The sequence below is a fragment of the Pseudomyrmex gracilis genome, unplaced genomic scaffold, assembly GCF_002006095.1.
Source record: "Pseudomyrmex gracilis isolate BER0280 unplaced genomic scaffold, ASM200609v1 scaffold_105, whole genome shotgun sequence".
Lineage (NCBI taxonomy): Eukaryota > Metazoa > Arthropoda > Insecta > Hymenoptera > Formicidae > Pseudomyrmex > Pseudomyrmex gracilis.
The window spans coordinates 72,063-144,151 of record NW_018020689.1 but is presented as its reverse complement, the minus strand read 5'-3'; the positions used below and the strand labels follow the sequence as shown (position 1 = coordinate 144,151).

The 72,089-nt window shown below is 42.0% G+C and overlaps 3 protein-coding genes across 10 annotated transcripts in view; 2 read left to right on the top strand and 1 right to left on the bottom strand.

The window, feature by feature from the left end:
* Positions 1-17,722: 17,722 nt before the first annotated feature.
* Positions 17,723-40,402, top strand: LOC109856009. The gene is made up of 3 exons (XM_020430799.1): positions 17,723-19,528; positions 34,878-35,168; positions 36,002-40,402. The coding sequence occupies exons 1-3, from the start codon at positions 19,400-19,402 to the stop codon at positions 36,413-36,415; spliced, it is 834 nt and encodes a 277-aa protein (XP_020286388.1). The 5' UTR covers positions 17,723-19,399; the 3' UTR covers positions 36,416-40,402.
* Positions 40,403-53,706: 13,304 nt separating this feature from the next.
* LOC109856031 lies at positions 53,707-58,569 on the top strand. 7 transcript variants are annotated; one of them, XM_020430849.1, is made up of 3 exons: positions 56,490-56,874; positions 57,671-57,724; positions 57,794-58,569. In XM_020430849.1, exons 2-3 carry the CDS (start codon positions 57,702-57,704, stop codon positions 58,401-58,403), a joined length of 633 nt encoding a protein of 210 aa, XP_020286438.1. In that variant the 5' UTR covers positions 56,490-56,874; positions 57,671-57,701; the 3' UTR covers positions 58,404-58,569. The 7 variants fall into 7 exon arrangements, with proteins under 7 accessions (XP_020286432.1, XP_020286438.1, XP_020286435.1 ...); XM_020430846.1 differs by adding an exon at positions 57,069-57,150 and having other exon boundaries at positions 57,671-58,569; XM_020430845.1 differs by having other exon boundaries at positions 56,490-56,983.
* A 4,499-nt stretch (positions 58,570-63,068) lies between these two features.
* The window catches only part of LOC109856027 (tyrosine-protein kinase Src64B), a 31,049-nt gene continuing 22,028 nt past the window's right edge, over positions 63,069-72,089 (bottom strand). Inside the window, exons 2-7 of one of the 2 annotated variants that reach the window (XM_020430838.1) lie at positions 66,525-66,800; positions 66,163-66,354; positions 65,468-65,678; positions 65,131-65,384; positions 64,312-65,022; positions 63,069-64,229 (exon numbers count right to left, since the gene is read on the bottom strand). In XM_020430838.1, the coding sequence (XP_020286427.1) occupies positions 64,015-64,229; positions 64,312-65,022; positions 65,131-65,384; positions 65,468-65,678; positions 66,163-66,354; positions 66,525-66,567 (1,626 nt within the window). In that variant the 5' untranslated portion in view covers positions 66,568-66,800 and the 3' untranslated portion in view covers positions 63,069-64,014. The remainder of the gene's footprint in view (positions 64,230-64,311; positions 65,023-65,130; positions 65,385-65,467; positions 65,679-66,162; positions 66,355-66,524; positions 66,801-72,089) is intronic. The other variant, XM_020430839.1, reaches the window with a different exon arrangement.

Genomic DNA, 72,089 nt, shown 5'->3' with positions numbered 1-72,089 from the left:
CTCTCTCTGTCTTTCTCTCGCTGTGCACTCCGTTCTGGACCTGCACCCGCCGCCGTATTTATCGATCGCTCCACGTCGGAGTTCCGGGCGACGAATTAAGCTAGCGACTATGAAAATGAGCAATCAGTGGCGCTTGACGAAGACGATTCGAGCGACGAAATACAATAATTCACACGAATAGTTTCTTCGTCTGTAGTGTTTATAGATCGTCATTCTCGCTGTTGTGAGAGAACGTTAACTCGAATTGTCCATTTGTAATAGAAATTAAAAATCAGCAAGATAACAGATAATAAAAGTTCGTAAGATAAAGCACAAGCAGAATTAAAGAATTGTATCAGGTTTCAAGCAGGTGTTTTGCAACTAAATTGACAGAAAATTAATATATTTATAGTATGATATGAATGTAGCTATAAATGTGAAGAAATGTGAGGAATTTTTTTCTTCTGGCACGAGAAAAAAATAAAGTTGTAGTTGTCATTCCTTCGCACACTAGCGCATAATAAATTCGAAACTCTGCGAAATAGCAACACACACACACACACACACACACACTTCGAGTCGAAGAGAACAGAGCGGGAAGATAAATCTCCGGGCACAGTATTTCGACACAGAGAGAAGGAGCTCTTAATTCTGAGATGAACGACGCGACTGTTTATCAACAAGGAGTGACGGTTCACCGACCCGTCCTGTTTCCGACCGAGACATAAAAGTAGCTAACATGATGGTAGCTTACATGTGCTCGCGTACGTATCATCATCGTGCTGCGGTCAGCTTCGTTTGCGCGCGTGTTTGGCACGTGACACAATGCGAGTCTTCGTTCGTTACCTAATATCTTTCTGCCAGTAGGCACTAAAATCTCAAATTTTTTGCACAATAAAATGCTAATCAATTGCTAATTCGACACTTCGGAATTTACTTTTTTCCTCATTCATTAACGGATGATCAAGATTGGAAAGGTTGAGAGAATTTTGACGCTTAGACTTGCAATATTTTAGATCGACCGAAGACGTATAATTAAGTGCCAGTATATAAAATTGAAATATGTAACTGTTCTTTTGATATATGGCATTTGAAAACAAATATTATAAGTATACGTGTGCAATGATGAGTCAACGTATCTCTTCTCGATTTTAAATATTTTTCCACCAACAGAAACAATAAATTGGAAACTCGATTATACAATCTATCCGAGTAGAAATTAAAATAATATAGCCAGTAACTAGGCCAATTTCTTTGGTTACTGATCAGTAATACTAGCTAGAAATTGCTAAGTTTGATAGACGCTTGTTTGAGCAGTAATTGGACGATAAAAAACTAACCAGTTTCTAGATCAAGTTTTAGCTAGAAATTAGCTAAAACTTGATCCAGGTTTTGCTAGTTAAAAAATATAAATTATCGAAATATAACAAATTCTTTGTACGAACCATCTACCTACACATATAACATATTGTGTACCTATATATATTTATTTTTCAATTAAAATTTATCCTGCAAAAGCCGTCCGTAGAATATTTAATGAAGGAATTCGAGCTACGGCCCGGGCTTTTCCAGATCAACAGCTTTAGCATCTATATACACTTAAACCTCATACTTTAAACATCTGTGTTTAATTTTTACTTAAAAGGGAATTTTCACAAAACTATAAATACTTATTATTTAAAACAAATTATGTTTTAAAAAATTATACAAGAGAAATAATAAGTAAATTAAATTAGAACTCAAATTAAATTTAATTCAAAAATCTGTATCTCGATATAAATTTAGATCGTACAGCTTTTCGAATTAATTTATATTAAAAAAAAATATTTTGCACGTACATTCAGCGATACATTGGTCTTATTATTTCTCTCGTAATTGAATACGCGGAAAACTGTGTACGATTTGTATTTTTGTATTTTTTTAACAAGCAGAATATTCCGCATTTTGCTAACTAATACTGACCAGGTTTTTCCGAATAGTTTTCTATTCTAGATAAGCGCTTATTGGAAATCTAAATTTTTATACCGATAAGATTAACAGTGACGTGCTGTGGAAGAAAAACCTTGAAATGTGGTTTCCGATCCAGATCGCGATCACAGATTTTGCGCGAATTCAAGAAAATCTAGCTGTGCGTGTATTCTACCTTCCTCTTTTCTCGGGGGACACGCACGAGGGACAATAACGATGCGATCGCACTTTTCCAACCGCCTCCTCGGCCGTCGCGCGGTTTAACGAGGTCGATTAACATAATGAAAACATTTGCATTCATTATACAAACAGTATAACGCATGGTAACCCTGACGAACGTTTGCCTTAATTGGCCCTGCCCTCGCAAGATCCGCGAGAGATGCCCGTTGTTAATAACGCGGCTGAATCTCGGTGTGCGTATTTCCAGAGCGACAAAATAAGCCTCACCACGAGCTTTCCCCACTCTTCTCTCGCCGCGCGGCAAGTACGTTTCTCGCTGCTGTTTACGACGACGTTGATAGCGTAAATCCTTTTTACCGCCTGCATGTCAGATCTTTTGCGTTGATAGCAATTATCTGTATCTTAATTGCAGTTCTGTGCGGTTGTAACGTTTCTTGTTTCAATGAACGTTGGAAAAAAATACGTGCGCCGATATTTAACGAACGATCATCAGCGGATGACTCGTTCGCGTCAAAAATAGCAATTCCGCGTCAGAGAAGACGGGAGACAATTCGAATAGAACTGCGGTAAGGACAGACAGCTGGAAGTTAAAAAGACAAAAGAGGAAAGGGAGAGGAGAGACTGGTTAGAACTGATGCAGACGAGACGACACGACTTACGCCCGACGGCGCCCACGACCGTGACTTCTTTTATGAAGCGGGCCCCAAACAGCCTCGTCCCAGTCCTTCGGACGAGGCCGCGACCCGAAAGCCACGGTAACCGGGTTTTGACTGCGGTTCCGCCGTCATCGTTTTTCCGCTAGCTTTTTCGACGACAGATCATTCGCGCTCATCGTCGTCGCCGTCGTCGTCGTCGCCGTCGTCGTCGTCGTCGTCGTCGTTGTCGTCGTCGTCGGAAATAGTAAACTGGACGGGTTAGGGATTTGCATACAAGGCCCGAAACAGTGTCGTAGGACGATCTGTCGCGTTCTCGTCCCACAACAGTCGGCGAGACAAGTCCGGCAGGCATCCTCGTTAACTGCTGGAATCAGACACAGACCTTTTTATTTACGAACATGCTTCGCTCGCCGGCGCGAACGAAGGTATTTTTGGAAGAAAATAGCGCTTTGTATCAGAAAAGTTTACGATTTGTCGTTGCACTATGCAAAGTAGCTATTCCAGATTTCTCGTGTCTTTATTTTTTTTCACGTTTTACATCGAAATCGACTTTTTTCTCGATGACAATGTTCTCTCGTGAAAAGAATTTCTCTCTCTCTCTCTCTCTCTGATTTTTTGAGAAGAACGCATAGAAGATTGATTAAACAACAACAAAGATCGATTAAAATATGGCGAACCGACTTTTAAAACACAGACACTACGAAACAACGTTAATGCGATTGCCTAGCTGCTGCAATAATAACGATCATTATATAACGTCGACGTCAAAGCAAGCGGAATACGTCTCGTCACTGACGAGACGTTCGAAATGTTTCATGAGGTTGCGGCCATACAATCGCGCGCCGACACGACGCGACCGCGACCGCACAGAGAGAGTAGCCAAAAAATATGAAAAATTCCATACATTCGTGAAGAGTCGCTTGTTAGTGCGCGTGTGATTTCCCCTGTGTTGCCGAGGATAGCGCTTTTCTCCCTAGAGTATCTCAAAAGTGTAACCAGACGTTTGTTGACAATACACACCGTATATATAATACATATGTGAACATTCTAGAAATCTGCGCAAAGTGTGTATTAAGAGAATCTCGCGTGTAATTTCAACAACGTGCGAGAAAAGAGAAAATACGCGATATTTTCAATAATTATTTGTATACGAAAACCTGCTTCGTCACATATGCTTCCACATTTCTCGTTTTATCGCGTCGTCGCATCATGACGCTCTATCGGGGCGAACATTGCCGCAAGTTCGCCCGAAGAGAGTTTCATCACTATCGAGAGACTACCGCGCGTAGTCTCTCGTATCGACGACAGACATTCTCGGGCGGAGTCGCGCTTGTCTCGCTTCACGTTTCGCTGGCGTTATCCAACACCTCTCTTGCTCGCTCGCGATCGCGCACACGGAAGATCCCGTGCGTGCGCCCCGAAGGCGAAGACACATACCTACCTACGACGATTACGACGTTTACGCGCGCTTCGACGACATAATAATACTCCGACCGTCGCGAGCGTGTGCGCGCGCGCGCGCACTCCTCCTCGTCATCGCCATTGACTGGCGCGCGCGGCGGTTCGTCCTTGGCGAGTCGATAAGAGCGATAAAACGCGCGGCGTGGCGCGGCGGCTGGCTAGTCTAGACGATTACGCAATCCCCTGAAAAGGCATTGATTGACGTCCCTACGGCCAGGAACGGAGCGCGACGAGGCGAGGCGAGGCGAGGCGAGAGAGACAAGACGATCGTATACCGCGACCGACCCGACCGACCACCCGTCGTCCCCGAGTCGTCATCGAGTTACATTACATCGTCGTCGTGTCGTTGCTGCCTCGTAGCCCGCTCGCTCGTAAACCCGCCGCTCGTATTCCGCAACACGAGAGAGAGAAAGGGAGAACGGCGCCATGCGCTCGCGCGCGCGTCCGTCTCTGTGCCTATGTCGTTGCCTGCGTCATCGTCTGGCGCGACCGATACGGCGATACAATCGCGAGAGAGTTCCGCAAGGTGGAAAAAGCGAAATTCACCTGGTGACTGTGGAGAAGAAGTAAGCTGCTTGCGAGAAAATCGCGACTCTCCAGAGTCGCGCACACGAGAGTCGGAAAAGACGCGCTTGGCGAGAGCGACAAGTTTTTCGCACACACACGTCGAACGTGCGCGCTACCAACAAGCTCTCGTCAAACGACAACTCGCGTGTGTATCGATGATAAAAAAAATAATACATCAGAAAGCATTTGTTGTAATTTTTATCGACGATATTTATATACACGAGAAGGATTAATATATAATTGAGCTATTAGTCGATCATACGCTAGTAAGTTTGAAGATCTGTAATGGACTCGGTTAATAATGCATACGTGGTGGTCCACATCCTCACACTCCGTTTAGCGCTAAATGCGGCTGTCTGATCCTCTTCTCTCGTGCTGACATTGAATGCAATCCTCATATTAGACTTAATTAGAGCGATAAACTCAACACAGACACACACACATCAACAGAGTATATTTAGCATCGAATACACAATATCACAGTGTGTATATGTATATGTGTATACGCGAGATGTCACGAAAGAGAGAGAGAGAGAGAGAACCTTCTGTTAAATTTAATAAAACCAGAAATATTAAATTTTTTAATTTGCGAACACGCAAAGTCTCCAACGTGTCAACTGTTTTGCGTGTAATTTTATTGCGCGATGATATTTTGAGAGACAGACACACGGTTTTCGAAACTACATTATTTGCGTCATAAAAAGTTATTTACTATAGTTCTTAAACTATCGCTTCTCTATTTCGCACGTAGTTTTTCAAAAATAAAATAAATAAATTGTTAACCACCATATCCCGTGGCTGTGTGAGCCTGTGTAAGTTGAGAGAAGAAAAACAAAATAAGACTAAACAATTAAGTTGTTTGCACATTTTCGCATCGATGGGTTTGAGGCTCCTCCTGGCTTTTACGCGAAATTATTCGCGCCGAAATGGACGCTTCGCGCGGCTGATTCACTCGCGCAGCTCCTCCTCGTTATCCGACCGTATTGTCATTATGAAAACGAGCAACGGCGCGCACTTAATCGACCGGCGGAATCCGAGCTGCGGTAACCATGGAACGACGTCTGGCAGTCTATAATGTCCGTAATATTAAGCAACCCATGTGTGTGCCGTGATATATAAATCGTTATATATAAATCAACACACGCACCCCGAGAGAGTTTCCAACCTTTGTAATAAATTCACCCTCTTTAATCATAAGGATCTTTCGGAATACATAATTGAAATAATGTTTTTGCCTTTTGTAGCGGAGCTAGTTGTTGATTTCTTAGAAATGAAATATTGCACGGCGTGTGAAGAAAAAAAAAATATACATATATATGTAAGTCTGCATAAGACGCAAATTCTGCGATATGCGCGTTAAGAATTCAAGTAAATACGCGATATGCGCGTAACCTCGAGACAATTTTTTACCGCATTTTCTAGATAAATACTAAACTTTGTATGTTATAAAATTGATAACTAACCGTAAGTAACTTATTATTACGTTGCTCAACAACCGGCACGGCTCTTATCCGTAGACGGAGCTGGTTACGCGACCGCGCGCTTCCAGATAACCACGTCCTTACGTCGCGATATAATCGGATCGCGCGATAGCGTTATTATTATCGTCCGCGAGACGTGACCGCAATCCGCTTGCGGGCAAATCTCCGCTAGTTTTCTAGCTCGTTAACGCCAACGTACTCTTCGCGCGGACGCATATATAATATACGCCGTGTCGTTCGTATTGCTCCTCCGTTTCTCTCGCCTATATGAACGCTGTCGCGTTCCACGTCGCCGCCGTCGCCGTCGTCGTCGTTGTCGTCGTCGTCGTTGTCGTCGCTGGTTTCACCGATTTGATCGGTGAGTTCAAACTCTCGACAATATAACGAGAGAAATCTTTTTACAGCGCGACGTCATCTTATATTGATATTCATAAAAGATGAGCCGAGTAGAAATATTTGGGGTTGTGTTCAAAACGTGACTTTGAATATTTAAAGTCGGAGCGTACAGATATACGTGTGCGCATACGTTGAGAAAGATACAAGTACATGTTTTATATAATTTATTCGGGAGAAAAAAGAAATCTAAAATAAAAGTTGTTTATTTTTTGTTTATCGATGAAAACAACTTTACTATGTACACACGCACACACACACGTGTGTATTTCAAGAATATAAACTGTGTGTGAGCTCTTAAATTTCAATAAATCGTGTGATCCTTTCGCGCGCGTAAATATCGCGTGCGTCGATCGTATACGGCGAAGTGCTGCAGTGTAGTTTCTGAAACTCTTTTCCTGTTTTCCCTGGTGAGTTTGATCGCCCCGGGCGCCGTCGTCGTCACGGAGCAATAACACGCCAGGGAGATTCGCGCCACGTCGCGGCTCGTCGGATCGGTATCCCGATTACGCTCGCGCGACCGCGCGCGTTATCACAACAGCGTGGCTGAAACGTCCGCAGCTCGCGCCGACTCGACAAAAAACCGGCCGTTGACGTGGTCCCCGACTCTCCCTTTCCCTCTTCCTCTCTCTCTTTTACTCTCTTGCTGCTTCTCTCTTTCCTTCCTCTCATTCTGTCTCTCTTGTCGGCGGTCTGACCACGACGTCGGCAGGCGCGACGTCGAGGTCGGTCACCCTGCGGAAGATCGGCCGAGGAGAAAAAGGGAGAGCAGGAATGCAAGAGAGACACCGGCCGATCGCCGCGCGGCCGGTCGGTCGCTGCGCCTTCGGTCGTCCTTGCGCTCCTTCGCGGACCGAGAATAATCGCTTCATCGCTTCTCTTTCTCGTCGCGGCTTAGATTTCGCAAACACCGCACCGAAACGATCGTCTCTGTAATCCGATCGATTAATCCAGGCTGAGTGTCAGCCGACGATGCATCTTTAATCCTTACCAGGTGGAAATTAAACGACATTCGTCGACTTTGTCAATCCGTCTTTTTAGTTTCTCGCTTATACTTGTCACGTGGTAAGAGGATATCAATAATAGCCGAGGATCGCGATTTTTATCTGACACCTCGACGCGCGCGCGAGTGGTGTCTCATAAAACGTGGAGTTTGTAGTAATATTCCAGATGATGTATTTTATTCTCGACGCTCGTGAATACTTCGCACTTTTTGTCGACAGATTGTGAAATTATCATTACTTAAAATTCCGTAAATGAATAACATTCTATTAAAGAATAATACAGTCATACGTTGATTAAAAACGTATAATGCAATATATTGAGTCTCTCTCCAAAACGAGATGTAGCATTTTTTATATAATTTTACGATAATTACTCGTACGGTTCTTCAATATTCAATATCTTATTATTCTACTGTCGAGTAAAAGTATTTCTTCTCGCGAATAATAAATTTGTACGCGTCGAGACGAGATAAAATACAAAATGTGAGATATTTCGAAAATTCTGCGTTTATATACACATACACAGTATGTGTGTCTTTATTTCTGATTTTCACCGCTAGATGGAAAAAAACGATATCTACTTTCTCGATAGCGAAATTGTAAACTTAGCAGTATATAAAAGCGAAGCAAGGTAAAAATGTTAACTTACGTGTATACGTATACATATTCTTTCCGATATAAAAGTATCATAATTTTTTAGCGCGAGGGTTAGGTGAAAGTTTGCATGCAACCTCCTTAAGCTAAGACAAATACATAAATTGTTGGGAATAAGAAGCTGCGAGAGAAGAGTTCCAACGACGACTGATGACTCGAATCTCGCTCTCGATCCTCCGCTTTACAAACGACCGTTCCTGATCGGTTGATCACCGGACCTATAGTCGAAACCTTTTATTACACATATAGAAATTCAATATTCAACGATTGTTAATAAATTTCTTTTCGAACGATGATAAAACTACTGTATTTGATTGTCAGTTTTTAATTTTTTTTATAGGTTTTAGTAATTCTGTTAATGAATAATATTGGACACGCGCACACACACATTCAAAGAAAGAAGGATAAAGTCAGAGAGTCATAAGTATGTTGATTAAAACTTTATATACGCGCATAAATTACATACATTTGTATAATATATAGAAAAACATTTTTTTATTTGCTTCATTACTTAAAACAGAAAAAAAACGCTATAAATTTATCATATATCTGCACATATTTACAGTCTGTTCAATATATATTTCTTGCGTAGTCACGGATTTTTATACGGGGAAAATATCGGTATTTTTCTCAAAACAAGGAAAACAATTTCACACGTTGCGACAGAATTTTCAATATTAACTGCCGTAGTCTAAACATCTCAGATGTTATCGTGCTCAGTTTGCGTCACACCAAGCCAAGTATATTCGTCATATACCGACCGCGACTAATCGCTTTTGACGCGTTGACTTTTAAGGCGCGCGAAACAGAGAGAAGTCAAGTCATCTTTCCGATTGTCGCGCGGGATCACTAAAGTTAACGAATCACGAGACGTTCACGGACGACCAGCCGTTCGTATCCAGCGGTGTTTCGCAAACGACGAGATTATACGACGAAATCCACGAACGAAAATATATATATGTGATATACGCGCGACAGGCAAACGCCTACGTTCACGACTTTCATGCACTTTTGGCACGTGTTTAATTGCCAGAACGATTACGCTTCCGCGCGTTGAGAGAGATTGTTTGCCCGCGTTCGCGCGTATTTTATCGTCGCGAAATTATCGTTTTCATTAAACTCTTATCGCGCGTTCGTTCTCGGACCCACCGCGCGATTCAAGTGTAAATCATCAGCCTACAGCTCGTTGTGATCGTCATTTATCGAGAAGTAATTAATGATGTTATTAAAGGCGCGAGAAAGAGAGAGATAGAAAGCGCGGTGATAAGCGCGCTGGGGAATTCGCCAAAACAAGATTCTCGCGGGAATAAAATGTAATAAAATACGCGATTTCGAATCCTGTCGCGCGAGCGAAGATCAGCACGCGCGTGCGCAATTTATCTGTTTTTTCTCTTGACGACGCGATTTCTTATCCGCTCGTGTAACTCGTTTGCTCGCGCGCAGCGTCTAATGCATCGCTAATTAACATCGGCACGATTGCAAACGAGCAAAGAGAGTGTGCGTGACCGAGCTCTCGCCCGCGAGACCGCATGCGTTCTCTCTCTTTGCCGCCGTTTATCGACGAACTGCTTGAAAGAGGAACTGCCAATCGCTACCGATATGCAATTCAGCACAATGTCTTACCACGTGCCGTCTGTTAAACGGTATCCGTGACATTGAACCTTTGACTTTAATTCAACACAGAATGTTCTGAATGCGTTAAAGAACGGCTTACGAAACGTCAAACTTCGTTCTCTCTCGTTCGTACTAAAGTTACGTAACGCACATTTATTTATTTTCTGAATGCGCGCGATATTCATTTTATAAATCACCTTTTTTTTTTTTAACGAGACAGAAAAACGGGAAATGAACGCGCACGAATTTATTTCCGCGCGTTCATTAAGATATACCGCGGTTGTACAAAAGAAATATATATCCGTTTCTCTCTCAATTAAAAAATTTATATCAATTTACATCTTTGATACTTTTGTCGGAATAGCAAAATTATAATTTACAATTTACGGTTCTGGTTTTTTTTTTTGTACGTTAGGTTGCCCGGATAATTAACCTTTTACGTTTTCGCCCGGAGACGGTCATCGGGGTAAAGAGCAATGACTTTTGTGCAATTGAGCGGTCGTGTGTCGAGCGGGGAAATGTAAGTTATAGTAACTTACATTCCCGTCCAAATATTCTATTAATCAATGTAATGCGGTGACATCAAAAGTACATCGCATAGCAAAAAATCTTTTTCCGCGATACAATCGATTCTGTTACATGTGAAACAATAAAAATATCATATAAAAGAACAAACATTGTGTAAAGTATGTATTGTATATCGGAATTAGTTGGGAAGAGTGGGAGGATATTCATGAAATTTACATACCGTGAATCTGAGACGTGCGCAAAATTATGTTCTAAAATCAACGACACTGTTGCATTACGCGTACATCGGTTTGTTGCATTGGCCGCATATATTGCGTCAAATCATTCTCAATTATTCGCAACGAAACGCGTCGCAGACGGTCAACAGCGACAGGCATAGCGGCGCGGTTCTATGCAACCAAAGTGCAAGCCAAATATTACATTGCCAAAAATGATTATAATACACAGTTGTGCGGGATTGACGCGCGTTCTCGCCAAGAAATCTCTCTCGCGGAGACGTAAACAAGAATTCGTTTTGCGAAAGCGCTTTATACATACGTACGCACATTTTACATTTAGATCAAAAAGTGTTCTGTTCGGGGAATATATTTTTTGTTTCGAAATTCTATGCATACATATTCGCATTTTAATCAGAGAACATTTCGAATGTAAATGTTGAATATAAATATATATCAAAATATTTTTTTTCTCTCAAAGAAGAGAAAATTTACAAACGTGTCTTTGACAGAGAAAATCTATAAACAAAATTTATTTTATGTACAACCTATTTTGTACAAGAGATTCGATGATTTTATTTTATATGAGACTTTTTTATATACGAGAAAGCGAGAGAGAGAGAGAGACGATGGTAAATAATTCGAATGAATCTAAACCCGCTGAAAGGATATATACAAGGCGTAAAACGCGTTAAGTAATAAAAAAAAAAAAAGAAGGAAGAGGAGAGAGAAAAAAAAGTACGAATTCATTATCGCATTCCCCCCTGTGTTCGAATCAACGAACGCGACGAGTAGACGCGACTCACGAGTGCATCGCTCCTGATTGAAGTTGCAATGAGCGCTCCCCCTGCTTCGCCGATAACGCGCCGAAGTCTTCGCGAAGGGCAGATAAGAGCAAAAGAAGCGTAATCGGAAGAGGACCAAAAAGAGAAGCGGCAGAGAGGCGAATAGAAGAAGAGTTATCGCGCTCGTCTGGTCGTCGTCGTCGCGCTGCAGAGGATAAGGAGAAGAAGAGATGGGGAAGAAGAGAAAGAAAGAGAGAAAGTGAAGAGCAGACGCGGGAACGAAGCGAGAGCGAAGAGACGAGGTCGGAGGGAGAAGGAGGAAGAAGTCACGGAGCGGCATTGGAAACGAAGGTGGAGGTGGTGGTGATGTGGCGATGGTGGTTGCTAGTGCTGTGATCAGTCCACGTAGCAAGGAATAAACACTCGATATTATTTTTTCTCTGTGTTAATTATTAATTATTTACACAAATGCATTTTCTCTCTAAAAGAATTTATTGCAAAATCTTGATTAAATTACTTGCAATTAGTTTTATGCGCGTACATGCAGACAGAGTGCGTTATTTTCACATAATTACGATTCAGTCTGCGAGTACTCTTTATAATTATATTATTGTTTACACGTATATATAGCGGTTGTGTATTAATTTTATCTTCACATTTTCACAAAGCTGTATTATTATTATTTGTTTATCTGTGCAGTTGCAGGCTCTGTGTATGATTGTACATAGATATATATTCAAGAATGTTATTACATTATAAAAATCAATGATTCAGAAATATTCGCTCTAATAACGTAGACTAAATATTCGTTCAGATATATAGATTATTTAATATTTATTCGTATTATAAGTTAATTTTTCATATCGTATATGTACGATGTGAGTATAAACTCGTAGATTCTCACCGTGGCGCGAACGGCCGTGGTTACGGGTCTGGAGGTGGCGATACCGGGCGGCGGTGGCGGTGATGGAGGCAGAGTTTACGCCGTGCGCGCGGATCGGCGCGCCGCAGAGACGAGAAACGGGAGTGCAACGAGGAAGGCAGGCGGTGGGAAGGGGAAAGATCGTCGGGTAGGGAATAGGGAACGGAGGACCCGTACCGACGACCCTGAGATATGATAGCCCAGGGGTGGCCAACTCCGAGCTCGAGTCTTCGGAAGGTAAACCGTCGTCATCCACGCGCGACAGCTGCCAAAGTGAAAAAGTATATAAACATCCGTCGCACTTCCGCATCACGTCGCGCGAGATCACGCCAGACAATTATAATCACCAATCCGTAGAATAATATCGTTTCGGCTGGCTGTGGTCAGGAAAACAAAATCGAAATCGAAATTTTATCGCGCGCGAACATTGTCGATTTTTTCGGAAGATGCGTCATCACGTCGATAGCAGAGTGTACTTTTACCGGTCTAAGTGAGAGCATCAAGATTAAAACGATTTAATCGATAAATGCCAGACCTTGTTCTTTCAATAAACAAGTGCTCGCACGATTATCGTGCGAAAGATTATGAAAATGATTTTTCTTCTATCGCGCGCGTGGAAAATATTTTGGAAAAAACTACGATAGACAAAATGAGGCAAAGAAGAGAGCAGCGCGGAGGTGAAGTGCAATATATACCTCGCTCCGGCCGAGCCGTGCCGGAGTCGCGTTGGATGATCACCCCAGTGATAGCCGGTTATCATGCCCCCCACTATTTGCCGTCTCGCTGCCCTCCCTGGCCTTTTTCCACCTCCGCCGCCGAGCCGTGCTGTGCTCCTCGGTCCCTTCGCCGCGCCGTTGTCTTTCCTCTCACCCCCGCCGACCCTCGCCTTCGGTCCCAACAACCTTCCGTCTAGACGGCGCGCGCGCACACACATACACATGCGCGCGAACACAGAGCGCTTGCCTTCTCTCGCACATAGAGACAGATATGTCGGCCGTGCGCGCGCGCGAGTGCACCGTCCATTTAAGCGGAGTTCACATTCGCAAGCCGAATGTCAGGTTGAACTTTTGTTGAGCATTTTGCTTCGCTCTGCTCGGCTTCTCTCATCAAAAGGCGGAATATTTTACCGCGGTGTTATCGTTTATTGCAGCGTTACGGCTTACAATTTGCCGTATTATTATATCACTGCGTACAGCTTATTGCAAACGAAAATTACCGCTTTCTCAAAGGGAGAAGTTGGGTACGCGATTCGTAGCTTCAGTTCGCTAATGTGAATCCTGCTTGAAGCGGCGTTCATACACGCGCAACGACGACACGTTGCTCGCAGACACGCGCCGGTGATAAAATCCCGAGTAGGGAGACCTCCGCCGCCGCCACCGCCGTCGTCGTCGTACTCGTCGTCATCGTCGTTACGTCGCACGTGAATCGGAGGAAAAGCGCAATGTGTGTGCTCGCGCCCCGTCTGCGTTTGACGCCGCAGTCTCGTCGCCGTGCAAAGTGCAATCATAAAATTTTGCACGAAACATACGATACGACGAGACCACTTTTCTGTTGTATATGCAATAAACATTACTCTTATCTCGTATAGGAAACGAAGAACACGAGCTCTTACGACCCTCGTTCATAGGTACTTCGAGAGAGAAAGAGTCTCTCTGCGTTTTACCTCCGCGTTCAAGTATGACAATTTTCAAGTTGAAGTTCGCCAAAGTTTGGGAAAATTTCTCCGCGGGGAAGCGTGAGAATTTTCGTCGTGCAAATTTCCGCGTGGGCGAACGACGGAGGACAGTTTTCCCGTCGTCTGGTCTCGTCTCGTCTCGTCTCGTCTGCTTGGCGCGAATTGTGCGCGCGTCCGTCCGTTCGTCCGTCCGGTCGTCCGTTCGTCCGTTCGCGGGGCGAAAGGCGAAGCGACGAGGAGTTAATTATACGCGTTATATCGCCGGGCGTATACGAAGCGGTTAATTCGGGCACGGTAAACAACGACGTCGGAATCTCGCGAGCGTGCCGCGAGCACACAAACACCGGCTGTGCGGCGACAACAGCGGGGTCTGCGCCGCACCACGCCGGTCGTCTCGTAACGATGACGGCCGTCTGCGCATCGCGCGCGATAAATACATACATACGCACGGAGAAGAAGACGCAAAAGAGATATGAGAGAGCCTTTTGCTTTCTGTCTCTTTCTCTCGCGCGCGCACGCAGCAGACGATGACTACACGCGCGTGCGGTGCGCGCATATACAAACGTCGAGAGACCGCCGACGGACGAATCGACGTCGGAGACAGACGGTTCGCCGACGACAGGCGACCTTGGCCGCGGTGAGGAGGTGAGCGAGGTCGGCGAGGGTTCCCCGAGGACCGCCCGCTCCCTGCGCACGTCGCTGAATGCCCCTTAAGGTGCGACCAGCGGGATGACGTCGCGAAGGGTGCTCTCTCGGACGCGCGGAGCTCACCTTTCTTTCGCCTTCGGACTCTTTTATTCTTTTTCTCCCTTCTTTCGGTGTTTCTCTTTCGTTTTACTCCCCCTTTCGGGTCCTCTTTCTCGCTGTTTTTCGTCCTTCACCAAATCCCCCGACCGGCGCGACGTCACCGCCATTACCGGCCGTCCCGGCTTTCTCTCCCTCCTACTTTCTCTTTCTCGTACTTTTGTCTGTCGCTCGTTCGACGCTATATAGCTCGCTCTCACGGGCGCGGGTGTGAGAAATCGTCGGTGAGACCGACCGACCGTTTCAACCAGCTCTTTCTCTCTCTCTCTCTCTCTCTCTCTTTCTCGTTGCGAGACGACAACGTTGACGACGACGATGACGACAACCGGTAGGGGGCGACCGGCGTCTGGGATATCGTAATGTGCGTGTGTGTACGTGTATACGCACCCGTCACATACGCTTCGCGTCTGCTCGTTATCGGGGGCAATGTCGAAATTCCGTCGGGCAGGATGATCGACCGTACGCCGGTCGCAGCCGCGTTCTTTTCTCTGGATCGAGAACGAGGCCACCCGATATTGCATCACAATAGGTGACTAATAGAGCAATGAACGCGGAAATATGCGCTCACGTAAATAATTTGACCCCGATCGACTATACATATATACACACATGTATATATATATATATATATATATTTACGTTCTTTACCGATTTCACGGTTTTAATTTCTTTAAGAGTAAGGTCATCGAGATATACATACATGTATGCTCCAATATGTACATATTGTGTAAAATGTTGTGTGAGACAAACTATTTTACAAATCATTGAAAATGTGCTATAATTTTTTTATCTTTTTGTTATACGTTTATTTTGGAGATAATCGCGCACAGAGATCTCGCGTTAATCTCTCTTCTATAGATTTTTGAATTCGTAGTTGATCATTTTCTCTCGAAACGAGAAGTTTTTTGGAGCAAAATGACACCGTAACGAAATAAAGGCACTTCTCGGCGCATAATACGTGAATGTAATTTTTAAGAACGATATCGTACCGACGTTTGCCGCGCGCGAATTAATCGAGTAACTCGATCCACGACACATTAATCTTGAACCGAAGCGGCATCGATCGATCGACGCCAGTGGGGACCGAAATAACAAGCTGATATAATTTCAAGCGTAATTTCATCCCTCGCGCGCGGAGTGTATGCGATGCGCGCGCGAATTAACAGGATCGATTGTAATGCTCCGTTGTTACGACTAACTCGCGCGAATTATGTGCACTTAACTGCTCGCGTTGCACGAATTTTTTGATTGACCTTTCGACACTGTGTTCGACGCTCATCGCAACTTTTTTTTTCGCTTGCAAAGTGACAGTAGTAGTTCTCAAATAAAATAACAAAGAGACATTGTATATAATGTATGTATGTAATAAAAAGCGCAACAGGTACATTATAAAAATTCTAATTGAAGTTTTCATATTAATTTATTATTAATTGCATCGCGTGTTGGGTATATATTGTTCTCCGAATTTTCGATTAAATCCCGGAATTATCTCGGTGATTATAATCACTTTTATTTAAATCCATTTGTGCTGGTGTACATAAACGTTATAAATAAATATGTTGCGAGAAAGTCAATCTCAGGATATCTCTTGTCTATTAATAGCTAAAGCAATAATGGAGGAGGATCTCTAAGACAGAATGAATGAGTGAATGTTTACTTTATAAAAGCTCTCTTGAGGTAATATCTTCTAAAGCGCCAAAAAACTATTAACTAGAGAGAGAGAGAGAGAGAGAGAGACGGAAAGACCGTGTTTCAATATTACAAGCCAATCCTCGATGCATCGCTGCATAGAATCATCTCTCGCACAAGAAAGAAAGAGAAAACGTGCGCTCGAACGAGCGAGCGCGCGGAACGCGAATGATTTTTGCGTCGTGCGACGACACGCTGGACTAATCAGCCGGTGGATCAGCACCCGCGATACACGCACACAGAAAGACACAGACACACACATACGCGTACAATGCGGCATCTGGCGTGGTATAGCGTGACGTGGCGGGTGCGTGGGAGCAAGCGAGAGAGAAGGAAGAAAAAAGAGAGAGAGTCGGTGAGTCTCGGCTATAGACGTAGTAGGTGTAGGTAAATTAGGTTGCGTTAGCTTAAACGTGAACCAGCACGTTAGATTGAAAATTGAATATTTTGGTGGAAAATCTGGTCCAAAATCACATCGACAATAATAACAATAGATTATATATTTTGTTTTAACTTTAATGAGTGACGCTGTAAAATATCAGAATGAGAAGATAAATGTTTTGAAAAGGCATCTTAACTTCTTGACGATGCAATCTCTTCTTCATCCTTACTCTTATGTCAGAAAGAGAGAGAGAGAGAGAGAAAGCAACACATCCCTAATCTTCTGTCTCTCTCTCTCTCTAGATTCTTGCAGGGCTTGATCGGAACGCGCAGTCTATTCTTTATATGTCTATGGTCTGGGGCTGCGTGCGCCCTGCGGGGAGGGAGACGAGGACGAGACGCGATGCGGCGTGGCGCGACGCTTTGCGCGAAGCGGAGCGAGAGGAGGAGGTAAATGCGGCCACTGCGCCGGCGGCGGCGGCGGCGGCGGCGGTGGCGGCGGTGACGGCGACGGCGGTGATGGTGCGGTAGGAGCCGAAGGGGAAACCACGGCATCATAGTGGGGTAGTCGAGAGGGTTGGAGGGGAGACACGTACGAGAGATAGGGGAGAGAGAAAAAGAGAGAGAGAGAGAGAAAGAAGAGTCGACTTGCGACGGTGCTGCAGTCTGACAGACACCGGACGCGTTCAGTCTGCCGTCGAACTTGGAATGTGTTGGGTGTTGTGTCGACGAGCGTCGCCGCCGCCGTCGCCGCGACACGAAGGACCGTCCTCGCATCGCTCCGATTTCTCGTGTGCGCCGCGATCGAGCGGAGGCGACGCCAGAACACGCCGACGGATACAACATCCGTTTCATCGTGCCGTCCTGTGTGCCGTCGGAACGTGACAAAAAGAAAAGGAAAAAAAAGACGACGACGACGACCGACGATCGACGACCTGTACGATCGCGAGAATACGAACGAGCACGCACACGAGCTCGTCATCACGAAAACAAGGACGACGAAGAAGAAAAGAAGGGTTGTCGCGAGAAATCTCGGTGTGTGATACACACACACGTACACACACGCATACACTTAAACGCGCACATCGTTGTTGCCTCTCGCCGACACGTCTTTGCGATTTTCGCAATTGACGAGAACGCGCGCTGACATTTTCTCTTCTGCAATCCAGCCAGCGCGACGGGAACTCCGCCAAAACAGCTTGTCCCTCTTGTGCCACCGCTTATCCCTCGCCGGATCTCGCTGTCTGCCCTCGCTCTCTCCACCGACTCGCTCCCTGCTTCCCTCTCCGACGTATCCCTTCTCCCCCTTCCTCCCTCTGCTTTTCCGAGCGTGAGACGAATTCATGTACGAGGGCGGAGATCTCTGATACTACGCAGTGGTGGATCTTGGGGTGAAAACCGGACGCTCGATGGGTAGAGCGAGAGATCTCCACGTACTGCTGGTGGACGCGCAAGAACGACGCGAGCGCACGAGATGATTTCGGGAGTCAAGGTCGGGCCCGTCTAGACCTCTGCTTGCCGCCGCCGGGTATATATCTCGACGTCATTCAACGCTGCTGCGAGACACGGCGGGTGCGCGCGCGCATACACCAGCAGCAGCAGCAGCAGCAGCAGCAGCAGACTTTCCGATAATACTAACCGAGAGTAGTGCATAGTGTGTGCGACTGCCGTCATCATATCTCTTTGTGTTTTCCTCTCGCTCTCCCGGAAACCTCCGATAATCTCTTACGCTACACTACAAGGCGACGTTTAAAATCGAAAAAGAGAGAAGAGACGCCTTCTCCTCTTCCTCCTCCGCCACCTCCTTTCCTCCCTCCTTCTCTCGCGGTGATATACGGCAGTCAGAGAAGGGGATAACACGGCGGTGGAGTCGCGTTGCGGCTGCTCCCATTAGACGCAGGCCGTTAAACGACCGTAACGCTTATGGTCAAGTGGGATCGCTGGCGGAGCACCGGATACAATCGAATTAAGTGGGAACGGGGTCGCTTCCTCCTAACGGGCCCTGCCGATCGATCGTCGTCGTTGGTGGACCAAGCGTCACGGGAACCGAGAATATCAAACGACAAATAGTGTCTCTCGTCGCGAAAACGCAACGAGCTATTTCGTGACGACGATGACGACGTGAGACTCGTCAAGTATTCCTTTATTGTATCGCGGCCGTCTGGCGGAAAGTTAGAAAGCGCGTTCTAGACGTGACAAACATAAGTAGTAAATTTGTGATCAAATCATCGGTGCAATCGTCACGACGACGACGACGACGACGACAACGACGACGTCGAGACCGAGACTTTCTCGTGCTGTTCGGCAAACAACTGTTGGAGGAAATCGCGACGAGCGAAAGTGTCGGTGGTGCGTTTATGTCAACTCGACGAGCTCGGCCGACGTCAACGGTCAGTGGTTGTTTCCGGCACGCCGACAACAACCTGGCGGTTCCTCCGTTCAAATGAAGCTGAGGCGTCGCTACATGCAGACGCTCGGCGTCTCCGTCAAACAGCTGCGCAGGAAACTACTCGAGCTGGGCGCGCGAATCCTCCACGTCCAGGGGTCGAAACCGCGCGACATGGCACTAGTGGTATGTGTAGTTGGAAAGTGTTTTTATATAAATATATATATATATTTTTTTTTTTCTTCTAAATGTGCATTTTTATATTTTTGCGTCGCACTCGAAGAACACTGTCCGCGCATTGCCTGAACGACAAGCGTGTCGAAAAGCGCTCTTGGATAAATATTCGCATTATTTATCGAAATATTATACTATAGGCCTCACACTTCTGCAGCGTCAAATTTTTTATAATGATTTTTTGACATATCGCTTAAAAAAGCCGATGTAATTTCGATGACTTTTATGTTTCGATATTGTTATGAATACGCAAGTGTGATTTATATGCGCATCAATAATATAATTATAAAATACATTATTTTACACGGTTGTATAGAGATAATCGTAATCAATCTTTTCTCAGAGAGAAGATTTGTTCAAGTATTTAATCACGCTTTTTTTCAAGTTTCATTATTTAACATCCTGTCGATGTAATTTTAAACGAAATTTAAAGTTAAACTAATCTAAAGTTGATCGAAAGAGAGAGAGAGAGAGAGAGAGAGAGAGAGAGAGAGAGAGAGAAAGAGAGAGAGAGGAGAGAAGTTTCCTTTACTCATCTATATATTTCGACTTTTACAGCTTAACTTATTATTGATGGCTTTTCAGTTTCCTGTGTAAAACTGTTTTCGTATAATTAAAAAATCAAATTTGTGAGAGAGGAGAAAAAAGAGAGTGAAAGAGATAAAACACTAAATTAAATAAAAGTGCTCTGTGTTAAAAATTTATAATTTATATCACTACTATTTTCACGTCTGTTAAAACAAGTGAACATCGCGACATAAAATAAATCAATGTCGAACGATTTTAAATACTCTTTGATTCATCAGTTATTCGCGAGTGAGGCAGTACAACAGGTTTTTCTAGAGAGGAAACGTCGCTTTTGCATATTTACGATCGGTCGAATATTTAATAACCGCGAATTCTAGGCGAAAGTACTGTCCGAGATTTTATTTCACCTGACAGCGCGCGCGTACAGTAGTAGCGAAATAAATTACGACAGACAGACGATGCGCCACGTCGGCGAAAGCGTTTTATGTGTCTAGTACGTAAAAAAAAAAAAAAAAAAGTCAATTCCGCCGAGGTTCCCCTCTCGCAGCATGTTGCACCTTGCGTAGGTATATAATTTACATATACAGAATGAAAGGATATAATATCGGGATAGGGACCCGGTGCACCCGATGCGTGGTGGTCTTGAATTTCAAAGATCAAGTCGATGAAATCTAATAACGCGCGACCATATCTGCATATAGCTTTTCATGACGATTCAGACGTTAAGAGCCGTCTACAATGGAGAGTTGTAGGCCGTAATAGTAAGAAATTGACCAATCACAGGCAAAGTACAGAAGAATAATCGATTGTGATTTGTCAGTTTCTTACTGTTACGGTCTAAAACTCTCCATTGTAGACGACCCTTTACGGTAAAATTCCTTCGATCGCGTCAAAAATCCGATTCTGATTTTATGCGTTAAATTCAAATAGAAGACGAAGAAGTTTACATAAACGAAATAAAATTTATCTTCGTTCTTTATTTTATTTTAACGTCGAGATTGCTGGTATTGACGAATAATTTTATGCGAGTTAATTTTAATTAAGTGTAGAATGTTCGAAGCACATTAAATGGACATGATAAAATGTGAGGATTTATCTAAAAATCTTAAAAATAATTTATTGAGATCCTAAAGAGAAAAAAGAAAGGGTTAAGAAAATTAATCTTAAACACAGACGCTCAATATCGTTTGATATGGAACTAGTACACGTCCGGACGCTTATACGGTATCTGGAACACCGAGATCTATACTGTTGTCTCTCTCTTTCTCTCCCTCTCTCTCTCTCTCTCTCTCTCTCTTTCTCTTTCCGCATGAGGACTAGCCGAGCAGACATCATGACGAGGAACACGCGGGTGAAACGGGGGTGGAAAGGCACGCTCGGTAACGAACGCTCGGCTTCGAACTCTCGGGAGCAAGAGGTGGTAATAATAAAAGAAGCAGGGAAGGGAGCGAGAGGCCGTTACACTGTCTGCCTTGTACGTTTCTTCCGTCTGGCCCAGAATGCGAGGCAGGCTTTCACTGCAGTTTTCTCGTCTGGGTCGGTTGCTCCGCTCCCTCCGTCTCCCATTCTCTTTCTCTCTTTTGCCCGCCGACGACAACGCGTCTCTTGCCCGCTTGTCGCGAAAGAAAGAGCGTGCGAGCGTGCACCGTCGATCGATAGCTTCACGTGGCACTTTTAAATGTCATCAGCCTGCAACAACTGCCCGAGATCGATTTCGCAAGCAGAATGTCGGAGACGGCGGCGGCTGTTCATTAGCATCCCTGCGCGACCTGCGACATGCTGACCTTTACATATATATAATCCTCCGCTATAGATACGATGTGATTCCCCGAATCTTGTAACTCGCGTAATTTTAATGAATTTTTTTTTTTTTTTTAACGGGGTCACACGCGGACTCACCGCGCTACTAAAAGCTCGGTAGAAAATTTATAGCGTTTTAAATTACCTGAGAAAAAATGAGGTCGTCTATCTACATTTTCTGATATTTAATCTCTATCAGAACTTCTTAATTCATATTTTATAATAGTATCTTTTTCTCGTTTTGCGTGTGTGTGTGTGTGTTAAGAAAGATTTGCTCAAATTTATATGCAAAACTTCGGAGAGTAAGAATAAAAAATTTAACAAAACTATATGCTATTATAACATGAAACATATGTGAGAAGTAGAAAAAGAATTTTATTAATAACCTCTTTCTCTCTAAGAATTTTAATGGATCTAGACTCTAGTTTATGAGTCATTTCTACTATATACAAATTAAAAAGTTGTTTCTAGCAGAAAGGAGAAATCGCAAAGAATAATTGCACAAAGAGAGACAGTTTCTCTCTCTCTCTCTTTCTCTATAAATTTTCTAATAGAATTTTGTCACAAGTTGATAAACGCAATTCTGCGATATACTATCGCGAGAGTTCTTCTTTCTGTATAGAGGTCATCATTTATTTTATCTACTATGTAGTATCGCGCCGGACATGACGATAACACGTAAAGACATAAAAATATTTGCGCGATTATTCGCCCTTGTATCTACGTGATTCCTTTGTAAACACGTGATAATAGATTCTACATGCCACCGGATTTCTCTAGCGTCGCTCACGAGCAAATTGAAAGGCATGTCGTACGACAGAAGATCATAAAACGATCTCTTCTCTTTCTCTCTCTCTCTCTCTCTCTTACAGACGCTCCGTTTTATGAACCTACCTTTCACGAAGTGGAACTCCCGTTTATCCATGCCTCTACTGAAAGCGATAAAAATGTCGCTTCCGTCGCGTCGTTCTCGACGTCGCGCGCGACTTGTGATAAGCAAGTCGTAAATACATTACGCATGAGCGGGAATTCGATTCATCATGACGCATGCTCGCCGTCGACGAGCAGCGCGATTCAACAAATGTGTAAACAGTTCGTTCGTTTCTTCTTCCTCTTAATGTTTGGAAAAATGAGAAGTCGATAATTTAGTCTTCGGTTTGACTTTTCTGTGTGTCAAACACACACGCGCGCGCGCATGTAATACAAATTTATAAAATTGCACACGAGTGAATAAATTTTTGCCGACTAATTTGCGCAATTTTCTCGTGATATTTTTGCGTCGCTTATATATACGTGAGACGCTCGTGTTCTCGGCGCGAGGAAATGACCGTATAATGAAATCCCGGCGCTTTCCCCCGTTTCTCAGAAGAAGAACCGACCTTTCGGCGGAGATTCGTTTAGCGGCGGATCTAACGGTTGCCAGTAATCGCGCGCTTGTTAGTATAGCGAGCACGGCACGCTCGTTAACATGCGTCCGGCTCGTAGCGTGACACGCCACGCGCATAATTCGTACGCCTATGTAAAGTGCGTATTTAACCGCTAAGTAAGAAGACGCCGAGAATACATTTCGCGAATCCATTTGCAAACGAAATCATCCGAAAGGAGCAACGCAAACAGGAAGAGAAACGCGATTGTTCGCAATAAAAAAAAAATCTAATCAAAGTTTCTATGTTGAGTTATTGTTTGCAAAACATGTATGCGTGTGTATGTGTGTGAGTGTGAGAGAGAGAGAGAGAGAGACTGAGACTGAAATTAAAACAAGATGAATTTAGTGCACCTGGAAGTACGCGTAAATATAGACTTTAAATGATCGCGAAGCTTTTAAATATATCGGCGGTATTGTCGGCGGTGATGTGTGTCTCTTTAAAGTCTAAATATTTCAGATCTGGCGCTCGAGATTAGCAAACAAAATAAGTCAGAGCAGATCGTACAATCGCGCGCGCTCACAGAAATTATATCGTGTTTCAGGATCGACACGTGGATAGCTCGTAAACAGAGGAAAGAGAAGAAAACACGTTAGGAACGCAATGTTTTTCCACTTTATTTTTACACCTTGCTGATAGATCTCGCTCTCTCTCTCTCTCTCTCTCTCTCTCTCTCTCTCTCTCTTTCGCTCTCTTTCTCTCTCTCTGAAAGAATCTCGTGTCAGACGGAAAAGAAACGCGAGGTTTGCACGTGGCCGCCTACACATAATGGACGAATGTTAACTCGAAAATGAAAATTAGGTCGAGACACGCGCGCGCTTTCTTTCTCTATTTCGTTTTTATCGGGTCGCCTAGTTGGATGGATCGTGGGAAACAGCGGCGGGAACGTTTACACAAATGCGCCTCTCGTGCAGCGGAATTCACACCAGCGAGAAACCGAATCTTTCGAGTTGCACAAGCAACGGTGTATTTTATCGCAGAAATAATATACTGTTTTCTTTGATGGGAAGAGACCGGCTAGAAAAGAGAGAGCCAAGTTCTTGCGCGATCGCAAAATTCTTGCTTATAACACACATTTGGATAGCGGACAATCGATGATAACGCAGTTGAATTTGAAGTATAATCATACAGTGCGCTGGTGTGGATTTCGCTTTATTCCGCGATGAGGGATAGCTCATATATCTTCGTACGCAGTTTATCGTGGACACGATAAACTAAATATCCGAACGGCCGATAAGCCGCTTTTTTGTGTCTGTGACATGTGACACCACGCTGTTGTTTTTCTTTTTACGTCAAAAACAAAAAAAAGATACACAGAATGTATAAAGAGATACGAAAGACTCGTACAAGGATAAGAAGGAGCTTTACGAAGGTCGCAAATAATCACGTTTTGCGACAGTCTTGTTGGCGACGACGATAAAAATTTGCGCGTGCACATGTATCTCTTTCTCTCAAGGATTCTCGCTTCGAAGCTGTGGCGAAAGAAAACGAGAGACTTGTTGTCACGAACGCGAGAAACATGAAAATCGGTGTGAAAACACAAACACTTTCGATATTACATGGTTGGTTGAATGTTCTCAAAACCGGATTGCCCCGTAACGCGCGAGTCACAATGTCGAATTTCGATGATTCTTTTGCTACAAAAAAATGCAGTAAACATTTTATGATCTACGATTCGTGTTTCAAAACTGCAACAAGAGATGTTTTTAAACACGCATTTTTTTTTAATGTAAAAAACAGCGTTTAATATACTAAACGGATGATCGAGTATGACGTCGCGCAAAACCTCGCCGGTGGTTTTTTTTTTTCTACGCAATTCTCTGTCGACCGAGTGAAACGGCTTGCTCCGGCTGACGTTGGCTCTTGCGCAAAAACCGCATAACGCGCGCAGAACATCTCGTATGTGTCCACACAAATTGTGGATCGAGCTCGCGCCCCGCTCTTCTCTCTCATTAATTAGTACGCGCGCGCGTACTTTCCCGTACGTGTGGAAAAATATTATTCTCGGCTCCCAGAATCCCGTGTATATTCGCGCCTTCCTGTGCGAAACCTGCTGTTCGTAAGAATACTTACATGGGAGAAATATAAACGCGCTTCCGCGTATTTGCCGCGCGCGACAGCAAGACGCCTTCACTACCTTCCGTCTTTGTGTGCCTGTTGTCGCAGTAAAGCGTAGCGGTGGAATAATTTTCTCGGTTGTAAAAGCGACGCTTCGCCGAGCGATGGTGCAACAACAACGAAAAGTGGAAACGAGGAGGGAAAGTCCAGGAAGGCTGTGTGTTGTGTAGATATACGCTCGCGCGGCGCGTTATTTCCGCGGTAAACGGCCGTGCGCGCGCGCGCGAGCGAGAGGAAAAACTCCCGAACGATTCTCGCGTGTAATGAACCTCGCGATCTCTCTTGGAACTCGATAATTTTTTACTTTAACGAGTCGCGTTAGAAGGCGGCGAACAATATACACTCGTCGGGGGAGAGAACAGAGAAGAATAAAAATTTCTGAAATTAGGATCGCAATTCCTGTAATACCATAATTTTCTCTTTCTACTAAAAAAAATACTTCTCGAACATCTCTCTGACGTAAAGATCCCCTTTCACCTTTACAAATTTGAATTTCATATCGAGCAGCCTGCTTAATTATGTAATTTTTTCTGAAAAAGACATGCATTTCTGTGACTAAAATAGTAAATCTTTTATTACACCGCCGCGCGCAAAAATTTTCTTGCGCACAATATCTTATTTCAGCGTCTCTCTTATTTTTCACATTGTCAAAATGACAATGTGCGAAGGTAATAAAAATTAGTTTTATAAGAAAAAGAAGATGATGCTGAAGGAATCGCGTAAAAAAAGAAAAAAAACTGCCATGCGCGATATTTCCGCGTGAAAACGCCGTCGTCGCGCTTTATCGCGGTCTAAAAAACGCGCCCGTGGCGCCGTAACGTTTTAAAGGACGTTGTCGCAATCGTCGCGTCTAGACGGGTCGCCGTCGCTATTATCCGAGCCTCGTTAACGCTTATCTCTGTCAAACGGGAAGCGTCTACGCAACGACGGGCGAATTGCGCACGTATGCGTGTATATGCTCGCGCACCTTTCCTACCTCCACCTACGTGAGCGTGTTCGCGGATTACGTCACGTTCTGCGCTTTTCTGCCTCTCTCTCTCACTCTCTCTCTCTCTCTCACTCTCTCTCACTCTCTCACTCTCTCTCTCTCTCTGTCTCTGTCTCTCTCTCGTTTCAGCCTATTGACCTCCGTCTATCCGGATACGCGTAATTAATCCCCTATAGACGCATGTCGTCGCGAATGCACACGCGCTCGTCAGCGCGGCGGGACGCGGCGTTAATGTTTCCGGAGCTTTCGAATTGCGCGTGACACGCTATACCTATCGTTGCGTCGGTCGTTCGGCGATTTCCGACGCGAGTTCTCGAAATCCTGAAACACAGTCGTTCCGCAACCTCGCGGTTTGCGTGCGCGTACGATGTTCACCGCCGTTGTCGAAGACAATCGGGACTGTTATTCGCAGAAAGAAAGAGCGAGAGAGAGAAAGAGAACAAAAAAATCGTAATTACATTCTTATATACTTGTGAGAATATATATATACACATATATATATGTACGTTTTGTGTAATAGTCTAGTCTCTTTTGCTAATCTCGATACGCGTGATATTCCATTGTGTCGTAAATTAATGTTTCAAATGAAATACTAGTATGAGAACCAAAATTTTTGACGGGAGCGAAAATTGCACGAGTGATAAATGACGGACTCACGTAACGTATATATGTGCAACTGCGACTTAATATACACGTAACGGGAGTTAGTCACTTCATAAATATGACAATGTCAGAGCACCGGACTGGCGTCATGCAAATTGGGAAACTTACGGAGAACCTGATGCATGCGTAGGATTGTTTCGTCGCGCTTATCACATTTGGCGCTAGTCGCGAATTAAGTGCATGTAGCGCAACGCAAAACCGTTAGATTATCAAGTTCTCCGTTGCGCGAACAAATCCCCGCATATTCATATTCGCGAGAGTTAAGCGAAACATCGTCATGTATATATTGTTTTTGGCGTCGTTGTTTTTTTAACGACATGCGATAACGGTCGACATCGACACGCGCTATATCCAAGATAAAAATAGAATGAAAAAGAAAATTTGAGAGATTTAGACGCGACTTTTGCTTTTTGTTTTGCGCTGGACATCGCTCGTCGATAGAAGTTCGGAAAGTAATTAATAAAATTTGTTTCGCTCGTCCGTTTCGTACGAACGAGGAACTCGCACGACTTTTGCGCTGCGCGCGCAATCAATGTTGTGCACAGAATAACGAAATGTGCGACTGTAAGAGCCGCACAGAGGCTGAATAGTTCATTGTTTAAACGTTGAATGTCGTTGCGCGACTGCAGATAATTTTCCCACGATCGAACGCTCTTTGCGGGGTCAACGCGAGAGCTCTCGGCGCAACGCACCGGACTTTATTATGCTCGCTCGCTCACAACGCACAGAACGCGTCGAGCGCGTTGATTTACAGTCACTCCGTATATCGAAGGCAAAGTATTGTAGAAAATACTGATTTGCCCCCTCGTCGATCGATCGGCGGAAAGGGTTCGGCGTTGAAATGTTCGAGAGGGGAGATGAATCGCCGCGCGCGTCCCACAGCCATTTACACATTAACTCTATACGGTAATTAGTCTATTATTATTAATAACTCGTATATTGTTTAAGTCGTTTAGTAAATGTTTTAAATTGTGGTTTTGTTTTTAACTATTTATATATTACAAACACACACACACACACACACACACATATGCGTGCGCACGTGCGAGACTAGCTTATAAAATATTAATATATCAGTTTTGGATAAATTATTTTTTTTTCTTTTAATTTTTAATTTTTTTTATTTTAATAAGCGTCTGATTTCAAAAAAATAAGATTTAAATATGCAAAGCAACATCGAATTTCTAGATTCATCGTGTTTGCCGAATACAGAATTTCTTTTATTTGACATTTATACATATATTGTATGACGGAGTTAATAGACAAAAGTTTTTTTTTCTTATACACTTACGTACGCAGATATATTCATCGCGCATATCATTTAAAGCGGCAGTTCTTATCGAGTGTTCGCTCGCTGATTCGCTGTCCATATCAAAGGTAAGATGTTCTTTTTTTTTTTATTTCGGAGATTTTCCTCGATCTCCGAATAGCGCACTCGTACCGCAGCAGTCGAAACAATCAGCCTCTTATCGCTCGCGTTTTCGCCCTTTGCGTTCTATTCCGAACCCTCATCTCTCTTTCACATGTTCATATTCAAGCGAGTAGCCATTATGTGCAGATCACGAACGAAGGCGGCGACGTACTGGCTTTATCTCACTCTATGCCTTTTTTTTCTATTACATCTCCCTCGTTCGGAGTAGCCGCGGATATTGAAGACATTTACATTTTTTTTTTTTTTTTTTTTTTTTTTTTTTTTTCAATACGCTTTGCGTGTTGCTTGCGATAATGTCTAGGAATCTATTTCTGTTATTAAAGACACACACACACACACACACACCATATCAGCGCAATTGCCTCTCAATATACTGTAAAATATTGCGCGGAGAAAAATATAAGAAGAGATTTAAATAAAAAAAATCGGTTCGTCAAAAGAAAGTCGTTCGATTGCCTCACACCCGTTTAATAAGTCGTTTCTCGCCGACAAAGCCGCGAAGTATTACTTGTTCCACTGAATTCCACTGAACACGAGTATATCGCGTGAAAGACAAGAGTGTGCGAACGCAATCATCCCGCGACACGGTATAGCGTGCTCGACAACCCCTAATGTAAACCGCGATGGTTCTTCGCTCTCCGATTAATCACGCAACATATGTTGGATATAATGCAATTTATGATCCAGTAAATTGTGTGTAGTCCTTAAAAAAATTGAATTTCTTTTTTTTCAACTTTTTTCTCCCCCTCATTGTTTCGACGATAGAACTGCGTATGTGTTTTTGAATTTGGATATTTTACATGTTAATTGTTGTACTTTTTATATCTGTTTTTTTTTTTATGCAGCGAATAAGAAATTATTTTATTCGGATTTATACAAATTGTAAACAAGTATTAATTAATATCATTAAACTTTTTACGAGTAACAATTCACATCGAGCAAATAGTTTTGTTTGTTCATATTCGCGCCAAAGTTATTTTTCGCGATTAAAAGAAACGCGAGTTGACGAAACAAAAATAAATATTTTTCACGAATTGTGTCGTTTGTGGAGAATTCACGGGTAGATTTGTGGTGCGATTGTGCGGGAGTGAGACCAACGCGACGCGAGACAACACGCGACGACGCCACCGGCGGAACCGATCTGTCTCGTGGCCTTGACGATAACAATAATTGGCAGCGCGATTACGCGAGCATTGCAGACGAAAATGCCATCCTGCGACGAATTAAAGCCGCGCTTAATAGCACCGGTCGACAAATCGCGGATGTGTAATTCACTTCTCCAGCTGTGTGCCTATGTATCATGTGCGCAGAACGCGCGCCACACCTGCAAACTTGACTTCAAGTCTGATTTACGTGCGTTTTATATCTCGTAACATAAAATCACACCGCGAATGTCACAGCGTGAATTTATTTACATTGGAAAAAAATTCTTATTCGCGCGAGCATTTAATGCGGGGATATTTTTTGTAAAAAAAAAAAAAAAAAAGAAAAAAAAATACGTGAACCAAGCGCAACGTTACATAAAATCGTTAGCTCTTTCAGTTCACACGCGAAATGGAATTTCTCGCTGTATGACGTTCGGAAATCGATGTTTCTCGAGCTGGAAGAATTTTTTTTTAGAACGACCTTTACGCGCGCAAAGTTGTAGCAGGTGCTGCGAAAGTATAGTTGCAGCGCTTTACAGCGTGTGCATGATGTATCCCCGGTGCATTGCCCTCATGCGGGGTGGTACGTTCTCTCGATCGATACGTTTTACCAAACGACGACGACGACGACGACAACGATGAAGACGAAAGAACGACACAAGAGAATGTTGAAAATGACAAATTCTTAAAGAGATCGCAGAGAAAAAGAGTCGCATTTTTTAATAAGAAAATAACAGTTCTTGATGAAATAAAATCGTTATTTTTTCATTCCATTGTTAAAGCACGTACATGTGATATTAACAATTATTCCGACAGGGAAACAATTGATTTTAAAATTTTGCAACTTGCAAGTTTGAATGTCCGCGAGATATACCGCAGAGATTCTATATGTCCAAAAAAACATTATTTGATTATCAATTAAGTTGCTGAGACGAGGGCGAATATGATGTGAAATCGTTATCGCGCATCCGTGAAATAGGTAAATACACGGCGTGCGACACCATTTGTAAACAAGAACAAATGTAATCACATCGGATCCGATTTGTGCGATGCGATCGTGACGAACAGGTAGCAGGAAGACTTACGAGCGGCGTTTCCAGCTTGTTATCGTCGGATCACTATCCGTCCGTCGGAATCGTAAAAGAGATGTCTGCGCGATGCGCGCGGAATCGATCGAGATAGGTATAAGCCAACGGAAGCTCTTTCGAAGGAAAAGCGTCTCTCTCTCTCTCTCTTTCTTTGTGTGTGTACAAACGCGACACGCGCGAAAAGAATACGGGTGAGCTTCAATTTTAGCTCCCGGCATTCGTGAAAAAAAAAAAAAAGAAAGATCGACGAAAGACGCGACGCATCTCTCGGGAATTTCAATTTACTTATTTATTTACTTTTTTCTTTCTAACGGGTGAAACGGATCGAAATCCAAAACCTCTTACGGGTATATTTTTTTGAGATATTGTTATGATTTTTCTGAGAAATAGAATCTAAATTGTTTATGAATGTTATTAATTTTCAATATTTTCACGCATCTAAGGATGCGGTTTTATGATTTGCGCAGGTGTATCAAGGTACATTTGAAATATACCGCTCGTATTTCATATGCACCGAAATGTTTGAAGACGGGATGCGTATGCACTCTCCCGTTGAACACAATATTTACCGTGAAGACAAGGTTAAGGCGACGACGACGCAGAAATTGTGTAATCTAAAAGCGATGCGAGGCGACGTCAAAAATTATACACGTTTTATCGACGACGTGCGATTGGCTGGCGTATATTTTAATCGTTGTTTGTCGGCGGCTTCGAGGCGAGACATTGATCGAACGGTGTAGGTAGCATCGCAAATATTTTTTTTTTTTCTTAAATGTTGTCTTCTGTGAAAGAAAATATTTGTGGTGCGCGCGTCTCTTCGATAAAAAACATTTTCACGCGGTCAGCGGAAAGAAAAAAACAGGATAAAAAAATTTCTATCGGCGTATCACGTATTTCATATTTATATTGCGCAAATATTTTTCACGCACAGATAGAAAAATACGTTTCTCTTTTTTTTTCCAGAGAAACAAAAGCTTTCTTTTTTTTTTTGTTTTTTTAATATTAACACATGAAATAAAAAGCCATTAAAAAAGAGTTCATTGTTTTATTTATATATAATCATTCAGTCGATATCAGTTTACTGCGCGTGGAATGTGTCTCTTCGCTTTCGATTTCGATACGCGCGCGCGATCATTGTTCCGATAACGACGCGACGACGACAAAAATAAATACCGGGCGACGTTACGTCGCGTTCTCGCGTATAACTGAAGCGCGTCGAGTCTTCGTATCGTCGGAAGTTACTCTTGCGAAATACCACGTCGTCGTCGCTGTCGACTTTGACGTCCACCCTCCCTCGGGAGAGAAACAAACCGGGGTAAGGGGGGAGGGGGAGTAAGTTTCTCGGGAACGCGTACAATACGCGCGCGGAGCGGAGGATCGATCCGGCGAAGTTTACCCTTTTCTCTGAAACTGCAATTTCAATCGCGCGACTCCGGCGACGGGTGTCACGTTTCGTGCGACGAACGCGCGGCGGGTGGTATCGAGCGTGAGCCCGCAACTGCGAGAGAGTGTGACCATGGTTTTATGGTCCACCGAGGTAACAGCGGCGCGCTTCGGGAAGCCATAAAGTCCGTTACAACGCTACCGGTGCTCGAGCTTTTGCGAGTCGCTATGACGTTTTCGAGCACATCGGTGCAAGCCGAACACCGCCACCGCCATCGCCACCGCCGCGGCCGCTGCCGCCGCCGCCGCCGCCGCCGCCGCCACCTCGTCGCTGCTCTTCACTGGCCAACGGCGCTATCTCGCCGATCGATCGACCGAACGACCTCGCGCTCTCGTCTCTCTTTCATCTTCTCTCGTTCATCCTCGCATATCCGGCTTGCATCCGCGCTTCTCGCCTCGCCGCACCGCTCCGCCAACGTCGCCGTGCGAATAATTCAATCGTTATGCAACACACGGTATAGCAACACGAATTGCAAAAGAGAATAAAAAAAGAAAACATTTGAGAATATACATAAATATATCGGTTTTATAATCTGATATTTTGCGCGAAAAGACATATATATATATAAAGTGTGAATAAAGAACGCGGTGGAGTAATTGAAGAAACAATAAGACTTTGTATCGACGTTATCAGGAAAAAGAGATATGTGTATTCAGCGCCGATATATACTGGAACATGATTCTAAAAATATTTATAAGACATTCTCGCGAAACATTGGACAAGAATCACATTAGCGAACCTTCAATCGAACTTCGTTGTAAGTATTTTAGTACTCTCTGCGATTCGCAACTTCTTCAAGAAAAGTAATTTACTTCGCGAAGTTGTATAATCTTGTACCAATTAGAATTCGTTGCGTTTAATTTAAACACTGCGAATACTCGTGATTAATATACTTTATGTTGCTGCGAATTGTACAAATTAATTTTGAAATTTGTCTAATTCGTCGAAAGTAATTGGAATCGCAAAGGGTTAATCGCGGCAGAAACAATAAAATATCACACCGATGTGACAAATATTTCGAGAGATTTCGCTCAAAATTTGGATTTACTAATGTGAATCATGCTTTACACCAGTAACAAGCAAACGTAATGTTACACTGCGAGTTATATGCCGCGATCGATAACAGTGGTACAACGAGAGACGCATACGAACATTCATCCCTCTGTGTGTCAGTCGCTCCTGTCGTTGCTGTCTCCTCTGCACACCCTCGCTCTGTTGTCGTCGCAGCCGCCGCCGCCGCCTCCGCCGCCGCCGTCGTTCCCGCCGCTACCGCTGCCGCCGCGTCCCTCTTCCGCTTTCCCTTTCGACGGCCTCGGACGAGCCGCGAGAACGTGAGCGGAGGGGTGCTGAAAACCCCTTTAAAGCTTTAACGCGACCGACCGACCCGTCGGTCGTTAACGCTCGCACGTGCCGGCGAATGCTCGCGAAAGAGAACAACTCCCATCGTCGCTCGCTCGTTAAATCGCCCGTTCAGGTCGTCGTAAAATCACATCGGTAGAAACATTCTTAATACCTCGGTCTACTAGGTGGCAGTCTGGAACTCTTGCACTTCAAAGTGAACTAATGGAGAATAGAATTTTAGACTTTTATGTTAACGGAGAGAGAGAAAGAGAGAGAGAGAGGCAGGACTTTCTTTCTTCCCCGTTTTTTATTTCTCTCTCTCTCTCTCTCTCTCTAATTTTATTATTTCTGCTAAAATGTACGTGTTTAATAAATGATTAGATTAAGGGCAATAAAGATTTAATTTATATATAAGAAGCGTCTTTTTCTCCAAAAACAATCTTATTCGAGCGCATCTTTAAAACCTACATTAAAAGGAGATCTGACAAATAAAGAATTTTAAATGTATACATGATCGCGATTATAAATGTCGAGATTCGGAATATTCTTGGACACGCGACGAAAACTTTCACGGTCGTCGAGTACGATCGATCTATTTCGATCTTACGGTCAATTGGACGGACATGCGAAATCACCGAAGACGCGCCGAACGAAAAGGAAAGCAAAGCACGCGGATCGTTCGAGTGCGTTTGCACGCGACCTCGTTCTTTCGCCGCTCGTACGCTCGTCGGCACTTGAAGCTCGTACGACCTTCTTCGTCTTACCTCTCGAGGTACCCACAAACTACGCCATTCTGTGGTGCTGCCAACTGTCACGACGTGACGTTTCTCAACCCGCCTCTTACGAACGAGTCGTACGCGTGCGTGCGTGCGTGCGTGCGTGCGTGCGTGCGTGCGTGCGTGAGCAGATGTTTTAAACCGGATTCACGGTGTTCGAAAGAACGAACGGGGAATTCTTTCGCTGGAAGCAAAGGAAAACGATCGAACGAATTCGGTTCATCGAGAAGTTCAATTTCGAAAACTGAATTCGATCGCGCATTAAAAAATAATTCTCATAGAATTATATAATGGAAAATATTTAAAGAGAAGAAATATTTAAAAATATGTGATATATGTATTTTTTATTATTTTCTTCTCGTCTCAAATTTCCAGAATTGTGGAATGGTCACAACAAAAACCAACAAAATATTGTATTTTTACAAATACTCTGATCATGTGTTTTATATCAAAATATTTTATAGCGTGGTACGGAATGTTTTTTACAGCGATATATATTGTAATGCTTATCTGTATCTTGTTCGAAGTCGTAAAATCGATCGTCGACTTTGCAGATGCTGTCGGTGAGCCAAGGAATGGAGGTCGGCAGCAGCGGACGCGGTGCATCGGCGAAAGATGACCCGGCCGGTGCGGTGGGCGGTGGTGGAGTCGGCGGCGGCGGCGATGCCAAAAGACGTAGAGACATACAGGAGGTGATGGTCGCCGCGGCGAGGGATCGCGCAATCCGCTCGGATAGCGTTCGACAGGATCTCGCTCTCAATCTGCCGCCACGACTGGAGCTCCCGGATGGCGAGGAACACCCGTACGGGGCGCATTCCGATCTTCACCTTCGCAACCCGGAACAGGTAAGATTCGCATCGTTTCCGTCGGCATTAAAAAGAAAGTTTCAAAGAAAATCCTGCGGTTAAACCGTTCGGATTCGAAAAATTCGGTTCGATGCTCGAACATTTTTGTTCTTTTCTAAAATTGTAAAATATGTCCTTATATGTACATTTTTTATTTTTTAATTTGTAATCATTAATTTTCTTGGTAAGCGTTGCTATAACAAACCAAGTCGTGTAATAAACAAAGTTTTCAACGCGTCACGGTCCATAAACAGATACGCGTATTGCAAATGACCGCGCATAGATTTCTGACAGTTCTATTTACATTCGTAACTTTGACGACTATACTTCTGCAAACGTGTCGACGATATGACGCGACGCTTTTGTCCGTCCGATGATTTATGGCCGGGGGAACGACCGAAAAACATATTTATTTATTCGCTTTTTGTCACGTCGTGAATCTTCAGATTTAAGTACTTATTACGTCCCGTCATCGTTGCGTAAGCAGAAATATTAAACTTCAGTCGGCTTGTAGGGTCACTTTAAAGTTGTTGCAACCGTCGCAATATTGTACTACAGATTTGCATTTGTAGAGACTTTATACATGTATAAAATAGTAGGTAAAATAGAAAGATATAGTTCTGTAATATTTTAAATAATTCTAAACTGCGACTTTAACATTTAAAACAATTGATTATACCTAAAATAAACAGATGTGATGTTACATTGATTTTCTGTTTTCTCATTGAGTCTCTGATATATCAGCGCGAATGTTACTCTCCCTCGCGGTTTTATCAATCACTTCTGAGTGAGCAGTTTTCGTTTCTTATATTAACAAATTCGCTTATTTTCAGGAGAGCGAGATTTATCAGAAATGTGTGCGGGCGCCGCCGAATCGCACGGTATTTGATAGCGAGAGCCCTCCGCCTTATCGGACCCCACCACCCAATCAGCCTTTCCATCCGGGGCTGCTCGACACGTTTGGCGACCGGATAGCGCGGAGTCAGAGCCCCGGCAGCACCAGCACGTTGCTGAACACTGCGCGCTCGGTGTTCAAAAGGTTCCCGAGCCACGCGACGTCGTCGTCGACGTCGGCGCCGGTCAGCAAACCGCCCTTTTCCAGTTATTCCGAGTCCAGTAGTAACGTGAGCAGTAATCTGAGCAGTAGCAATCTGTCCAACATCACCGTGGTGCCCTGTGAGACCGACGAAAGCCGGCAAGAGCAGCAACAGCAACATCAGGAGCAGCAATTCCATCGGAAGGTCTGATCCGCGGCGTCCTCCTTCCTCGACGCCGTTGTCGTCATTGTCGCAGCCGCCTCGTCCGATCTTGAAGACAAACGATGGTCCTCAAGATCGTTCTGTGCGACTGTAACGGCAACGACGATGTCCTTCAAGACTGACTCACGGGAGAAGCTTCAACATAGGATAGATCACATCGGTCGCGTCCCATCGTGTTCAGCAACGAGTATTGCACACACGCGAGAGGTAATGTCCTCCCGGCCGGTGGTATCCTCGTTGGATCATTTTTCCGACGTTCTTCTATAATGTGAGAGAGAGAGAGAGAGAGAGAGTGTGTGTGTGTGTGTGTGTATATGTGTGTGTGTGTGTGTGTGTGTGTGCGTGTGTGAGAGAGAAAAAAAAAGAAAAAAGAGAGGTCGTCCGTTCGTGGCCTAAAGGAGAGCCGGCGGAGATGTAGAGAAGCCGGCTCCTGGTAGTGATTGAAGAGTCGAATCAAGACTTACGCTCAATCGCCGTGCGTTGGTTCGCTGCTGTCTTCTTTTTTTTCCTACTGGAGGAGTTCGATGCGTCGCCGCTGTTGTTCGTCGACGCGTCTCATTGTGCAATTCCACACGCGGCCAGTGTCTAACCTAGATCTCAAATTATTCCAAAGCGGTGGCACGAGGATTACGATGTTGCGTCGAACGTCGGCGTGAAGAAGCTACCGGAAGAAACGCAAGGACAGAAAAGAGGAGGCGGTCCGAAGCCCGAGCGTGGAAAACAGCGTTACCAACGCGCGACGCGAAGCGATGGCCTATCTTGGAACGAGAAGTTTCCCCGTACAACCCCGGGAACATCCACGGCGAGAAGCTTTTACTTCGGAGAGAGGAAACGATTGCTAGGTACACGATGACGAAGCGGATCTGCCGGTTATCCTCTTCCAGTTCTCGACGGAGGCTCGATCGTCGGACACCGCGGAAGTATGTTTATCGCGACGAAGACTTAGTAAATTATTTATTGCCGATATAACATTTTATTCGCGACGGGCGGCTGCTGCACGACGGCCGGACGGGAGTGTGTGGTTTCACGCAATGGTGGTTGTGGAGAAAAAGGAAAACACAAGAAACGGACGGATGTGGTACATGAGTTGTTGTATGAGCGAATCGTTCGTTCGGTTGCGTGAGTGCGAGACCAGGCGTGCGTACGAGTAAATGCAAGCGCGCGTGTGCGGAACGAGTAGTAACGAAAAACGCACAACAGGCGCGGTTAATTGCAGAGTTGGGGGGAGAGAGAGAAAAAAAAAAAAGTGAGTCAAAGAAAACGCGCGAAACGCGCGCGCGCGTGCATGTGTGTATGCGTGTGAAGAGCTATAGGAGGATAATGTAGTGCCAAGAGTGAAAACGGAAACTCTGTACATATTAGACTAGGTAGTTCAATATCAATATACTTATTACAACTAAACAAAAAAAAAAAAAAACGATATGCTACATACCGATTTAAAAATAAAACATCAAACATACGTTACAACACGCATACATTAAAAACACGAGATGGCCTGTCATACGAAACTGTGATGGGACGCGCACACGCCTCCGTCAAAAAATATCCATCTTTCTTGACACAAGCTCTCATATCAATCATATATGTGTATATTTTTTGTTTCTTTGAAATATTACGTTGATCGGATACACATTGGATTGAAATGTTCTTTCTTTATTTTTGAAAGTTCGTAGAAAATTTTTATTCCAAATTATACATTTCTTAGAGAAAAAATCTAATTTAATTTCTAATAATTTGGATTTTTTTTGCAAAGACGGCGTGCAAGTGTTAAATCGACGAAGATGCGCGACCCTTCCGCGTTCCGAATGGCTCGCACTGTCCGACGCTATCTTTATTATTATTCAAATAGATAAGGCCTCAGTTTTGACAAACTAGGATCAGTTCTATTCAAACAAGGACTCGAGTTCGATGACGCGTTTCAGTTTTTGTGTTTCTCACTCAAACAAATTTAAATCACTCCAATGAATGATACATTCAATATTTTGTATGTGATATTAAATAAATATGACATATGTGTATCATTTGCGGACATCAAAGATTTTATGTCATCGCTATATTATAACTATCGAGTTGTTATATAAATTATTTTTGAAATATTGTATTTGTTTATCGCAAGTTTTAAAGTTTGAAGTAAAACTCTATCACAAGTTAAACCCCCTGAGCCGATCATTCATACGCGTCAATATCGGTGGAAACGCTTCGTCAACTTCGAATCTCAATTTAAGGATAGAGCGAATCAGAGTCGATTATTTCATGAGAAGTCACCAATTATTGTATTTCTTAAGAGTCTGCAGAGAGAAAATTGCAATGAAATTTATATGTTTCCCTTTGTGATTTACGGATTGTGCGTGACATACGAAGAATGCGCGAGACAAGAGAAAACAAAAACAAACAAAAAAAAAAAAAAAGACGCCACGCGTAAGAACGGAATATTCCACGTGTGCACTTTGTTGGCGTTAATTTCGCGAGCTTCCGCTTCTTTTCCGAGGGGAAAATGCCGATGGGGCGGCCCTGAGAAAATTCATCCCGTAACACACACATACATATCGCCCGTGCTATATTCGCGGCGCGATTTCGTCACACCCGTTTGACACACACGATTCGGCGTTCAACACATGCGTAAAGACGTAACGTCTCGACGGCGAGAGGTCCTAATTATCGTTGAAAAATAATATTCTTCATATAAGCAAAAAGAACATAAAGTAAAATTTGTAATCTTTGAGACCAGTTTCCGGGCAAATCGCGCACGGCGACGTTGTTTCGTTTCATGTTTATTGATCGCTGTGTGCTGAGAATCGAGAGAGGGAAATATCATCTTTCTGTTTCATCTTTCAAATGTGTTCACGCGCATGCAATATTAGGCGATGAAGTTTAATCATATTCTATGTAAAGAAATTAGCGCGTGCGGAGCGAAGCGATCGAGGAGTAAAGATGTCTGATATGATTATTTTTTTAATTTTTTTTTTTTTTTAATTACATTTTCTCACTCACCTCTGTTACTGTGTCCTCTCTTATTTACTCAGTTTTCCGTTCATTATACATACACGTCTCGTTCTCTTATGTACGCATTTGTTTCTTCTCTATGCAATAAGTAATATGTGTGTGTGTGTTTGAGGAACGGAGAAATTGTAATGAACGGAAAACGGTACACTCGGGAGAGTTGAGAGCAGTAAAGGGATGAATGCGAGATGAAAACATATATAATTTGATGGGTCCTGTGCAAGTTTTTCGGTTGAATTTGCGACGTTGTCGATTTAGATTGAATTTAAAACACGACGACGCGAGCGCGAGATATTTTAGACGATAAGTTTTAGGCAAAGTAAAATTTTTAGCAAGCTATTACTATTATTATTGCTATCGGACATCGTGATATATAATTAGCAATTTGTTAATTGGGATTTTGAGAGGTGCGAGACGTATGAGTATAATCGTGGCCTTTCGACACGAGAGAAAGAGAGAGAGAGAGAGAGATGGAGAGGGAGAGAGAGAGAAAGACGAGAAAGAATGATAAAGGCGATCCAAGACGAAATATCTCTTTGATATACCTGTCTGAATCCACGGCTCAACATTCGAGATTGCTATCTTGAGCGATTTGAAAGAAAGAACTGCATGTCGTGAAGAAAATAATTGTTTAGGCTTAGCTCGTGTTAAAAAGTGTTAAAAGAACTGAAATTGACTTATATTTAACTATAATTTAAATTAGATGTCGTTCATTATTATTATTATTATTATTATTATTATTATTATTATTATTATTATTATATAATCGGCTTTAAGCGAATTTTAAGTAAAATAATTCTTGTAAAACATCGTGTTTTCGCATAACTAAGATTTATTACAGCGATCTCATCGCTACGCTAAGTGTTGATCTGAAATCGCCTTAAATGTTGGTACGGCATCAGCCGACTCCACGGCGGATCGTAAATCGTGGTCGCATTTCAAAGCCTATTGTAAAAACACAAGCGAATATAAAAACAAAAAAACACTGAAAAAAAAAAAAAATGGAGATCATCGGAATTGAAACGATCTTTAAATCGTAAGATCTATATAAGAGAATAAGGCATTTTCGCAAAAATTAACTCAATTTTCATCGTTTTAAAATAAGAAAGATAGAATTTATAGAGTTAATATATTATTAATATATAGATTATATATTATGAATAATATATTAGATTATTAGATTAAAATTTATTATCTCGTCCTTCTTTCGTATTTTAAAAATCTCGCGGTTTTAATTCCGCCCTGATCTCTCTCTGGGCTTTTGGAATTACGACGATACAACGATCGGCCGAACAATCTGCAGCTGTGTGTGTCGCGAGATCAAAACGAAGATTACGAGAAGAGATTAAACAAGCGGCTGCCGATTATAATCTAGTCACGTTGAGCCGTGCGTCCGGTCGGGGAATGATCGCGACCGCCGATCCACCGGTTCGGGTGACGTGTGCGATACACCGATAATACACCGTAGTCCTTTTTCGGCGCGGTGCATTCGGTGAAGAGAAGAAGACACTCTCTCTCTTAGGCGTAATGTGATTTCCCAAGGTGTTCCAAAATAACTCGCGTCCTCCCTCCGGCAAAATTACGCGGAGCGGAGCGGTTGCAAAGACCGAGGGGTGGTCGGAGAATGACAACGCCCCTCGCGATTTTAAAACTTTTGTTTTTAAGCTGTATAATTATAATATCGTATTGTTGATAATATCGGTATGTCTAGTCCCTCGCAGTGGAAGGGAGGTCGAGAGCTTCGCCATTGTCCCTCTCGCGAAATCCATCCCAAGAGTCTTTCGACCAATCGATGCTAATTTTTCTTTTCCCTTACCTCTTCCTCCCCCTTAAATCATCCCTGGCGTGGATCCGTTGGAGCGATTTCATCAAACGAACCCATAGGGATGGTGTCTCGCCGTTGTTCGTATAGGTGCGTTGCGTCCTGCAAGTCAGCCTTACCTCCAATTGTGCATGCCGATGAGAAGAGCTTCTGCAATTCACCGATTTTTTTGCCTTTCTCACAACGGTTCGCTCGCAAAACACGAGAAGACTCAGCGAGTTTCATGAAATTCCTTTGTGTTTTGCAAAAGTCTTGAGACCGAGAGAGAAAGAAGAAAATATGTGCGTTGCAGAAAAGCGCCAGAAAGGTGGAAAGAAAAGGGAGACTGAGTGAGAGACACGGAGGTAGAGAGTGCAGAAAAGTAAAGGAGGGAACGCGATAAGAAGCGACGAAGACAGAAATTAAAAAAAAAAAACAAAAAAAAAACAAAAAAAAAAAAGACAACTTGTCGCGTCAATTCGACAAGTTTACGTAATAAACAACAAACTGTTAAATCGTGGCGATGCGCGAGAGCGGGCGAGAGAGAAAGAGTGAGAGTGAAAGTGAGAGAGAGAGAGAGAGAGAGAGAGAAAGAAAGAGAGAAAGAGAAAGAGAGAACGAAAGCGCGCAAGCGAACAAGCGAGAATGAAGTAGAGAGAAAGAGATAGCGGAAATCGGAAAATCCTTTTTTTCAAAGTAATTGATCGATGTCGTAGGAACAGTGTCGTTTAAAGTAGTAGATCGCTTCTACCAAGAGTAACACGAAAGAAAATCAAGATACAGAGTGAAAATTTCATCTCGAAGGGAATTAAAAAAAAAAAATAAATAAATAAATAAATAAATTTTCGCGTGGTTTGTCGCAGAAGAAGTAAAGAGAAAGAGTGAGCGAGCGAGAGAGCGAGTGAGAGAAAGCGAGAGAAGGAAACGGGAGGAAAAAAAAAAAGGAAGATTGTTCGTGCTCGCACTCGGGAAGATGCGCGTCGCGCTTGCGAAATGCACATTTCGGATGCGAGTCACGTTCGTTCGAGCGCACCATGGCTGGAGCGAGAAGGAGAGCGGGTTGATTGCGTGAGTGAGTGAGTGAGTGAGTGAGTGATTGAGCGAGCGAGCGAGAGAACGAGAGAAAGAGAGATATATATATGAAAGAGAGTTCTTTTTATACACTATAGAGAATCGTATCACACACTATCACATAGGGAAAAAAAAAAAAAAAGAAAAAGACATGTTCGTTGTTCACTGCTCTGGCTTGCTAGAAGAAAAAACAAATGAAACGAAAAGCAAACGATGTAACACATGACGGGTCTGGCGGGAAGGTTGTTCGGATCTCGGACACCGGTGATGGCTTTGACGAGGATCGAAAAAGCTTCTTTCCCGTCCGTTCGTACGTCCGAACTGCCTGTCCCGTTCTGCCTCCGATATAAATCGGCAAACACTTCGACATTGCAAGATTATTGGTGTACTTATCACGCAGTTTTCTACAAAATAAAGAAAACGGTTTTGACAAAAAAAACATGGCAAGAGAGGAGAAGCATTTGAGCGCGGCGATCATTTCACGAATACACACCCGCTTCCTCAATCCACTCATACCTAAAGAGTACAAATGTTAATATATATATATATGTTAATATATATATATATATATGTACGTATTATAATTGTGTATTTTTTTGTTAATTTACAGGCTAAGAACCGTGCAGGTATAAAATACATAAAATAGCAGACAATTAAATTAAAATTCTGAACCCGCATGTTTACTCCGCAGTTTATTTCGTTAAATCTAATTGTATAAATTATGATAATTTGATATATATATATATATATATATATATACACATATATATATTATATAAAATAGTCTTATTTAACACACGTGTAGAAATAAGAGATATGCGGGTATGAATTTTAATTCCTCGCAAGAATATCCATTTTTGCTTGCTTATGTCTTTTAAGTTTCCTTAGAAATATAATTTGAAACAAAGACAATATATTTTTATGCTCATTTATGCACTTTATCTTCTGTTCATGTATAACTCAACACATATTATTATTATATATTAGTTCTAATAAATTTTTTCAATTATTACACATCGGATATAAAATTGTTTTTTTTTTTATGTGCAGTACATTAACTGTTTTGTTGAATCTTGCGCGCAAGATTTCAAATCTGCGTGGTCTCTGATTGCATCGATGGATCCTCGGAATAAGCTGAGTTCGCTAGAATGTTGCCTGAAAAATTTCCCAGCGCTACAGTTTAATCAACATTACTCGATGAGTTCGACGTACTTTTCGCAAAGACAGATTTTTATGAAAAAGTTTCTTCGGTGCGCCGACAAAATGGCATCTGATGATACGTGTACATATAATAATTCACGTAATTGAAGAAGAATAAAAAAATTCAATATAAAAAAATTTGGATATACGTACATTTGAGGCAATATATTAGATAACTCTATCAATATTTTATCAATATTAATATATATATATATATATCCTTAAATTGTATTATTTTAACGTAAAGTCATGTAAAAGAGAGTACGTAAAACGACAATGTGACCGAGTGAAAGTTAAAACGTTTACAAATAACAGCGTGCTTTTATGGATTACCTCTTTGCGACGAAGAGACGCAAGAATTAAACGCGCAATTACGGTTGTTTAAATACGTCTGCGGTGGCAGAGACCGCTTAATGAACGTGAGAGACCGACCGAAGTCCGCTAAAATGGCGCGCGGATGTGGAAATGGTGGGCGGAGAGACGAAACGCGGAGAGGAAACTATATACGTCGTAAAGAAGAGTGGAGTCGCGTATATTTGGGAAGCCGCGCGCATCCGGAAATAGACGTCGCTTCTTACCTTACCTTATGAATGCGCTTCCACTTCGCGTTGTCGTGTAACTTATAGCTCTTCCCGATTTCCTTCCCGATCTTCACGTTTCTCTTCGCAAATTTACCGATAGCCAATTATGGTAAAATAAAATGACACTTAAGTAAAAAAAAAAAAAAATAAACGTATTTACATTTAAATAAATCTACGATTTCTGAATTTCCAATATTTGCGTGAATGCCTGATTGGCTGCAAACACTTCTTGCTATAACTACACATTTCTGTGTTCGAGCAAAAACTTTTGGAATATAAAAAAATATTTGTATTTGTAAAGCAAATGAACGAGTTAATTTTACTGTATTTTGCTTTACGCGCGCGCGCGTGATGGTATCTTCTCAAAAGTCGAACTTGTTCGTCGCTTTTTCTCGCGATAATCGCGGGTTGAAAATAGCATATTTATATATTCTTGGGTTAAAGGAAGCAAACCACGCTAGTCGACCGTTCAACAGATTGGCGAGAACCTTTTCACGAATCTTGATAGTAAGGTAAGTATTCCTGAGAAAAATGTTACACGAAAAAGAAAGAGATTTCAATATTAAAACTAATTGAATGTAATTTTAACAATGAAATATATACATCTATTAATTTATATTTTCATAAAATTAGTTTACAGTTTACACAGTTCTTATTTGACGATTAACGTATCTCCGTTATTTTTAATTTATCAATTATTTACTAATTGTGTGCGTTTTCTAACCACAGTATCAGACGCGAATTCAGACGAAATAAAAAACTTCAACATGTTTATCCAATATATATATTCGGGCATTTGCGAATTATTCGCTTTACGATACGACTTTTGAACGAGTCGTAAAACGCAAAAGATCGAAACGACGAGAGTTTGTTTTTCCATACATCGCGTATCCAGATGGCCGCAACTTTTATTTCAACGACACCCAGATGCTTAACTGTGTCATTTCGCGTCTATTTCCGTCCGACGGAAGTGTGTGAATCCGTAACTTCTCGGATTCTGTATTCTTTGCTTGTAACAGAAAATTGATCTGTAACGCGCTGTCATTCGCGAAACTTGCAACAGGTTTTCAAAATTGATCTCTAAAGCGATCCGATAATTTAACAAAGTGGTGGCTAACGTAAGTGGTGCATTTTTACTTTAATACTCTAAACGCAAATCCACAATATACATTCAATTGCGGCGAAAAATTTGATAAAAAGATTTTGCAAAGAGTACAAATGTTATAAAAAAAAAAATTCCAAATAGCTGCAACGTTCAAAGATTTGCTCGAATCTTTGAAGCACGGGTCTGCGATTACATAATATCATATTTGATTTTTATTTCGAGATTCTTGCAATCGCGCATATAAGTGCTGAGCGCGCTGCAAGGCTGTAATTTTTCTACGAATGCGCGCGCCGTGTGTTGCATCGCAAACATTCAAAGTTGCCGCTATCGTAAAAGCGCTTCAATGAGCGTGTTTTGCTTTGAAGATAGAGCCGAGTGTCGAGTTTCGAAAAACTCTCAAGCGGATTGTCGATCAACGGCATCGAGAGACCGTTGATCTCACATTAACGCGATCGCCCCGCTCGAGAAAGTTTCTCCGATCTACAAAAACAGACGTGATCGCGAGATTTTCCAACGGCACTCACTCGAGCGGCCGATCTATTCATCGCGACTCAGAAAAATCGCACCAGAAGAGGTCCAACATCTTATGTTACACACTTCCAATTCGCTTTTTTTTTTGTCGCAGCCACTCGGTGTGTAATTTATCATCAGCTGAATCTCTGACTGCGGCAATTTATTTCACTCGGAACATTTCTATTTCTTAAGAAAAGTAAAAATATGCTCGTACAAATAAGATAAGTGTGTGTGCTTTTCTGAATGTTTGAGGAGCTTCTGTATTTTTCAAAGATCTAGAGATCGATCGTGAATTGTTTTTCTAATGTAAAAAATCGTAAAGAAAAATCTGGAAAATTTAACCCGAGATCAGGAAAGAAAAAAAAGTGAAAAACCGTACCCGGCTCCACGAATATCGGAGTTGTTGCAGCCGCGGAAAAGGACGCGGCCTATTCGTCGTCTATTAATACCAGTATATATTTCAATCGATCGAAATAAATCGGCGAGTGATACACGCGCGTGCGTGGATCGCGCGTGTGGCTGCGCGTGATGCGCGCGTGGGTGCATCATCGGACCAAATAGACGACGGAAGGAAGAAAGACCGCGCCCCCGCCGGCGCGTGCGCGCTTCGACGCTGGCGTCGCGACGCCTTCTTGAATGAAACGCCGACAGTCAGTCGCATCGAGGCGTCCACCTTCGCATCGTTATCAGTCTCGAAGGGATACACAGTCGAAAGGGAAATACGTACCGTTTGACACGGAAGAGGTCGCGGGGTTTCTCCAGAACACACGCACGATTTCCGGAGGGCGCGGAGTCAGCAATTGAAGGGGATGCAACAGTGATCTGACAATGTTTTTCATCCTCTCAAGAACTTTCGAAAAGATTTATGTCTTTCTCTTATACACAAAACGTTTTTCTCAGAGAAAAATATATTCAAATCTATATTTAAATTGTGTGATTTGTACAAATTAAACTTATCTATATATCGAAAATTGTTTTCAGTTTCGCAAGAAAAGATTATAAATCACTTGTTGCGCCGAGCTCTTTAATTGAATTCTTTACGATCTCGAGGCGCGAAACTGATTCATGCGACATTTGTGTCTATTTGTATTATTTTTTATTTCTCCTGTTCGACATTCGATAATTACTCGAGTTCATTCTTTTTTGTAGTCACACTTTTTTATCGTTCGCTTCCGAATGATTAATTCTTTCTTTTTTTGTTTTATTACTTCGTCGCGTTGATTTTACATGGAATCGGAAACACTTGAGTTCCGTCGTGCATCGTTTCGGAATTTTCTTTCTGAACAAACAACAGGAGTATTTATGTGCATTGATAGCATCACGAATTCGAAGAAGAGGAGACATCCTCGCGAAGGAAGAAAATAAAAAGTTCGTCAGCGGTAAAAAGTGAGAAGAATAACTCAAGAACAAAGTTACAAACGGAAGACAGAAAACAGAGGAACGTTTCAAGATGAAGATCGTTTCTCTCTCGTTTACTTGCTGATTATTTGAGAGAGACAAAAAACATTTTTTAATTAAAAATATTCATAAATCACTACAAATCTATTATAAAATTCGTCTACGAGTACGAAGATCTTAGCATATTTAAAATATATGCAATTTAGTAAAATATCATACCAAATGACGCGCAATCTGGTACGGCCGATGCACTTCTCTTTTTTTTTTATCATCACATCAAAGGTGCGTCTCATAAGAAAATCTATTATAAAAATCTCTGCGCACACATATGAAGAGTTTTTTTGAAATTTCACTGATCGAACAACGAAATCAGAACACGTAAGTAACTTTTATTTTGCAATTATTGAAACATGGTAAAAATTAATCAGAAAAGAGAGAGGAAGACTGTTTGATTTGTAATAAAAAAATTATTTAAAGAATGTGCTTGCGCGCGATAATTGATTCTATGATCGAGACGGTCGTTGAGCGTTGAAATGGCGTCGTTACATCGTACTTGTCAAAGAACGTTAAATCTTGCAATGACACGGAATAATAACTGGTGTTCGTAAAACTCGTTTAGGACTCGTTAACGTGTGGTTGGGAAAGTGCCAGGAAGCTATTTCATCTAACTAAACTTTATACTCATTATATGCACAAAACGGCTAAAGTGCGGCTTGAGAGAGATCGCAAGATGAATATCTCTTTGAAGATTCACACGTGCATACGGAAAAAAAAAAGATTTGTTAGAATAACAAAAAATTAATTACTGTATGATCAGCAAAATGTTTTGTTGATGAAACTTCAGTAGACTGAACAATTTTTCTTGCTGGCCTTATAATAGCAAAACTTTTTTTCCGTGGAAGAGAATCTCTTGTTAAAAATTAATATATAGTAGTAATGAAATTTTTTAAAGCTCGAGCCAATATACCGGAAATTAATTTTTTTTGACGTGTAAATTAACACGCCATATGTGAAAAAGCATGCCGTATGAATATTCGAATTGAATTTATTTCGAATTCATATGGTATGCTTGGTTTGCATCTCGTGTATGTAAACTACATTCAATTTACTCTTCTCTATGAGATTTAAAAATTCCATTGCGAAAAAAACACTTTGGCCAGGAGTTGAATCCCGGATCTTCTGCATTCATATAGACGCCAAACCAAGCATTCTGTATGAATTTTTAAATTGAATTTAATTCGAATTTCCATACATGAAAATAGTGTAATTTATACGTGGTATAACAAAAACTTAATTTCCACACACATTCAATATATTGAATATCAATTTACATGTTTGAAAAAATAAACTTGTACGTACATTTGGCTCTTATCGATCCTAAGACCTAAGATTTAGCTGATATCTTGTCTTCACAATATTTGTATTATTACTATATTAGTTATTTTTGTATTATCTTAGTTAACTAATTATGTCTGCTACTCAAACAAATATACTTTGTTTCTCACGCGCGTGTGTGCAACTAAACATATTAAATACGAACTAATACGAGAGAGAGAGAGAGAAGAAATTTGGTCTAAAACTTTATGACGTTTACATCAATAAACGACGAGTTTGATTGGATGCACTAATCACCGAGATGTGCGTGCGTCTTCTTTCAGTGTGTAGTAAAATACTGAAATATTCTACTACACATTGAAAGAAAGTGCACTCAGTGCATCCAATCGAATTCGTTGAAAGATAAATATAGATTAACAAATGTCTCTTTTTCGACATAACACGCTTTGTGATTAAAACTAATATCTCGCACGCGGTGTGGCGTGTATCGTTTGGCAAGGAAATTACTTGCTCAACTTTCTATAACACATACGGCCAATTTTGTCGACGCTCGGCTGCAACAGAGAAGTTGCGAAGTTAACTCACACCCGGTCCACTCTCGCGATCTGATTGCAGGGACTGCGAGAATATGGAAGTCCCGAGTTCGAATTCGCTCATCACCTTGGAATTTTTTCCGGGTCCCTTTTTCAATCGAGCTGTGATCGGTTGATTGGCGAACTGAATCGGGCTTTCGAAAAATTATAATTCGAGTGTAATCTCGAATTAATTTGTCTCCCGCAAGGTGATCCCTTAGTCATAACATCTCAGCACGAGGCCGACACAGGTGGGCACGCTCTCGTGTGAAAAGACGGTCGTGTATCGCGTGGTAGTTAGTGTACTGCATGATCCCGTGGAGCGTAAACTTTTGCGATTTCAATAACACAATCGAAACTTATCCTGAATCAAAATGGAACAGATGATTGTTTTAATCATCTCAGCCATTTGTTTTACTTTTCAGGGTATTTTTCGCTTTTTGCGCGTTATTGAAATCAAACGTTTGTACAGCGATTTTTGTAGCCGAAAATTTTTGAATCTTCCTTGGGTTTGCAGTCGCTCGCACGTTCTTCGCCGAGAGAGTGCACCGCGACGAACATATTAAATGTTCATACGTATATACACACTGGATATGAGTATCCGTTACGTAAGTGCGATCTTAATATAGCGAAACACTCGCTGGATCTTAGCCACCGCGAATTTCGCACGCGGATATTCAAATAATACGGTGAAGGCGGCGAAACACACAAGTGGTCTTTATCGCTACTCGATTTTAGATCGTATTAAGCTGGATTCGCATTGGAGAAAACGAACGCGCTTTGAGAGCCGATAAATCCCGAACTATAACAAACTCGGCGCGAGAAAATTTTGTCGTCGACGCGGCACTCGATTCGCAACTTTTCATCGGAAGATATATTTTATCGCAATATAAATTTTTTTTTTTTTTTTTTTCACCGGAGCAAGATATCTTCGCTACAACAGAAAGAGAGACACGGATAAGAATAGAAATCATCACAGGATCTTAAGAGTTGTTTTGTTCTTTTGTTTAATGTCCATCTCGACGAAGAGAAACAGACACATTTTTTCTGTGAAAATGTGTTCTGATTTCTTTGCGTCATTAAATTCACCGACGGTTTTGTTCGTAGAATAAAATTAGTCCCGCGTCGGGTTGAGAAATTAACTGTGTTACGGAGATAGTGGAGATTTATGGTGATTAATTTGTAACGCAGTTGCTCTCAACGAAATTCATAATGAGTGCAGGCTCTATCGAGATTTATGAAGTGCACAACACGTGTTATCTTCTTATTCACGTTGGGTGGTAAATTGAAGTCGTAAACGCGCTTTCTCTCGGATAGTTCTCCGGAATTGGCTGGAGAACAAAAGTCTGACGGTCTTGAATATAAAGTGACATAACATTCTGTTTATTAAACTTAAACAAAAATTTTTAAAAAACATCTTCCGACAAATTATCTCGCATTGACTGCTATCGAATGATACGAATAAAAAATTATATTTCTTTCATTAACAGCGTTGCTTGTAATTAACGTAGCAGGCGGAATGCAAGGCGTTAAAACGCTAACAATTAGCGTTGATGTGTGGTGTCGAGACGGGCCGAGTAAAATATCTTTCACGCGCGCGATCCTGCGGCATCCTCCGGAGCATGCGATCCGTCACACGATCATTTTCGTGTCATTTGCTAAACAAACAGACTGACGGACGCCTCTTCCTCTTCGTATATTTTCGACTTGCCGTACGTGCCAACATTTCATGTCGGCTTGATTGAGTTGCCGAAATCATGCCAGGCACCGCCGCGCGTTCAGTATACGCGCGCAAAATGTTGGATATGCAACAGGTACATCATTGTTTGAGAGGTGTTAACGTCATTCACACGAACCCTACCCGCGCGAACCCATATTCTATACAGCGAGCATAAGTAACGGAAAAATATAATACGAGAGTACTTGGCGATTATAAAATTAAGTTTCTGCTCTATGAAGTGTTTTGTTTTTAAATAAAATATTCTGTTCTCATTTCAGTTCCATGCATCTGCCCGATGTGTTTCTTTTTTTTTTTTTTCGTTCACATGTTTGTTAAACTGAAACGATTCGAGACGTGCTTCAACGTTACGAATTGAAAAGGATTTTGTGTTTCGAAGAGGAGACACAAGTCGGATAGAACGAGAAGCAGAAACTAACCCGACAAGATAAACCCGGAAAATTTGCGGTGTCACGGACAATGTTTGGAGTGTTGGACGAGGGTGTGTCTTTTTCCGCTTTGCTGCCGCTGAAATGGAGTTCGCCAGCAAAGGGGAACAGGCCGATCCTCCCGCACGAGCAAATAATCTTCGACGACGGCAGACGAACAGCAGCAGTTCTGAGCGGCGCGAAAGAAGAAGAAGAATCTTTCGTCTGTGCCACACGAGGTACCGAATCTCCCCACGGGTAAAAGTCAATTCCCCTCCAACGCAATCAAAAACTCGCAGAAATAACCGCGCCAGTTTTATCTTTACGACGACGTTTTTATACTTTCTACGAAGGCAGCGTTTATTGGCAATAAAATACGCGCAGTTTCACAAAATAGATTTCGACTACATTTCGATACGTGCGTGTCTTTGTCTCATTTTAAATCAGAAAAATTGTACAAGATAAAAATAATCAACGAAATTAAAAAATTTCGTTATTTGATTTTTCTGACAAAATATTTAATGCCTAAAACATTATCTGCCGAAAACAGTCACAAAACAATAACAGAATGTTACGTGTATATGTATATTTTTATTCTATTTTATTTTTGTTCTCGCGACGGTATAATTATCTCGGTCATTGCTCCTGCACACATGTTTTCGCGATCTTTTTTTTTTATTGCGCTTGCGAAAATCTCAATGTTCAAGAAGAAAATCCGTCTTGGTGTTCTTGCAATTATTATTACGGATGATTGCAGGTTGTTTGTTGGCTCATAGCCGGGCGTAATATTGACTTTCGTCATAAACGTCGTGCCGCTTAATTAATGAATACTAGAGCGCGAACACTGGCGCAAACGTCGAACATAACACCGATTTCCGACACGTCTGTCGTGTCTGTCGTCGGGAATGTCGGCTTTGCCGAATGATACACTTCCGACTCGAGTCATTCGGTTTTCGAAGTCAATGACCGACGAACGGAACGGCGGACGGTACCGAAAATAAAGATAAAGGACGATAGGATGGAGAACGCCTTCACCCCATTTAGATAAATTTATGTCGGTCGATTTATTCTACTCGTGCGATTTATTTTAAAAAATCGTGTCTGTTGTTTGTGTCTGTGTGTGTGTGTGTGTGTGTGTGTGTATATATTTACTATTGGTTGTGTAGTATTTTATTGCAGGATTATCGCGCGCTCTCACTGCAATATTTCATCGCAGTAAAATATTGTCTTTTTATGGGAAATGCCGTATACGAAATTGACCGAAAACTGGTTGTGTTAGGCGTTTCATGTTTTTACGCGCAATTTTTCACAAGCTTTCTGCGAATCCCGTGAATGTTGATTTTTATATTGATTTGTGTAAACACCTAAATATTGTAACGTTTGTTTTTGTATCAATTGTTCACGTGAAACAGGCCAACGAGAAAAAAGTCAAGCGATTTAAAAATCATGGAATTATGGAAACTCGAATAGCAATGCGGCTACAGCTTTGGCATTAGATTTCATCAAATTAAATGTTACATATATATATATATATATATATATAAAGGATATATATATCCTTTTCTTTTTTCTCTTATGTCATTCTCGTATGCGTGTGTGACAAAAATATAAAAATATTTTCAGAACTAAGTCTCATATTGAATATTTCTCTTCCACATCAAACGAGGATTCCACATCAGAACGAACACGCGCTCGCGTTCTTCCGCATCTCCAATTCTCGATAAAACAAGAGCTCTTGCATCTATTTTTGTACAACGAGATGCAAGCTTGGGCAGTTTCACATTGTTACTACCGCTCACATTTGAAAAGCTGCCTTAGGGTATAAAGCTGCGATCAATCAGGGTCGCGTAAAGTCGACAACTGCTAAAACGACGTTTCTATTATTTGCGCAAAGCACTTCGCGGTTAGTTTCTAAATCTTACGTACGACATTGAAGTGTCGTTGAACGTCACGAATTTATACGCGACGTTTATGTAGAGTTTCAAGAAGCAAATAGAGTTGTCGAATATACGGCGCGAATAGAACATGAATTTTCGTCTTCAAATTCTGTAAGAGTTGTACACGATTTTGTCATCGCCGTCTGTCACGCTTGACAACATCAGCGTCAAGTTGGAAATATCTCCTCTCTCTCACACACACACGTGCAGAATCTCACCTACTTTTTTTATTTACTACAAAAATGTATCCTCGTGCGTATGTTCCGATGCTGAGCTATGCACAGTTTAACGTGTACCTTTCTAACACAAAGTAACAGATCTATGTAATGTTGGGCGTACACACAAACTGTGATGATATTTGATCGATATATAATTATATTGTTATTACAATGTAATTACAATATAATTGCAATATAATTGTCTGTGCGAGATTATCTAATTTTTCAGGAACCTTTTCTAGAAAGATTAAGAAACGGCGGATTGTATTGTTTTTCGACACATCGTCAGTTCTCCTCAAGCGTTTTCTTCAAGCGGACACAGGTGAAGATAACGAGGCGTGACGTGCGTTCATCGGCTCCAGAGGCGGATTCTGAGGAAAATAGCGAGCGCAGCAGAACGATAGCATCTTGCTTGTTACCAAGTCAACTCGCCGCTACAGTGTTACTTGAGATTATTTCCGTCATCGTATCTCTCGCGCCCCCGCTTTCTCAGCAAGCTTGCCACGCGTGCCGGAGCGTTTCTCGCGAATATCATGAACTTTTGGGTCATGGAGCGATGTTTGGAGAGCGCGTAAGTACAAAGCGGTAACAACCGGTATCGCTTCCACAAAAGTTCAGGACGATTCCGTCCATCTCGCAAGCAAAATGATCTTTTGGACTCGACTTCGTCTCTGTTTTAATTTGAACAACTCTAGATAACGGGAGAACAAAAGAAAAGTTCATCTTGCACGCTTGATATGTGTAGGTATATAGATCCGAGTAAGACGTGGAAACCGACGCAGATTGCAACCGCAGCGATTACACCCGAGCAAGTTTATATTTGGGGGTAATTGCGGGTAATTGCGGTTCATCTAACAAGAAAGTTATGAAAAAGAGAGAGCGCGCGTTATTTTAACGAATTTTATTTCTTTATGTGCGTGTGCGTGTGTGCGTTCAACATTCCGACCGATTCTAAAGTCAATCATGAAACAATGCCAGTCTTATATTTCACCGAACGACTCGATTTGTCCGCTTTATAGGCACTTTTGTGTGACACGAGGATGCACTTAAGTGCATCACGGAAGCGAACTTACATAACCCGCTGATTTTATATACGGAAATAAACAGCACAACCGTGTATACGATTCATAAAGAGATCGTTCCGTCTCTCTCTCGCGCGCGCGTCAACGTAAAATGTCTGTGTAAAATTATAAATTTACCGTAAGAGAGTGCATAACGTTGGTGTTCCGCTCCGACGATCGGGTGACCGCCTCCTGGCCGATGCAACGGATATGCGTAGGTGCAACGTGCATCTATCTCTTGTCACATCGACTCGGAAATCTCGGTGATTTTGGCGCGTTGCCAGAGCTCATTTCTAACCGATTAAATGGGAGAAATTCCCGGCACTGCGTTGACCTTAAATTTTACAATAATTCATTATATTTTATATAGTTAAAAAAAAGCGAGGAATATATATAGAACATTGTTCTTGTATCGTCGATACCTTTTTCCAATTAGCATCTTTGCAAACAATGTTTTCTATTTACTTTTATTCTCAATTCCAATAAAATGTAATATACGTAAACTTTCATCATGTTTTCAAGTATTATATATTGTATAACTCTCAAGAATATACAATAAAATCGTATGTTTCGCGTTATAAATAACACGTCAGATAAAGAGAGAGATAAATATTATCACTGATATTTCAAGTGTGTTTCTGGTCTCTCGGTGCTATCTAACATACCAGCGAATGACAAGTATTGGAAACAATTCCGAATAAAACATGCGATATTTCGCGAGAAACAGAGAAACGGCCCGAGCCGCTATTCCTCCTTGCGCTGTGTGATTTCCAGCAGCGGGAATTCGTAAATGTTTCAGCTGTACGCTAAAATAAAGCTAGGTCGAGAGAGTGCGTCAGCACTCTCTAAAGCGAAGATTCTCGCCAACCGAATTATCAAATTGTACGAGATCGATTTGATTGTTTATCCCATCTCTCTTTCTCTCTCCTTTTATATATATATATATATATATATATATATATATATATGTATATATATATATATGTATATATATATATATCTCTCTCTTTCTCTCTTTCTCTCTCTCTCTTCCTATCGTATTAATTTACAATATTTTACAAACCGATTTGTGATAATGTTTTTATAATTACTCACTTTTTTCTTCAGATATAAGTAAACTGTTTCTAATTTTTTTTAGATATAAAGTTTTTGATATTTTAGATTTGTTTTTTTATAAAATATGTGTACGAAAATAGACATATTGATTGTTGACGACAAAATTACTATAACATCAATATTCAATCGCAACAGAGACATTCGCAAATATTCGTGTTACCCTCACTGTGTTCCCGCGTAAATTTGTAATAATGTAAACGCGCATTTTTGTGGCAAAGAGAAATTCGTAAAGTTATCTTTAGTTTCGCGCACGATGACATAATTTCCAATTATAGCTAGACGAAGAAGCACAATAATATTTTAAAATCTTTTTTTTTTTTTCATTGCAGATCATAGCTTTGGATAACATAAACGCGTTGCGGAAGATTAATGATCATAAAAAATATATGTTTAGGAGAGAATTTGTTTTTTAATGAAATTTTGAAAACACACATGTTGAGTGACTCTTCCAAGATTTTGTGAAAATCGTAATTCAAGGACGCGAGTCGCATTTGAATGATAAAATATACATTCTGTTGATACAAACATTACGTCGTCGAACGAAACAACTTGCCCGATAAGCAAAAAGTCATTAACATAACGTTATTACAACGCTGTTTTATAATTGTTTGCGTTGCTTTACAGTATTTCGCATATCTCCAATCGTTTTAGATGTTCAACGCGGTTTTGTACTGCTATTAGAATCGTCGCATGATTCAAAATTAGAACGTATTCGTGTGCAGTATGGTTACCTCATTTCCTCTCTCAGATCTCTTTCCTCTTCTCTTTTTAAGTAGTCATTCCTAACTGGGACACGGTATTGTGTACGTTCGATAAAATCTCAAAGAAAAATATTTACAATTCAAAAATTCGCTGATCTTCCGCTTTCGTCTCGTCGCCGCAACCGCCGCCGCCATGAACGAAAGCAGAAATTTCCACCCTCGACCAATCAGAAAACGGAGCGCGACGAGCGCGTCCGAGCCGCGCCATCTAGGAGACTCTTTTGAAAACTACCAGTCAGCTTCTCGTGGCTTCTCGTGATCTCGCGCAGTAGTGGTAGTGTTTATTTACGTTCGCCATCACAACGTCTGATTAATTGATCGCGAATTTGTGCGGGTCGGAAGATTGCTGCGACGTCTTCTCGTTTACGTCGAGTATCTGTCAATACTTGTCGCATGAAAGTGAATCGCCGTGCGAAAAGGAGACAGGAGAAGAATCACATCGGTGACGAGAAACACTTATAATTCCTCGCTACGTGTGCGCGCCATCGTTGCGCGCTTTTGCGTTATATGTCGTCATCGTCATCGCTCTCGACGTTCTAACCTGTCGTCGCGCCGCCAAACGCTTTGTTGTGATTGATTCCGGATCGACAACCTGTCGTCGCGCCACTTGTCGAACCCGATGCTGCGCTGAAGGTAGCTTCTAACAGCGAGACGCGGCAGATATGGGCGACGAGGACGACGACGTGCTGCCGGCGCGCTTGCAAAGGCTCGAGATTGATCGTCGCTCGAGGAGTTGCCCGTAGTAAGCGTCGTTCCCGTCTCTCGTTCTGTGCCGGAAATTCGCGCGACACGGCACGGATCCCTGTTGACGTTTCGCATTTTCACAGCCACGGCAGAGACGATTCCTGCCGCCGTTCACACACATGGCTGTTGAATCGCGACAGTCCCATCACCCAAGTGACGTCAATTGTAAAGTCCTTTTTTTGCGTACTTGTAACGTCAGAGAACAAAATGTAATGTCAAAAAAAAAAAAAATATATAAACTCCAAGTTGTGTAATCTTGTGTTGGTATTTTTTCATTGGAAATGTACGTGTCAGATGAACTCAGAGTGATACAGGGAAGGCACGACAATACCAATGATGCGTATAAGATGTTTTCTTACGCAAAAATAAGTCAAAATTGTAGAATCAATTATCTCTTTGTGCAAAGATTTGATTTTTGAAAATCTGTACAGAGAAATGCACGTGTAATATTGCCAACAAGAAATATCCTGTTTCATGTTTTATGTAAACGACACTTCCAATAGATCTTGTGTACATAATCATGTCACATGTTCCGATGAAAATTTATTATGTATTCAAATTTTTAATTTATGTTCTATAAAAAATCAATTACTGTCATAGTCAATATATAGCAATAATAATTAATAATTAAGCATTAGATGAGTGCAACTTTACTTCTCATGAGATAATGGTTTTATTGTTTCAGCATCCTGACAGACAAATTTGATCAGACCAGGATGAATCTCAACAATATGAAAAAGTATGCTATTGACGGTTACTACTGCATAACTTTAAGAAAGTCCAGCAGGCCTAACATTTTCTCAATTAGTCCGAAAGGTATCAAGAGTACAACGAATTTCAAACCGTCTAAGAATGAGAGAACGAAAGTGGAGAAGACGAGAAAAAACATAATCCTCAGAGAAGCCATTCTAAAATTAAACGCTCCCGGCAGCAGCGGTCCTAGTGATAACACAGTAGACACGCTATTCGAGAACACGTGTAGGCTTTGTATTCCCAGTAAAATTCCCAAATTGATCGACCATCATGCAGTCATGAAGGATCTCAAGTCGCTGAGGATCAGTAAAGACTGCAGACAGGCCAAGGACGACACCAGCATTCAAGATGACGATTGCGATGTCGCCCCCGGCACTTTTCAGCGCGCTCGCAGTAACACGATGCCGAATCTGAAAAGAGGTCCTGGTCCAGGTGGCGGGGAACAACAAGGAGCAATCACTAGCAACAACAACGGACAATCAGACGGTGGTGGCGCGTCCGGACAACAACAGTTATCGAGTTCATCGAATACTTGTTCGATCCAGGCGCGAATATCGCCACCGTCATCGAGCGACGTCACAATCGGCGAGCTCGCCGCTTACTTTGAGGAATTCGTGCATATTCCGAGAAAAATGTCACCGATGGCGGAAATGATGTACACTTAATATCTCGTGCTACATAAACATGTACCAGATGCAGACTTTGCGTACGCAGTTATTCACGGCTGTGTATACTTCACTCTCTACATACGACATTATGTTTGTTTATTGTATCTGTTCATCACGTGTTCTAATTTAATTATCTAAATTATTTTTTAATATATATATACATACATATATATATATATACATATATATACACATATATATACATATATATATACACATATATATGTACGATTTACGCGGACACACCTATGCAAGTAAGAACAGTATGTTCATTCTCTTATAGACGGTCTCGAAATTGTTGAACTTTGTACGACTGATTTGAAAATACAACAATCGTGCGGCAATGTATAATATCTTCGCCACAGTAACGAGTCAGTCGATCGATTAATCTTCTTATATTTCTTTTACTTTCTGTACATCGTTTACGCGCAATTTGTTTTTTTTTTATAGCGTATAAAAGGGAAAATGGAGTAACTGTAAAACACTTTTGTATTATACATGAGAAGAGTATTTGGTTTAGAGAATAAATCGCATAAATTGAACATTGTGTCCAGTTATCTGAAACACAAAAAAAATTAGGATATTTAATTAACAGGATGTTTTTCCGTATGCGCACTCACACATAAAATGAAAACGCAACGTCATAATATGATACATAATATATTTATCTGCATAGGCTTACGACAATCAATATAATAATAATAATAAGAATAATAATACAAAGTAATTGCATTAAGTTACTTAATGATAATAAGCTTTGGTATATAAACAATGACAACAGTATACTGATCGTTTTCGCGTTAGGTACGAATAAAAAAAACGCATGTCGACGCGCAGTGATGTATACACGATATTATAAAATAGAACACGAACCAAAGAGAGCCAGGCGTAAAGGAAAATTATTTTTGGCTGTTTTGGTGTACACACATCACGTGTAGACGATATATTCCGTTTCGAAAACGATTACGTCGTGAGAATCGTGGATAATCGCTCGTCCTCCTTGATATTTTGCGGCGGGTGTGAGACAATAATGATTCTTAGTATCAAAATGCGTGAGAGAGAGAAGAGGAAAAGTCTGTCTCTATATCACAGATTTGTCAAATACCTCGCAATGGAGTCGCGATAGAGAGAAGCCAGCAAAAAAAAAAAAAAGAAGGAACCGCAAAATCCACGATTAATCGTAATTTGTCTTCTTCATTAAGTACAATAGTGCGTAAACTGCTGATCTCGCCTTTTAGGTCGCCGTATACAATTTAAATCTCGCCATTCGCAAATTAAGAAGAAAACTAACACGGAACGATACGTCCGAAGTGTCTTTCGATAAAAATTACATATTATTTTTTAAACTTTAGATGTTAAATAGTTTACAATTAAAAAGTTTAAATTACAATTAACCAGTGGCAAAAAATATTTTAATAACAAAGTTGAAAACTTTTGTTATTAAGAAATTTATAAGAATAACAAAAAATTTAATTGCTTATTTACAAGCGAAATTTGCGATGTGACGTTTACAGAGTGTATCTTTTCTCTCCGCGGATGATATTAATTTGTACAGTCGATCGCTGTGGTCAGTCGAGATTACACATTTCCTTGCGTGTAATTTCGAGCGTTAACGTGAAACTATAACGAATCGAAAAAAATTACGATCCAAAAGAGAATATCGCGAAGTTTTGCGTTCGTGAAATCTCGCGGAGAACAATTCGGACGTGTAGTTCCTAGTAAACGTTCGAAGAGCAATGCATGTGGACACTTTATTTAAACAATATCAGTCTCTAGATCCAGTGGAAAAAAAGGCCACGACGCCTCTTTATCGTAATAAATTTATAAATACATGGTCCAAATGTGATCCGAATGAAACAGTCTACGCGAATATATTATATTTATATCGTATAACGCGAACACACCGGGTCGCACGAATTCGTCCCAAATAATACAACATCAATCTGAAAGACATCTAAAACACGTCCAAAAGTTGTTTTATAAGTATTATTTTTTTTTTGTCGTAAAAACGTCTTCAAAAAGTCGTTTCTATGTTTAGACATCGTAAAATTGTTCACCGCGCGAGAACTCAATTTTCACAGAATTTCTTTTAGACATCTTTTAGATATCTCTACGACATCTCTCGGGACAATTGCTGTCTCCGGTTTTTGTGTGTTATGTTGATTTGACTTCAGTTCAAAAATCTTACGTATCTCTAATCTACGACCTACGGCAGCGATCATCGTCACTTATCATCTGACAATCAGCGAATTTTTTTTTTTTTTTTTCAATTGATCGTTCATCATGAGAAAACAAGTTCGTCGGTATAAAACGCTCATAGAAAAAATGTATTGGACGTAATATATCTACTGTCTAATGCTACGTAAACGCGAACGTCTTTTCACGCGCACTTTCCCGCGTGTAATGTCGCTTCGATTTTATTGGATACACACCGCGCGCATCGTTCGTAAAAAGAACAGGGATTCGCAGATGGAACTACATTTGCGGATTCCGGAATCTTTGCGGAATAAGAATCGCTGCAATATATCAAAGTCAATGATGACGTACGAACAACTAAGATCTTCGAAAGTGATATCGCAGTGATGTGAAGTATCTTTTTTTGTCTCTTTTTTGTATTGCAGCGATATATAATTATTCATCGCAAGAAACAATGGGGAAAGAGAGGAAAGGGGGGGGGGTAAGTTCATGTCAAGCATGTCACGTTATTGCTCATGACATTTCTGTCGTTTCACCGCGGTGAAATACACGCGAAAAGAGATTCGCGCTGACACGGATGTAACAACTTCCTACGCTCGCATGCGCGCAACGCACTCACATTTTGCTTTCACTTTAAGTTTAATCACTAATATCTATATCGTATCGTAATGGCTCATCGTGTTTATCGTGACACAGTAAAATGTATACATTTAGGATCAACTATACCGACCGACTTAGTCAGCCAGCTCTGATTAATTCTCGTTTCTCTTCTTTCCGAGTCTTAAATTCACAACACGGTAACGGGAAAATTAAAAAGTAAGATTGTAAATTCATCATATTTTTTTGTGTCAAACTGATTTGTATATAATCAGGAGATTAAGAAACCAAGATTATAAACAACTACTTTCGAAACAATTAAGAAGAATGACATTTAACCAGAGCTGCTTTATCTGACCGCAACAGTACAATCGATTCCGTTTCGGGTTTCGCGCGCGTATCTCGGAGGAATAACGGCAATAATGTTTTTATATGTTGTGTGGAATTATTGAATGCGAGTCTCTCCAAGGTATGCGTCTGGAGAATGAATTGTATAGAGAACAGAATTGCCTATCTCCTGGACGAGACTTTTCACACGCCTATCACCTAAGAATCTCCTATTCTAAAACCGACTCGTTTGTATTTTTTTTTTTTTGTTTTGTGTTCTTTAGTAGAAAATTTACAATTCTTCAGATACTTTGTACGAGTAACATCGATGACTTAAGTTTATCCGAAATTGCATTTCCGATTTTACTTCTCCTTCCCCCTTCGTTTTTTTTTTTTTTTTTTTTTTTTTTTTTTTTTTTTTTTTACTTCCGCCATATATTGGCAGACTTCACGGGGACCACGTAATTTTCTTCTCCTCGGACGCATTCACGCGCACTCACACTTATCCGAATACTAGTAACTTTCTCGTCTCTCTCATCTATTCTAATTTCTATATTCTGTTTTGTTTTTTTTTTTGGTTTTGTTTTTTTTTTTCAACAAGACGAACGATGCTTGGCGAAAGAACGACGCTGTACATGTAGCAACTGCCAAAATGAAAGAGACACGAATTTGTGCGAGGTATTTTACTGCTGCGCTTCCGCAGAATGCTTTAAAGTCAGGCTCGGAGAACACTATATTCACACATGTACTTGGAACTTATACTTACGCTTAGAGAAACGCTTAGCACTATTGTTAAGTGCATCGGTGTGCTGCGTCAAAATAATCCTATTGAGAAAAGAAAGATAGAAAGCTAAGATCGGATTTGTTTGTTTGTTTGTTTCTTGTTTTGCCGCGTTCTGGAGAAGAGAGTAAAAAAACTCTCGAAAGAGAGTGAACGAGTAAGCTGAGCGAGTAAAAAAGTTGTTCGTTATGAAAAACCTTTTCCGAGTGAAAAACACACCGGAACTATTCGGTTTGTCTTCTCGATGCATTTCCGACTCATTCACGCGCGCGTTTTGACCAGAACGAAATTTATTATTGCGCGGCAATAACAGGCAAAAGCGTACGCAGACTCGTGCACACGGTCTTCGAACAAGGAGAAGGGAATAATAATCCGTCGAACGCGTTAATGTGTTTTTCGAAAATAAACTTCACGCGGCTACGGTAAACCATTCCGTTCGAGAACACTTTTCGAGCTTCTTTCAAAACAAGTGTTTTGCACACACGAAAATCCGTAATTATTCTTTACGTCTAAGTTCGCATCCGTTAGAGCACGTTCTTCGCTTTAAAAGTATGGACTCACAATAACGTCATCGCAAACAGCGTACGCAACACTAAACTTTTTTTTTTTTTCGAGGACTGCATATCCAAAACTTGGATCCTTAGGAAAATTCGGATACAGCCACAATCCGAGATCAATAAAATATAAATATAACATACTCTTGTGTGACAAACGCACTCATACACACACACACACATGCGCGCGTGCGCGCAAGCATACATTTTTTTTCACTTTCACTCTCTCATTTTATAATATATATATATATATATATCTATATATATCTCGTAATCTAACATACTAATATACGATTATGTTTCATATAATCTAATAACTTCGAATTTCTTCATCTTCGAACTTATTATATATATATCACGTTATTTCCTAATACCGTGACGCGTCTAAATTTACCGACTCGCTAGTGTCTTTATTGTGGTTGTTCATCTTCAAAAGTACGAAAAACATGCTTAAATAAGTGATCGCGGACTTCCAGGTGGTAGATAAAACACGACTTGCCGCCCGGTGCGATTATCAATCGGTTCTCATTTCTTCGAGATTTTTACGTTATTACGCGTGATTGGTCATAAAGATTAGAATCTTGTTAATTCGTTCCTGCGAGAGAGAACGGTACACATGTTTTTTTTATAAAAACACATGGCATATACACACACACATACACACACACACGTACGCACACGCTCAACTTTCGCAATCCATTTGACGTTTCCGGTGCTACGTTACGACTAAGGACATCTAAGAGAAAAAAGATGAAAGAGACGGGGGATTACGGTAAAATTTTCGGCAGCATCTGACAGTGATGGTTCTGCAAGTTTCGCAGCACTATTTCTTCCTGAAGAGATTTGTCGCCAAAATCTGTAGAAAAATTTCGCAGTCGAAAAAATTTGTCGTCACTCGCGACACCAAAGCAAAGTGTATCGCGAGAACGTGTGCGTTTACTCCAAAACTAAACGTTTCTTCTCTCCGTGAGAAAGTTCGCACCCAGTCCGTCGAGTTTCCGGCTAAGGGAGGGCGAGAGATATACAGCACGCCGAATAATTTTTTTACTTAGCAGTAAATACCATAAAATTCCATGGCACAATTGATGTGGGCTGGGTGAAAATGACCGTGTGGTTGCAGGTGATGGTTTGGCGTATACTGATAGGCTGTATATCAGTCCGTCGGCGGTTCGAGATACGGTATTTCGCTAGTGACATTGAACGACTCGAAGTAATGATTCAGGAACTCGAACGTGGGTCTTTTCTCGGGACTTGCGTCCCAGCACTGCAGCATCAACCGGTAGATGCTGTCTGGCAACGGATGATTAACCGGCTTCGGCATGCGATAGCCCTTATCCACTTGCTCGATCACTTCGCGACCGTGCATACCTGTAAAAGAAAACAATTACCCTCCAACAGATTGCACATGGATGCTTGTGTATGCAACATAAAGAAAAAGTAAGACATTCACCAGGGTAAGGAACTTGTCCGTAAGTGAAGAGCTCCATCAGCAGAATTCCGTACGACCAGACGTCGCTCTTGATGCTGAACCTGCCGTAAACGATGGCTTCAGGTGCGGTCCACTTGACGGGGAATCTGCTACCCTGTTTCGGACAGTACTCGTCGTCCTCGATTACTCTAGCGAGACCGAAATCGCATATCTTCGCTTTGTTCTTCTCGCCGATCAGTACATTTCTCGCCGCGAGATCTCTGTGTATGAGCTGCTTGCTCTCGAGATATTCCATACCGGAGGCTACCTGAGCCGCGATGTATATCAGATCCTCGAACTGCATGTACTTGCCGTCTCCCTTCCGGAGGAAATCCAACAGGCTTCCGTTGCACATGTACTCCTGTACAATGTAAATGGGCTCCTCCTTCGAGCAAACTGCATACAACGCGACCAGATGCCTGTGCCGGAACTGTTTCATTATGGCGGCTTCTTGTAGAAACGCCTCCGTCGACATGGTCCCCGGGCGTAGCGTTTTCACCGCTACTTCGATCTTGTTTCGCCACTTACCGTAGTAAACCTTGCCGAAATTGCCGTTACCAAGCTCCGAGATCAGCTGTATCTCGTTTCTGTTGATCTCCCATTTATCGCGCAACTCGGGCCCGAGATCCCACATGTCCGGCTGCGGTTTCGGACAAGGTTTCGATAGCACATGACAGAGACCCAACGCGTTTTCTGTGTAAATAAAATATTTCATTTTTATTTAAAAAAATATAAAAGATAAATAAGCGATAAAACATTTTCGAATTTGTATTTTATTTAAAATAAATTTGAAGCACTCACTGCTGTAAGCCATAACGAGAGCCGGTAAGCTGGAGAACGTTTGATTAGTGGCGATGAAGAAGCCGCCATTGTCGAGCGGCTTAATCTTGTAATGTTTCACATGATGACCCCTCCCTTCCTCCCAGTCCTTCACCGACAAGCTGTAACCTCGTGGATTGTGCTCGCTCGGCCTCACCAAGAACGTACCGCGAGGATTCTCATCGACCAACAGCAGTTTGCCCGCCTCCTTGCGTGATACATTCTCGAAGAACCAACTGCAAAGAGCAACATTAGATACACAATAACTCATTGTGAGAAGAGAGTGAACCGACGGAAGAATAGGGTGACAAATGCTCACTCTTCGCTTTCGACCGATCGCTCGACAGCCACGAAGTTCCAAGGAATCAGACCTTCTTGCAGAGTCGTTAAGTGCAGTACTCTCCACCAGTCCGGCTCGGAATCGTCCAGAACCTCCATTTTATCCCCTTTCATGAAACTGACATCGGTGCTCTCTCGTGCCGTGTAATTGTACATAGCCACCACGATCTTGTTGAGCCTTTGTGAGTGCGCTGTATCGAGAGAGAGAGAGAGAGAGAGAGAGAGAGAGGAGAAAAGTAAGTTGTTCAAGTTGTTCAAGTTGTTCACCGAGCGAAGGAGTAACCAAGTGCTCGAACCGATTAAGAGTAATTTAACTTTAATTTAACGGTGCTCGGTCAATAAAGCGATGTGACTCGAGAAAGAAAAGCTCTATTTAATTTTGCACAAAGACTATTAATTAAAAAAACGCATAATATTGATTTCTTGTTGTCATCAACAAAAGCAACACACTTTTTTTTCACGTGGGAGAATATAATCCAATCAAAAGTAATCGGTTCGAGTTCCCGGCGAGAAATATTTAACAAGTCGAAACAACGACTACTGTTGCCAAGCGGTTTCACATGTATAACGAAACATAAGATTGATCTACTTGCGAAACGAGATTCTATACTCGTCCAGACGCTCGTTCTCTCTACAAAAAGCAAAAAAAAAACAGAATAACATAAAAATACACACATGCAGGCTTAACAGGCGGATTCGGTTTACGGGGTTGCTGATGCGGTATCTGTAGCTTACAAGGTGTCGGCCTCGGTCGGATAATATCCGCCCGAGCTTGCACGCCTCTCTGATTCGGGTCGGCGGTATATCGGTCCAGGGAACCTCCATTGCTGTGCTTTGAGCTGAGTCCCGTATCTGCTTTCTTATAGCCTGAACAGAGAAAAGTAGTCTCTCTCATCTTAAAGAAACCGATTCAACGAAAAAACATTCAATAGGAAGCTCCTTTTTCTATATTCTACGTTAAGCGTCTCGAAATTCTTTCCGCCACAAATGTAAATATACGATCGATCGTATTATATCAAGCAATTCAACACACTCACCAATCGGTTGGGGCTCTTGCCGTTTGCTGCAACACTTCCCCATCCTGGAATCTCGTTCCCTGATCTCTCTGTCTCTGCGCGCGAGTCTCTACGCACCCTCTACCCTGGATTCACGCGAGCGAGTCTCCATCATCGTCTCGTGAAAACTCGGTCCGGATTGCCGGCGCGATTGTATGCCAGCGCGACGAAGTTTTATCGGCCACAAAGCAAGTTTCAAAGTACACCCGCTGCTCGTTTATCCATCGCCAGATTTATCAGCGTGTACCTGCGTCGTTCCTGCAACATAAAGCAAAACGAGATCCGTCGTGATTCCAAGCAAAGGATTATTATCACGACAATGGTTCGCGGGGATGCATCGTCACGGCGACAACGAGTCATTCGACAACGGGAAGTCGTCACGCTCCGATAAGGTCGATGACGTAATCATCGCGAAGTCATCGTGAGAAGATTCAGTCACTGACAAATGTTATCACAGTCATTTGAATATTTTTGTTATATTCGAATCGACTGTCACGCGTTTGCGACATTTTTTTTCAATAAAATTTATCAAATAAATCTCTATTGTACACAACACCAAAACTTGTCCCGAGAATTATTCGACTCAATGGACTTTCGCTTTGTTCGGCAACGAAAATTCCATTTCCAGTACCACGAGAGCGAGGAGACATCTGCTAAAATTGCGAAGCGACGGGAGAACAAAAGCTACGTACAGCCGTAAAAATCGAGCGAGAGTATCTTTCGTCGACGATCGAGGTCCGCGAAAGCTCCCGGCCAATTTTACTTAACGGAATGCCCGTTTCGTTTGCTCGACCGAGAGAAGATATTCGTGCAAAAAGGAACAACCAATAGCTACGAGCCGTTGCGTCGGTGCCAAGCCGGCTACCGGGCGCACCAGTGCCCTTCTGATCATCTCCGTATCATTAAATAGAACGAACCGAAGCCTTCCCTCCTCGTTCGCTTGCTCGCTCGCTCGCTCTGCCCGAGCACGGCGCGCCCGAGTTTTTAATTAAACAGCCGGACCAAAGGGAAGCGCGGGCTGTAGATTATTCGAAGAGAGAAAGCGCGGAGATAAACATACAGGGTGTTCGCAAATTGTATTTAAATTCCTTCGTAATCGATAAAAAAAAAAAAAAAAAAAAAACAAAAACTGATACCGAAGTTTAATAAACGTTCGAAACTTTCTTGCACTTGTTTTTTTTTAACTTTAGATAAAACTCTCGCGGTAACCACAATTTTATTTAGTTGCGATCGATAGATTCGAAGTTTCGCAGCAAAACGAAGACGAAGAACGGAGCGAAGGTTTCGAGTGGAAGAATTATTTCGCTCATCAGCAGGCATGGTGGTTCCGCTGAACAAATGAGCTGAGCACCCCGTATGCACCGGGCTTGGGAAACAATCGTCGGGGATCGATTTGGATGTGGGTCGGTCCAACCCCCAGTGCCGAACTCCGCAAAAGCATGGCGTACGACCAGAGCAGAGTCTCCCCGTTCGATACACCATCACTGGCCCTTGCCCAAGTATACACTCGCACACCTTGTGTGTGTCTCTGTGCGCGTGCATGCGTGCATGTGTGTGTGTATGTGCGTGTACGTGCAACGGAGTAATACGTACGGGTAAAGCGAAACGGTCGATATCCTAGAGCGTGTATTCGCGTGTATTACGACATACACTCGCCATCCGGTGGGTGCTTTTACCGTGGCGAACAATGCGCCACGGTGGACAAAGACGTATTAACGGTAACGCCGGGACGAAACGTCGTCGCTGGTCGTTAGTCGCCATGGAAGCTGTTGAGTGTTGTTACGAAGCGAAATCGAAAAGCGAAATTCCGACCCGATTTGGGGAGTCGCAAACTCGAAACACAAAGGACGCTCGATTAGATCGGAACGGTTTTACATTATGTGTCTCTGTCGCGCTTCGCGAAAAGTTGAATTATATAATCCCGTAATTTGCAAAAGAACAAAACTGTGTGACTTTCTTTCGAGAAAACCGCTCGAGCGTGCGCGCGCGCGCGCGCGCTCTTCCGTTAATTGTCATTTCCGTTTTACGACAAGGACAAGATGCGATTCCGTCCGGCTCTTCCGCGCGATTAAAGCAATAAGTACGCGAACAGCGCGACGTGAGAGTTTACCGTTCGGCGAGACGCGGCTTGTGCAGATAGTAAATGTAAAGATGGATCGTAAAAACGCGAGAACGTTGGTTATTGTCGACAATATACGATGTGTTTCTCACTTATACGGGGGGAGGGGAGGGGGGTAACAACTGCGAAGTTTTCCTATAGATCGCATGCCGCGACAACTTCCCACGTGTCGTCGGGGTATAAAGTCGCGCTACACAACAACTGCGAACGTTTTAATATCGCTTGAAAGCAATATCAATATAAATTCTTTATAAAGATATTATATATCCTTTAATAAAATATCCTTCAGTTAATCTCTCGTGTGAAATAAGTGATTTCTGCTCGTGAAAATGTCAAATAAGAGAAATTATAGGAGCCAATACGAGCGAAAATACTCTGGATGCCCGTGTATAAAAACGTGATTTATTTAAAATTAAAAATAAGTAATTACTTATTGTTTGAACTCTCTCTATTGTGAAAATAAAAAAACAATATTAAATAAAATCTATTTACTGCTAACAAGTTCCCTCTCTCTCTCTCTCTCTCTCTCTCTCTCTCTCTCTCTCTCTCTCTCTCTNTATTTACTGCTAACAAGTTCCCTCTCTCTCTCTCTCTCTCTCTCTCTCTCTCTCTCTCTCTCTCTCTCTATCTATCTATCTATCTTTCACTCACTTACTCACTCAAAGGACACGCTTTTCTTTCAGATAGTTAAGTAAAAAATGCGTGCACGCTCCCCTTTTGCTAATCTTATTTTCGTGCTAATCGATAATGTTTACACGACACCGAGGTAGACAAAGGAGCAACCGCACACACGGATTGTCAAGTACAGGGTGGAAGTTCGCGTGCGTTGGAATTAAAGATAGAAAAGCCGACACAAATCCAAAGTTATCTCGATGACGTTATTAACTGGGGAAACATAAGCGCGTCATCTTATAACGCATCGACCAAGTCCGCCATCTACTCCGTCTCAATTGATCGATGAGACAATCTAATTAAAGAAGCCGCGCGAAAATACTTCATTCGTAAAACTCACATTAACTTTTCTCTCCTTGTCTAAACAGACAGGGGTTTATTTTTATCGAGACTATGAAAAAGTTTCGACTTCAGGACTTGCAAGACCCGATAAAAAAAATCGCGGCCGATAAACACATCATTTACGTAATTGTTCGAAGGTCATGTATCTCAGTGTGCAATATTTATTACTATTATAATTATTATTAACGGCTTTTAATTATCTATTATTTTTTATACAGGAAAAAATTGTTTTCTATTTTAAAAAAAAAGATTAAATTTTATTAAACATTGCAATTTAGAAATTGAACAATTAAAAAATTAAAAATACATATTTTTTGTAATTATTAAGAAAGAGCTGCTTGCATGCATGCGTAAAGACCTTGGCTCTCATCTTAGCCAGCGTTTTTCGATCACGAAGCAAAACGGAAATGCGTTATTGTCTACCTTTCCTCGTTGCTTAGAGGTAAGAGTCTCGTCGCGCGACAATGCACGTCATGTTCCGGTGTGAAAGCAAGAAAACGTCCTTGCCGTCACGTTTGAATCCTCGTTCGTAGCCATCAGCTCTTCCCGGGAGAAGTCCGTACTTTCGCCAAGCGTGTAATTCATAAAACATTCATTAGGCTAACGTGCCGTAACGCTAAGCAAGGACGTAGTTTTGCCGTGCGGCAAACATCTCGCTAGTCCTGTTTTTCGCAGCGATCCTCGGAACCGAGAGACTCGCTTCTTGCTCGATCTTCCAACCGAACAGTGATGTATTAGACCTTGGCGCGCCCACTTGACGAGTAAGTTGACTACGCTCGAGAGGTTTTTAGTTAGAATTCGGATTCTTGACGTTTAAAACGATGCCGCGATAATCAATAACTGTGTGAATTATTGAAGTAAAACATTTTCACGAAATTCACATAAGCTGCGCATTATGTTGCATGTAGAATATATAAAAAAAAAACTTATAATAATTACAATCTTGATACAACACAAGATTTTTTTTATCAAAAAACAAGTATTATAAAAGCGCGCGCTGTTATATCAGTGTAATACTTTTTCGATTTCTCTCTCTCTCTCTCTCTCTCTCGAAACTTTTTTACTTGTATATCTTTCGCGTTCAATATTATACGCATACAAACGTTGTTATTGCCAATAACTTTCAGAACTGTGTCAAACAAACAAGGAACAGAAGCTAACACACGCCGCAGTTTAAACTTTTCCCGCGTAGCAATTCCACGTTGGCGCGCAGCTGCTCGCGGAGGAAGTGTACTTTTATCGTTACCCGACAAATGTGACATAAAAAATAACAATCCTCCGCGGCGCTCATTGCACATTTTTAGTTCGTAGATAATGAAGAATGACAGGTGCTCTTACAGGAAATTTACACACCGAGCGAAATTCTCACTGCAAATGAACAAGAAAAGAGAGAGAATGAATAAGAGATAAAGAGAGAGAAAAGCGGAGAGTGTAATTACGATACTGGTTCCCGCGGGGCCCTAGGTAAAATGGGACTCTAGATACGCGCTGTTTCACGCGCGTTCCCGTGCGCGAGGAGACGCGCGCGTTTTGAGGAAGAAGGAGGAGACCCGAGTCAGAGTGCCGTGACTGACAATGAGTCACGTGAGGCCCCGTGAGTCACGGGTGCACCTCACGGGGGTCGAAGAATAGACGTCGTTAAGCGACACGAGGCTCTGGGAGAATGCTCGTGAGGTCGCACTAGCACAGCTCTCAACCGCGAGCTGCGCTGGGCCTTATCGTGTCCTCTCTTCGTCGTGCCTGTCGGTTGACTGACCGGCAACGCGACGATGAAAAATAGAACGCCCGAGGGATCGGACACAAAAACGCACAGGTAAAGAGATCTCCAGTCCAAGTGTCGAGCGTGTCTTTTTGTACTACGCGAAGACGGAGATACACGACGTGTTTATAGCATTGCACTGCTCAGATAAAATCGCCGTCAGAATGATCGAGGTACCTCTCGCTTTTCTCTCTTTGCTTCGCGCGATGTAAAATCGCTTCTATAAACGTACAAATGCTTGTCCGACTCCGAACGACAGTTTTAATAAATTTATTGAGATGTTATTTTTTTTATCAAGAAAAATATAAAAGTAGTATCAAGAACCAAGTACCGCGAGAACAAACTCCGATCTGTAAAATTTCTGATTTGAAGAATTGTGCGTCTTGTGGTTTTAAGAAAACCAAGTATTTTTGGACTGCGACGATGCGATTTAAGAACGTTGTTTAATTGCATTTAATCGCAAGCAGCAGTCAGTGTTAAAACAGAAGAAGAGCTCGCGCGCGTTCGTTTTACGAGACTTCGGGGGAGGTTTTCCTCTCCCCCCCGCGCGCGTTGCTAGAATACATTGCTATAAGAAGTTAAAAATAAATACAACGAATCCCGGGAACGTGTTGTGTGAAACACCGCGTTTCGCTCTCTCTCTCTCTCTCTCTCG

What these genes read in the sequence shown, in the direction of transcription:
- LOC109856009 (XM_020430799.1), top strand. Translation starts at nt 19,400, where the DNA reads ATGAAGCTGAGGCGTCGCTACATGCAGACGCTCGGCGTCTCCGTCAAA. An exon ending in CGCGCGACATGGCACTAGTG is followed by an intron (nt 19,529 to 34,877) that starts GTATGTGTAGTT and finishes TCGACTTTGCAG; the next exon opens with ATGCTGTCGGTGAGCCAAGG. An exon ending in ACCTTCGCAACCCGGAACAG is followed by an intron (nt 35,169 to 36,001) that starts GTAAGATTCGCA and finishes GCTTATTTTCAG; the next exon opens with GAGAGCGAGATTTATCAGAA.
- LOC109856031 (XM_020430842.1), top strand. Translation starts at nt 56,904, where the DNA reads ATGGGCGACGAGGACGACGACGTGCTGCCGGCGCGCTTGCAAAGGCTC. An exon ending in CGCTCGAGGAGTTGCCCGTA is followed by an intron (nt 56,984 to 57,670) that starts GTAAGCGTCGTT and finishes TTATTGTTTCAG; the next exon opens with CATCCTGACAGACAAATTTG.